General features: G+C 45.5%; 2 protein-coding genes, 1 long non-coding RNA gene and 1 other non-coding gene across 4 annotated transcripts; all 4 read left to right on the forward strand.

The window, feature by feature from the left end:
* The first annotated feature begins 21,187 nt into the window (after positions 1-21,187).
* On the forward strand, positions 21,188-31,726 carry LOC144097213 (uncharacterized). The gene is made up of 4 exons (XR_013306951.1): positions 21,188-21,198; positions 25,316-25,487; positions 25,655-25,803; positions 31,626-31,726. It is a non-coding gene; the product is annotated as an uncharacterized LOC144097213 (long non-coding RNA).
* Positions 23,165-24,242, forward strand: LOC144096816 (venom allergen 5-like). Its single transcript, XM_077629687.1, has one exon. It carries the CDS (start codon positions 23,165-23,167, stop codon positions 24,116-24,118), a length of 954 nt encoding a protein of 317 aa, XP_077485813.1. The 3' UTR covers positions 24,119-24,242.
* A 1,353-nt stretch (positions 31,727-33,079) lies between the features above and the next one.
* LOC144097792 (uncharacterized) lies at positions 33,080-48,793 on the forward strand. Its single transcript, XM_077630424.1, has 4 exons — positions 33,080-33,097; positions 40,027-40,296; positions 42,138-42,397; positions 48,454-48,793. The coding sequence occupies exons 1-4, from the start codon at positions 33,080-33,082 to the stop codon at positions 48,599-48,601; spliced, it is 696 nt and encodes a 231-aa protein (XP_077486550.1). The 3' UTR covers positions 48,602-48,793.
* A 9,689-nt stretch (positions 48,794-58,482) lies between these two features.
* Positions 58,483-58,554, forward strand: TRNAS-ACU (transfer RNA serine (anticodon ACU)). The gene has a single exon. It is a non-coding gene; the product is annotated as a tRNA-Ser (tRNA).
* Positions 58,555-72,089: the final 13,535 nt, after the last annotated feature.

Here is a 72,089-nt window from a genome sequence, read left to right on the forward strand (position 1 = left end):
GCTTGGCGCATTCTTTTTGAACTTCTCAGCAATCAACTGCCTTACAAAATAATCCAAAATAATGCAACACTTTCTTGGTGCCTTAAAATTATCGAGTATTGAGTATTATTAGGGCAAGTTGTAATAAAATTCGATGAAGTTTTTTTTTTAAATTCAAGTCAATGTTGTCAGTTTTTTGACGTTATTGAACTTCTGCCAATTTTGAGGCCATATCGAAAAATATAGGTCAAGTGTAGAGCTACAAAACTTGCCTGAAGTGATTAAAAGTAGCTGAAAAATACAGAGAAAAAGATTCAGTCGGGAGATCTTTACGCATCTTGCCCTAAGGCTGCCCTGAAAAGTGCCTTTTTGGCACCGCACAGCTCCGGAAGCGAAGTTTGCGATTTTTTACTTAGCAGACTGACACAGCAAGAAAATTTTTTTTATTTTCTTCGTATAGTGAAAGTTGTGATAAAGTAACGAAAAAATAGTCATGCGCGGAAACATATTATTGTGCATACAGTGATGCTCCAAACTTGCAACTTTGCGAAGTGGCAAAAACGACATTCTCCACCTCTTGTGACATACGATTTTTTTCCGAGAAAACCATGGAGTTCCTTGCAAACCCAAGGTTCATTCCTTTGTGCGGACACATTTACCCATCACATATAAAAATTTAATTGAAAACAAAAATGGTCATGGGAGCTCGATTACCGTTCTTATCTGAACATGCCTATATATATATATATATATATATATATATATATATATATATATATATATATATATATATATATATATATATATATATATATATATATATATATATATATATATATATATATATATATATATATATATATATATATATATATATATATATATATATATATATATATATCTAGACATCGTAGTGTTAAATATATATATATATATATATATATATATATATATATATATATATATATATATATATATTTATTTAACACTACGATGTCCATTTGTTATCTGTACTCTGTACTATAACAGCACTTTCGAACCAAGCATCGCCGGTTAAGAATTAATAAATGCTATACAGGAGGGCTCCGTGGAAACAAGCTGCTTATAGTCGGATTTGGTTGCGTTAGTTGCTGAGTAATTGCTGAAGCATCAGCTTCCAAGAGCAGGCTCCTATTTTGCTTATCAACTGATGTATGCATGCCCAGCGCCCTACATATTCGACCCCGCTTCTTAGCGTATTACAGGTGCGCTCAAGAGCAATCTGAACTACTCTTTTTACGGCGGAAACTATATCTACACGTTCTGGGAATTCTTAGAAACTTCGAATTATTTTCCTGTGCGCCCAATTTCTTTAATTAAATCGGATTAAACTTTCCGACTCCCGCCATTTTTTTTAACTCAACGCAGGAGGTAGGCGAAGTCAACAAACGCGCGGAGTGCCTTCCGGCCAGTCCGGTGGCGGCTTCGCTTTCACAGTTATTTAGTTATTTGGGTGTCTGAGAATAAACAGTTTAAGTCACAGACAATATAGCCGAAAATTAGGCTCACGGAAATAAAAATACACGCAGACTCTTTGATTTACGTATCACTCCGCCGATGGCAGAACGGCAAGCCGCAACATGACTGGCTGACGCTTTGGTTGACTCCTCCTACCTATCGCGTTGAGTTAAAAAAAGAAAGGCCGAAGCCGGGTTGCTTAATTCGATATAAATTAGGGAAATCGGCAACACAGGACAATAATTCAAATTTTCTAAAATTGCGCGGAACGTCTGAATGGATTTGCCGCTGTAAAAAGACTTCAGATTCCTCTTTAGTGCACCTTTAACTCTAAAGGTTTATTGTGATTAAGCCTTCGCCCGCTACCTTAGGTTCAAAGGACCTATACGCTATCTATGGAAGGGCTGTATTGTGTGCGTCCAGTTACGTGCGTCGAGAAAACACGCTATTATTTTCTGAACGAAATTCTGTTTCGGCATCTTCGACTACATTGTTATTCGAAAAAAAAAAACGTTTTGAGCACGGTCGCAAGAAAACCACCGCACGTGATGAGAAATGTGACTTTAAAGTCGATGTGAAACCAATATCACACTCAACACGCAGCGAATGTGCCTGGTATATAAATTTCAGAGTGACTGATAAGTCGGCGCAGAGAAAAACATTTTCGCCAATAAAAGGATGATTCTGATTTCTAAAGTGTAATAAACGTATTAAATATAGAAACATTTTTTTCTTATCAAATATATAAACTTTCGGCATATGTAGGTTAAGCGCGAGCTCAAGCAGTATTCCAAATATCCAGGAGAAAGATGTCTGACGCCAACCAAGTTAATTTTGCCGAACAGTTTTTCAGTCAAATTTCTACTAAACTATTTTTCCCAGCCAGACAGACTTTTGTCAAATGTTTCCTTTTCAGTCTATTATTCCAAATAGTATATCACCTCCTTGCGATTCCTCCTTTGCCGCGTCGGGACCTTGAAAAGGCAGCTGTTCTTAAATGGTTGTCAAAGCATGAGCAGGGGCTTTTTCTTCCCTCGGCCAATGAAAAACCCTTCCCGCCAACTAAACGTTTCCAGAGATATCGGGCTGACAGACTGAGCACAAGCGAAAAAAAAGGACGGAGATCAGTGGTGAGTCTCTTGTTACGGCGCTAATGGTGGCACCGAGAAAGAGGAGAGCTCCTCTGGCGCAGGGTGAATGGCACGAGCCGTGATGGCCCGAAGCCGCCGCTGCCGGCGCAGTAACGCAGGCGTCTGCTTGAAACTCGACCTGCAACCGCCGCGAGCCGCCGGCGGCCAGCCGCTTGGCCGGCCATACGTTTGTTGTGCCGGCGGGTCTCTTTGCTTTTACATCCCGCCGCCGTTCCATGTTGTTCAAGCCTGCGCGGATGTGTCGTGTGCTGGCTCAGCTTTCAAAGTGATTCTCCTGTATAGCTCGCACATGTGTCGTCCAGATCCACGTGGCCGGCGAAGAGAGACTCAGGGAACGCAAACAGAGTTGCCCTTTACAACACAGTTACTCACACTTAGCAGCCTTAATTAAACTCTTTAGAAAAGAAAGACTGAGGAAACTTGGAAGAAATTTGGAAGAAATTCCGCCCACATTTATTTTAGCCCCACATCGCGCTAAGCTCACCTTAAAGGGTGGTAGAAAGTCTCCAGGCCACAAGGTCTGCTTTTGTGCCTTGTAGTGGGGTTATTAAGGCATTCCCAAAGCTCTAAATCTCTTGAGAGTGAGCAGGATCGTCCTAATCCTTTGAGGTCCTTTCTAGCCTAATAGACGCCGCGTGTTCTCCACTATAGAGCTCAAAACAAGACCATGAGGTGCTGGCACTTCTTGCCAGCTCAGTAACTCAGAAATTCGAAGCAGTGTTGTTATAAATTGCTCACAGCACTAAGCTAAAGAGGGACGCAAAGAAAAAGGAAAAGCAGCTCTTTTTTAATACCAATCTCTCAACATAAACTTAGCTAGCCAGCGACCATACCAACACAGGCACTCAGCAATCAAAGCATTCGGAAAGCCGGTCGCATTTGGCCCCACTGTAATCACAGAGCATAGGCGGAGGAGGAGATGGAGAAAACTTTATTGCACTCTGCGGTTTTGGGGCATATTCACAGATGTGCTCTCCTAGGTTGTACACTCGATCAGGAGTCTTCTCTGTCGAGGTCGTCCGCTTTTAGACGCGACCTTCAAAGTACAAAAACCGAGTTCGGAGCAATGGGAGAGACTGCTGTCCAGCGACCTCTGTGAAGACCAAGACGGTACGGTATGGTGAGCTCAACGGGCGGCAGTGGCCAGCGGAGCCCTGGGGTGAGGGCGGCCGACCATTGATTAGAAGTAGGGGCGAAATTCCGAGTTCGGCAGCTTTAAGGGTTATGAATAAAAGAGGGATTTATGGGCTGTACGCATCTATAAAAATGCTTCTGCAGGTCGTTGAGCTAAAAAATTATCTATTTAGGTGCAGAAAGTTACAGCGTCATAACATGAAAGAAACAGTCTCTTTGAAAAAAGCAAACTTTTATAGAGGTACATTTTATTAAATTCCAAAACATGTATGCATAGAAAGTATTGTCTTATATGTCCTTCTTTAGCGACTAAAAACTCAGCGAAGAGAGCAGTCGATTAACTTCAGTTGCCAGCCTCGGACCTTTCACTCCTGTGATCAATGGCATAAAATACTGAAACTAACCTTCTCTTTTGCTAGCTTCAAATTGAATCCTACGAGATGAAAATAAAGGTGTGTTCTCTATCGTGAGAACGTGAGAGCACGCGCACAACTTCGCGCGAGTCACTCTGTCTTCGTAACCTGCTTTGAACGTCTGCGCAAGGGAAGTATGAACATTCCTTTGCAGTTCTATTCATGTTTGCTTTTGCTTCCTTGGGTGAGGTGCGTATAGGGCCACGTGCCAATGTACGTAAATGTAGATTGCGTTCACTTGCTAAAAAAGAAGAGTAAAATATTCACCTGAGGTCTTGCAGGCTGACCCCTACGTTATGACGAATTGATTTGTTTTATTTTATGCAAGTTATTTAAACGAAATATTAATGCTTTCTCCGAAAAAAAGATGAAAGTAACGCACTCGTATATTCGAAAAAAAAAATCAATGCATTGCAGACGTGTAGTTTGACACCTTTTAGTTGAAAGGAGGAGAATGCACATAAAATTTTGACTGATTTGGAAATATTTTGCTTAACGTATTTAACATGATTCTCCAAGGGCGCGTTTTTGCTTAGGTCTTCGCCAATGTCCTAACTGTATCATAGATTTCTATTTTTTTTCAGTTCCTAATGAGTCGTGCGCTTTATGAATTGCTTTGGAGAGAAAATGACAGTATTGTTTTTATTAATGTTTGCTTCGAGGTAGTTCAGTGCATTTCATTTGTAGAGGTTCCAAGAACTTTGTTAACATCAGCCCGTAATGATTGAACGCAACCGTGGTAAAACAATAAGATGCGGTCAACTGCATAGGATATATACAGGGTGTCCCAGCTAAATTTAGCCAGAGTTTAAAACTACGCCGAGGCACTCTAAGACGACGCGTACAAATGCATGCTGCTGTTATGGTATTGAGCAAGTCAAACTATTTTTGTATTGTGCATAATTTGCAAAATTAGTCGAGATTATTTAACCCACTTCGCAAGCACCGCAGAGAGGCGAAAAAGGCCAATGAGAAAGTTTTAGAACGGTCCGCGAAACGTCCGAGTGAAAAGCTTTTAACTTTCCGTCTATTACGTATTAGCTTTTTTTCGCTCACTGGAGATTCCCGCGAAATACAAAAAATACGATGTGACATGCTCGCTTGCGCGTCGCAACAGCAGCGCTCTCAAATGTTCTATGTAGGAACGAACAGATAATTTAGTCCGGTGTGCTACCGCTGAAAATGTGACAGAGAAGCGACGCATCAGCTGGTTGTGCGATTTACGCCAATGGTATGCTTCTATTGCGGTGCTCGATGATAGCGACCAGCAGATAGTCTTTATAACGCTTGCCCTCGCGTAGTCGCGCAGCCAGAGCCTGCGTCGCAGCCCTGTCACCTTTTTAGCAGTAGCACACCGGGCTAAATAACAATAATAATAATTGGTTTTGGGGGGAAAGGAAATGGCGCAGTATCTGTCTCATGTATCGTTGGACACCTGAACCGCGCCGTAAGGGAAAGGATAAAGGAGGGAGTGAAAGAAGAAAGGAAGAATGAGGTCCCGTAGTGGAGGGCTCCGGAATAATTTCGACCACTTGGGGATCTTTAACGTGCACTGACATCGCACAGCACACGGGCGCCTTAGCGTTTTTCCTCCATAAAAACGCAGCCGCTGCGGTCGGGTTCGAACCCGGGAACTCCGGATCAGTAGTCGAGCGCCCTAACCGCTGAGCCACCGCGGCGGGGCCGGGATAAATGAGCTGTTTGTTTGTTTGTTGGGCAAGACGTTTGAGAACACTGCAATCAGGGCGCGAGAGTGGACATCTCACGTGGTATCTTTTGTATTTCGCGGGCATCTGCAGATAGCGAGAAAAAATCGATGCGTAATAGATGGTGAGTTAAAAATTGTTCAATGAGACCTCTCGTGGACCGTTTTACAACATTCTCATTGTACTTTTTCGCCTATCTTCTTTGCTTGCGAAGTTGGTTAATTAATACCGACTAATTATGCAATTAAGCCCAATTTAAGAAAAAAAGTGAGCTGCTCCATACAATAGCCAGCAACATGAATTTAATCGCGTCGTCTTAGAGTAAAGCGCCATATTTTTAAACCTTGGCTGAAGTTAGCTGGGACACCGTGTATAATGCGCAAGGAATCTTTTATCTCCTTCACGTATAGGTTAAAAACCAGTGGCTAATAATTGTAGCCTAGATGTATTCCGGCAGTAACAAGTCTATGTGATGCCAAGTGGTCATCTACTAAAACGCTCTGCATGCGAGGTCGCAGGTACGAAGTTTTGACAGATGAAGTCTACAGTCACTCCCCATATCAAAATTTTTAATAGCATGAAGTGATTAGGGCGATCAACAATTAGATTAATTCCATAGAGGAAATTCAAACAAAGTTCTATGAAGTGCTGTGAAATCCACCCTTAAAAATTGCTTTTAGTTTCAAAATTTATTTCATTTCCGGAAATACATTGTAAAACATTGTAAGATGTACAAGCAAGTGAAATATGTTTTAATAGGCCTTACTTTAAGATTGTTATTGTTACACTCAGGACGTTTACAAAATAAACAAAACGCATCACAAGCATCACTTCCACAGAATTAAACAAAAAAATAGTATTCGTGTTTCTAGAAGTATTTCCGAATGCATCTACAAAGTGAGCCCTAAGAACCTTCCTGTGAAGATCGATCTTAGGGTCTTCACAAATTGTTATCAGAGTAAATTAAATTCTTGGCCTAGCTGGTAACTTTCTTGATTCATATCGGCAGCGAAGGAGCACAAACACAACAGAAGAAACACGCACACACACAGATGGACGCTGCACACACATCCTGTTTTATTTGAAACAGATTTTTCATAAATAAAGGATTTACGTGTCTGCGCACTACGAAGAGAATAAAAAACAGCCACGTGCCACGGTAATGTCAGAAACGCATCTTATCTAATTGCCTTGAAAAGGCCGAACTCAGAAGTGTACATAAAATCCAAGCATCACTAATACAGCAATCAGCTCTTTTCTTTATATGATAGGCCTCCGGGTGCTCATGTGCCGTTTTGTTCTATCTCCTGCCTGGAATTCTAGCGCTTTCGTAACGTGGCGCACATTCCCCTACATGCGTGGTAGTGCTTTACCAAGTGCGCACATAATTTGCCCTTTATCAACCGTTATCCACCAACCACTTTGGTTTATGGGGGCTTAACGTCTCAAATCGACTCGGGCTATGAGAGACGCCGTAGCGAAGGGCTCCGGAAATATCGACCACCTAGAGTCGTTTTTGTCGTTTACAGTTAGTTCAAGCCCATATTCGAATTTGGAACTTCTCTATTGTGCACATCGCCTAAATTCTTCCGCATGGCTTCAGATTTTCTTTTGCTCAGTTTCAAAAAAGTTATAAAGAAACCGCCGCTTTTGTCTCTGCAGTGTGGCAATCGTTTTGTTTGTATATTTTTCGAACGCCTACCATTCTTCTGAGTCGCGGGTACTTAGTAACCTGCTGAAGAGCTCGTCTTTGTTCACATTTTAAGCACTCCTCGGTGATCAATAGTTTATGTTATTTCTAGTTCTTTACAACCGCTATGACAGGTTAGAAAAGAAACTGGTCAAAAGATCCGATCCGCAGGACAAGTTTACTTACTGTCAGTGTCGATGAAGTGCTACAGACAACGCAGCTTCCATTTGGAGATCAACCCTTGACACCATAAAAATAAATGTGCTCGACTCTTTTCACTTTTTCCATGACCATGAAATAATTCGAGACCAGATTAAACATTAAAACCGCACCGACTCCTAGTCTGTGGGAAGACGACATTCTGCCAACCTGAGAGATGAACACAAATTACGAATCGTTTCTGCAAATGAGGACTCATATTTTCTCCCGCGGGGAAATATGTCCAGACATCAATCTGCTCACAACAGAAATAAAAAAAAACATGCGAAAGACGCCACCGCTGGCGACTAATGAAAAATCTGGCGAACTTTCAATTTGAAAGGCTAAGTACGGTTCTATGAGGCACCGGTTATAGCGCTCGCATTATCAGGATGAAAAACAGTTAGTCATATAGAATGGCTTCCTAATGGGGTGATCGCGTCTGGCTCAACAACAAGACAGTCTTTCGGCGCCTCTCTTATCCTTACCCTTTTTTTTATTTTTAACGCGGCACATCGCTGTAAAGTTGTGACTTTCATCGGCTTCATAAAATTCAACTCCGCAGGATGCAGTACGTGCAAACGGCTAGACAGGAGTTAGAACATGCTTTCGAAGACAACTTGCATGCAGTCCGCATGCAGGCCCCGGCCGATCTGAGGCCTTGGAGTTATTTTCTTTTTCTGCGACAACAGTAGTTGGAAACTCGCAAACCCGCACCGCTCCTCCATGGTTTGCTGCTACAGCGCCTATGGTGCGTTTCAGAGCAGCAGTCCTTCGCTCGTGACCTTGTTAAATTGTTCTAGGTGCGTTCTCTACCCTAGTACTTTTCATCCATTCTTTCAGGCCAGTTGTTTTCATGCGATATTTACGTACTTTTAAGAAATCTCGGGGACCCTGTGGGCAATAAATAAGACGGGAAGTGGAGACGAAACTGTTTTCCGAAACTGAAAACAGTACCTGGCGACCACTGATATTTTTTTTTGCTGCTTGCGCACACTGTCCTTGAACTTGATATTCTGGAGCATATTTGTTCCTCATTAATTTTTTGAAAAAGCATTGAGAGACGTCGGTGGCGCATGTGTATGGGAATTGTAAGAACCGTTGCACAGAGGAGAACTTGGAGTTCGTGTCCCCCGCGCTTCGAGAACCGCTGTCGCCGACAGCCGGGGTGAACGGGTGAACCAGGCGTATGCCCGGATTGAGAAGCCGGCTGTGCTTAATGCGCACGAGCTTTCACCGCCCATTCTCGCGGGCTCGTTACTTCGCATGAAGGGGGCATCAAATCTACATTTTGTCCGACCTTTCTTATAGCAACTGTGTACGTGTAGTAGTGTGCGCTCTCTCTTTATGATCGATGTGTCGAGCGACGTCAGAGTGTATACCATCTCGACCGTGTCGGGCGTGTTTCCCGAAAGCTCTTTCCCGCGAGCGTTGTCTAGCCACGGCAACACGTGGATGTGTGGGCTTCCCGTTGTTGTAATTAGACCCCCTTAAGGTTGTCAACTATGGCATACGGCTGGAAGGGCGGGAATCGCTTGTCTTTCAGAATGTTAAGGATGACGTTAATGAGGCGATTGCTATATATTGCACACTTAACCGAGTCGTTATTAAAAAGTTAAACTCGGTCCAAGCTAGCAATCGCTTCCAATTCTCTGGCATCCCCTCCGTTTCCAAACCTTAGCTTTTCGTGGATTGCAATCAGTCAATCTCAATGAAATTCGGAAGCAGATAAAGTCAAGTATGCATGTAGGTTACCGAGTTGACGCATCATAGCAAATACCTCCTTTTTTTTTCGTTCCTGCCAGCAGTGTACATTGTATGGCACCGCCTTCATGAATGAAATGTCCTGCTCTAAAGCGTCTTTCATTAACATCCCGCTCTCCAGTTGCTGTCGAGTGATTGAGCTCGTCACATCGTTGGTTCTGAAGGCCATGAACCCTTCGACAATGCTGTGCCGCATGACTTTCGTTGCCATGTAAAGCACGTGATTTGGCCCAACCCCTCTTGTGCCGATTCCTCTAATTTCAGTACAGCCGCGGTGGCTCAGTTGTTAGGGCGCTCGACTACTGATCCGGAGTTCCCGGGTTCGAACCCGACCGCGGCGGCTGCGTTTTTATGGAGGCAAAACGCTAAGGCGCCCGTGTGCTGTGCGATGTCAGTGCACGTTAAAGATCCCCAGGTGGTAGAAATTATTCCGGAGCCCTCCACTACGGCACCTCTTCTTCCTTTCTTCTTTCACTCCCTCCTTTATCCCTTCCCTCACGGCGCGGTTCAGGTGTCCAACGATATATGAGACAGATACTGCGCCATTTCCTTTCCCCACCCCCCCCCCCCAAAAAAAAACAATTATTAGTACTCACCTTTGCAAAAGGAGTTGGATGCGGTCTCACTATTTCCCTGGAATGCCCCAAGTAAATATGGGGAAACGCAGTTCCTCCGCGTCACGGAGGAAGGAAAGCTCAGGAGAGGCCCTCTCTACCTGAGCTTCACGCCAAAAAGTGTGGCGGAAGTCACGCCATTTCGCTGGGTCTCTTTGGCCGAAAGCGCAGCCAATGATAAGGCAGAGCGCAGCGGCTTCGCTTACTTCATTGTCTGCTGCGCATGCGCGCCGAGACGGCAGCCAAGTATGGGGGCAGCAAGGGCGAACGGCTGCAAAAATATGACTTAACCGCCTCTCCTGAGTTTTTTCTTTCCTCTATTCGCCGCGTTTTGGTCAAAGAGCAGAGAAATCGCAGTCTGTTCATCCCCCGAAGCAATGTCCGACTGATGTCGCCCGTGAAAGAGTTTAGTACTGGCCCCGTCATCATATAGCACAGGCGGACTCCCGGCATTTAAACCGCATGTCAAGTGAACGGGGTCGCCTAGGATTCTGATTTGGGGGCCGTGTTTGATCTCGCCGTCGTTAAACTCTTCCTGGCCATCTTGCATGTCTTTTATTCTGTCCCATTCCACTTCCACCTTGTAGAACTTGTATAAAACAGTCACGACCAAGTACTCTAGCCACGCTTTAATATTGCATTTATTGAACAAACCACTCTTGTAACCTAGTTTTGAAAGAAGTCTTCGCTTGATTTGCTCATCAACGGTAACTGAATTGTCGCTGCTAGGACAATTCACGGTAGTCTGAACGTCTGTCTGCACTTTCGCAACCTGTCGCAGTATTGTATCCGCTGCCAAAGTCAGCCTACGTATGCACATGAAGGGTAGGCGGGGAGAAAAGATTCGTTCTTGGACCTTGTTGAGCTTGGGCAAAGTGGGGGAAACGGGTGGTACTTGTAGCCGTTAGTCAAGCTTAAAGGTGGTGTCATCCTGGCAAGCAAAGAGTTCTTACATTTTTTACAAACGCTCAAGTCCGCGACGGACGCGCTCGACGACGGGAAACTCTATCTCGAGCAATTCAATCGCACACAAACGCTCTACCTCGTTGCGCAGACTACTCAACCGAGACAGGTAACTGTCGAACCTGAGTCTATCACACACCTTACGGCCGTGCCCAAATTCCCTGTCAAGATATTTCCGCTTGAACAATCCGTTGGCACCACTGGTAGAACAACGGTGACTGAAGTGAAAGCCTTCGACCACTCGGAAACCCGGGTCGCCGTTCCTTCGTCGTCGTCACTATTCTCTCGATTGCCCGCCTCATAACAGCGTTGTGCTTCGACTTCCCTTGCTTTAGACTCGGGGTCCGTCACAATCATTTCGCACTTGGCTTCTCTCGCTGGAGATCTTCCGCCCTTCGCTTAACCATGGCTTTAGTATCCCTAAACCGGGCTTCTAGATTCACCCGACTACGCCGTGCCAGTTCGGGTGCCAGTTCTCGCTGGCGCTGCCCATGTGTGGCTTCTTCTTTCGGAAACCGCGCACCCTGGACCCCTCCCCTCTCCCCCCTACGCTTCGCATGTGCTTAGCGCTTGCTCGCCCTCCTGCTACTATGCGCACTTGTTCTTGGGGCTGGTTCTCTTCCACGACAAGATATGCTCTCTTCACACTGTTGCGCCCCCGTTACCACTCCTTGTTCCTTGAAAGCCTCGATCATAAAGAGTTTCGCTGTTACAAGTTCCAAATGCTGTGAGCACTGATTCACCACCCTGATGTTCATACATCCTTCATGGTTCATGACATCCAGTGAAAGTTTATCTGCCAGAATGATCCTTCGTACCGCTAATTGTACGAAAGGCCCGCACGTTCAGTGCACACGTCACTCAGGAAGACGCTGGGAAACCGTTCACCCAGTAACACTGGACTTACCACGCTTCTGTCAGATATAAAAGTGGCCGTCAATCCTCGGCCATTGACACGTCTTTAAGGATGCAGACTAGCTAGTCTTCCCCGCGGTCTCCGGTCTGTTTTCTTGTTGGTCGATGAGTGACGCCGCTGCCATCTTTTCCCGTGTCACCTTGAATAAATTTATCCAGATCAATAGTGAATGTTTTGGAAAGTGAGGAAAGACTAGCTTCAACCTTTTTGGTCATGCTGGTTTAAGGAGTACATAAGCGACTTCATGAACTTCACCAGTGATCAGGTAAAGCGAAGCGGCCCTATAGAAGTCTGAAAAAATCAGTATTTCTTGGCGATGGACGAAGTTCAAGATGTCTTTGGTTCCTAGCGAGAACTTAGGACATCCATTCTGGACGCGATGAAGAAGCTCTATCTTGCTCCCGACGATTCCCGCCGAGGAGAATCGTCAAACATCCTTTCCAGCTACGGCACCCTTAGGAGGCGACCTGAGGTCATTTGTTGTTGTTGGCCTCATAAAATGGCACATACTCTCAAGGGTGATTGGCGTTAACCAGGGGCCGAATACATGCATTACAAATTGCAAACGGCGCACATGGGATGATCTAAAAAAATTGGGGAGCTCAGTTTTCGTGACAGAGGGGGTTGATGGTGGTAAGGGAGCAAACAAGCTTCTTTTTATGCGAGGCAATGAGTAAAATACAGAAATTACCAAAAAAAGGAACGTGTGGGAATAGCAAAAAGAAAATACTGAAATAAAGGGTACCCAAAATGAAGGGTCGGTCGGGCAGAATATTGGAACTTTTCGAAATATGAAGAAGAAGGCACCATCATCATTGCTCCTTATTCAAGAGCCGCTTCTCTCTCGCTCTCAGTCGCTCGATACTTTTTTTTTTCAAGCGATGTTTATTGCCTCAGGGCATAAATGTTATTTAATGAGAGATGAGTACGATGCTTAAATAAATGAAAAAAAGTGCCCTGATCTGATAAAATCAAGTGCTGAACGATGATATGAACCCTGTGTCCAGGCAATATAGGAATCCGTATTGTCCGGTGAGAAACCCACCGCCGCCAGGTGCCGAATTCCCGTTGGCTTCAGCGCCGGGCAAACCCTTGATACTTTAATATAGGAATATTTCGTCTTCACGCCCGTCTCCAATCTCTATGTCAAGGCAGGGGGACCCGTTGCTCCACTACACTACTTATTAAACAGCCATGGCACACGTGTATTTGTAAATTATATACTCAAGTAGCAGCGAGGACTTGGTCGGATGATATATGGGATATAAAAGCACAATGTTGTTCTCGGCACGAAATCTTAACTCTATTTTTCTAACACAACCTCAGGCGCAAAGCGGAGAATGTGAGCAATTCCCGAATTCTCCAATCCATGCGGCACTTGGCGGTGCAGGCAAGAAACAGAGAGTGGAGGTCCAATAGCAGACACCCCTCGCCAGCCTAATGGAAGCACGTTAGCACAAGGCTCATAGACCCGCAGAGACCGAAAAGAGCGAAGGGGAATCCATATTTGCACTGTCCCGAAGTCCGTGTCAACGCATTTACACATCACTTCGTCAATCATCTAATCGTCACCGTGCTGAAGCGATCGGCGCCGCAGGATTGGCCGTATTGAGATTTTCCGGTGAACTGCAAAAAGTCACACCGACAGTACTAGTTTCGCCAGTTCTGGCGGCATGATTTCGTGTCTCCTAGCATATAATATCTCCTATTCAATAAGTGGTTGTCGGCTTTTTACGCCGCCTCTTTTCTCAGCTGGTCAGGGGCACCGGGCTCAATATTGGATCGCGCGCATTACTGCGAGATTCACCATCGTTCGCGTATACGGCGCCGCTCGTCGGACTGTAAATTTATGGCAACGTATTTGTATTTCGTGCACTGCGAGGAATCGACGACCGGCCGACAAGGCAACAGTTACTCTGGTGCCTTTATTCCAAATAAGGTCCGCGAAGGACGCACGCCTAGAAGCGAAGTCCACAAATACAGTGGCGAGACGCGCACACAGGAAGGTATGCGCTGCTCTCTCGCAAGGAGGCAATGTTGACATAGAGGACGTCTTTCTAGATTTGATGTGCGTCTACATGAATCATCCACATGCAGAGGAATTTTAACCTTCATACCCAGCCGAACTGGCTGGTAAAGTATGCTAAGCACTGAAAATTCAGAGGGGCACATTGTTGACCTTAAGTGCGGTGAGGCGAAAGCCTTTAGCGCGGTGTTGCTGCTCGTGTCACTGATGCGAGATTAAGATGTTAGTTAAGTACACAATTTTTTCTGAATCTTAAATGCTGGAGACACTGGAGGGCGTTTTGGAGGGATCCGTTTGATTCGAAGCCTTTCCACAAATATTCTTCAGTGCCCTTATGCTAGACAAAAATTATTGTGGAACTGTAAAAAGAACGAAAAAGAAGGTGTCCCTGCCCGTAGGAGAACTACGTACCCTTTGGCAGGAAGTAGCATGTTTGATTTCTACATGCTACTTCCTGCCAACGGGTATGTAGTTCTCTTACGGAGCTATGTTTTGGAGATGAAGTTATCGAATTGAAGGGAGAATTGTGTTCCTTGAAACAGGTTTAATTTTCTCACGTGAGTGAAACGCATGTCTGCTCTTGATGATTGAGAGAGAAGCGCCGAACATGCTTGTGATATGATGTAAACTGATAAAATATGCAATAAAGACAGAAAGAAAGGTTGGCAGGAAGTAGCGTAGTCGTAAGCATGCTAGGCTGCGGAACGGAAGGATGGTGGTTCGAATCCCGCCACGCAGAAGGATTTTTTCATCTTATCGAGTCGACGTCATTTGACTGACAGCTATAGAGCGACAGATTTCGCGGACAAATTAACGGACAACGATGTGCCATTAAAGGCTTTCGCCTTATAATAAGCCACATAGACTCAGCAGCAAGTTAGCCGAGAAAACTGTCAGGAATTTCAGCAGATTTGCACATTCTTGTAAGAAGTCATTGATCTTTCAGTGTCCCCGTGATAGGGGTATTCTGCACATAATGCTGTGTCAGCATCTAACATACTTCTCTTCGTATTACTTCGTTCACTAGCCTCGCTTGTTTGGTGTACCCCTTTCTTAGCCTTAGTGTAAAGAGGAGCAAATTCGGCAATGATCGAGTTCTGCATAATAATAAAATGGTATGATCAGAGAAAAAAACATATGAGACCCATGCGGATTAACTCAAAAGCATGTGTTAAGCCATGCCCTACATTGGAGGTAGCATAAAATGTAAAACTTGACAGCACGCATAGAAAGGTTTGTTAAAGTAGCTATTAGCTGCTGTGTACCCACATAGTCTTTGCACTGTCACTGGAGCTGTGCTTCATGCATTATGCTTTCACTTCGAGCTGATGTACACGTGAACACCATTTTCGAATTTTCAATTTTTACAGCAGTGTTCTCCTGTATCAACCGCAGCCTCATTAAAATGAGCTTGCAACGAGAAGATATTTAGTTGTTTTTCCATGGCTAATTATACATAGACACTATGCATGGAATATGTTTATAATAACCACAGAAGAACCACACACAAGTTTTCAAAGCTGTGCCAAACACATCATCACCTCCTCCTCGTTTTCAGCAGGGAGGGAACCCTGCCATGCAGTATCAATTATTAAAGCCAATTGTAGAGCATACATACCAGTCACCACCAGCAGTATCCACACAACACTGGGGAATATTCACACATTGTGAAACCTCAAATGAATGAATTACAACGCAGCAACAGACGGCAACTGGTTTGAAAGCATTAGGCTGAATATGCAAATGAGATTTAAAATCTAGGTGAAAATAAAATGATATGGGCTTTCGTAGAGCCGCATGAAGCCTTCTTGACAGCATAAGTCATTCTTAAGTTATGAGACCAAAACAAAGGTCACCAGATGCAATGTTTGGTGAACATGAGGTTCCAGAAAATGTTCAACTGATACACAGGCATTCATTCTGGTGATATTTCATTGTATACTGTACAAATTTAAATCTTCCGTGAAGTGTAACCCTAATTTAGAACTTTTGTACATCAGGGCAAATTTATGCACCATTTACCATTGTGACTGCACGCTATACTAAACTACAGGATGGTGAGTGATGATTTAACACTTTATGAACTGCCTGTGTGAAAGCCAGTGTCAACTAGGAATTGCCAACACCTTGCTTTCTCAGGGAACTGCGACATGACTTATCACTTGTCTTTCAATGCCTGAAAAGCAGTAGCATCATGATGCATGCTAATACAGCAAAAGTAATCATAACTGAAAACGGCGAAGTGGCTTCTTTTATATGCTGTTAAAGCGAGCTGCGTCACCTGCCTGCCGTTCAAGTCATGCTTCATAATTTTGGAATATATTTTGTGGCTTCACTGGGCACATGGTCTCTAAACCATCTCTCTCCTCTTACAGCGCGTACTTGAAAAACGGACAATACCATCAGTAGAGCACCCTATTAAAAGGAACTGGCGTGAAGCGATACCTGTTGTGCACGTCTCAAGTACTTGGCTCTATTTCTTGTCAGTTGCGTTTGAAACAGATACACAGTCACCTTTCGTGGTTCAAGTAACAATGGCTAGGGTGCAGATAGGTTTGAGTTTCAGGATTTGAGTAAGGAATGAATACAGTCGTGCCTCGTTAATGTAGACACTTCGGTTCCCGAGCAAATGTGCCTATAAAGTGAGTCGTCCGTAATAACGAATTATGCATAAAAACAAAAACAAATATTCTAAAAAATCATTTTATCATTACAGACTCCTTCTAAGCATACTGGCGGGGGTGAAGTAGAAATTAGGCAATCTTAGCAGCTCAGATTCATTATTCTGGTCGCCATTATTTTGAAAATCAAACGGTTCATGTTGAAGCACGTTTCAAGCGCCCAGTGGTCCATGATACGGATGATAGTCCTGTTGTGATGAAGTATCTCCTACCGCGACTGTTTACATCCCAAAACTCTGTGCTCACCCTGCCGACAAATGCTGAATGTGGTTTTCAACGGAGCATACAGCTAATTATTCTTCGCAAACAGTCATCTAGCGAGGCAAACGGTAAGATGCGTCGACCTGGCCCCTTAGCACTGTAAAGCATGAAGCCATACACAGACAGAAAGGCAACACTTAGCTGCGGAAAGAAACCTCCACCCTTCAACTGCTGAGGCATTTGCACATTCGCCTGTCTTTCGCAGGTGTTCTGGACTCAAATTATAAGGGGCTGAAGATCTGGTTGAAGCGCTCGGGATTATCCTCTGATCGCTGACCATAATAACGGGACAAAAATACACGGGTGCCAATGGGCGCCGTGCATTTTCGCACGGTCGATTGTCAGCAGAGCAAGTTTCCTTATTAACGCGGCATAAATACACTGAAAAAGTTTTCTCCTCAGGAGAACTGTCCATAACTCGAGTCTTCCATATTAACGGGGGTCGAATTAGCGGGGCGCGACTGCAAATATGTCACGTGAATTTTTCCTGAGGACTATTTGCACGCACTACAGATGTATATGAAAAGCTTGCAGTGAAAGCGACACTTCATTATCTGAGCCAACCTACAGAATGTTGCGTGTCACAGACTCTATTTGTCTCTTACCACTGTTTGCGTGTTATATATTTCACATTCATGCTTTTGGAGATGTCTTCCAGTGTTCTGTATGAGCTCTTTAGCTTGGTCCTAGGCACCTCCATCGAAGTAGTTGAGCATGGCTGACAGGCCTTTTCAGCTGCACTGTTGGAAAAAAAGCCATCAAAACAGTGAAAATTGCAAGCTGAAAACGACGGAGCAATAGCATTTGCAGAAATTGCATAAAAATAAAATTATGGTTGAAGACAGCCTCGGCAAAATATCAGGACATGTAACCTGTGTGTTTTCACGGTCAATAAAAATTCAAAGTGCATACAAATCTGACAGCTGCATAAAAGGGTTGGCAAACAAAATCGGTGAAAAAAGTTATTTAATTTCATCCCGAAAATATGTGAAGCTTCAGAAACGCAAACACTATAGACTACCCCACCGCTGACCCACAATGAAGCCAATGACTTCTGTTTCGTTAAGCTTCTCTCGGGATGTATTTCGACATATGTTGTTCGAGTAAAGCGTAAACACCTCTTTACTGGTGGACTTCTGAGCAAAATGCCTGCGTAAGCGACAACTTCCGAGACCCTCGCTCGGGAACGAGTTGATGGTGTCCGATAGCGGTGATGGATACACAAACGATAAAGAAAGACAATGCAGCATGAGGACTTTCGCGAGTGTCACCTATCACGCATCAAATATCACTCCACGTACACAATCTAGGCTTCTCTGAAGGGTTACCATTACGGATTTAGCGTTGGTGCATGCGAAATCACGACACCGAGTGAAGCAACCGACACGCTAGATCGCGCTTAAATATGGTCGGAGTACTTCAGCGAAAATGTACTGTGAAAGCTCTATCCATGAAGAAGAACGAATCTCTACAAAAGCATGTTTAAAGTTGTGCTATCGCGTTGCAAACTCACAACCCGACTTATTTTGCTGCCCCTTCTCGGCGCATATAGCTGCTTATTCTCAACAAAGAACACAACATACCGTCGACTCGACGGATCCTTTGCCGACTGCTACCAAGAAGTTAGCGACAGCAAACGCGACAGATAAAAATCGCGACGACCGGAGTGACCTCTGGTGAGTGCGGCGTTGCCGTCCCGCTCAATAATGGCAAATACGCCAAGGTAATGGATAAAATTGGTGCCAACCGGTTTTCGTTTTCACAGACACCGGCGACACGGAAACACTTCGTCTTCTCCATGAGAGATTCCGTTCGTCTTTGCGGCCCAAGGCAAGATCATTAGCTTGGCACCAGTTTACCGTATTCTATGGTGTCTCCCCACTGAACCCTGGCCAAACCCCCGTCGTGGGTAAGTGCCATGTCACGAAGGCAACAACAACGTTCGTCTGTTAGCGCGAATTTGCGAGTATCGACACCCACATCGTCGCCCCAAATTCGATCTGAAAGTCTCTGGTGCCCTTAAAGAATGCCAAAATTAAGTGCTTAGTGTCAGAGACGCGATTAGCCCCGACACAGCGAGAATTTCGGCACAAGCAAGGAACACCCATACATTCATAAGGGACAAGCTGTGCGTGGACCTCCACTCATGCCATGTTTCAAGACTTCGCAGCGCCGTTTAAAGTTGATTTTACTCGCGAATACTTCTCGCAGTCGTCGCGTGCATGGCCTCGGTTACTTACTATGTGAGTTGTTACAGACGGAAGAATGCAGACAACTGCAACAGCCGCAACAGCAAGCGAGATAAAACCGTCGAAAATATTGCGGTTACACATGCCTGTCGCCATTCTTTCTCGCAGAGCCTGCCCGGGAATCGGTATAGTTCCCCGAGCGAATCTCGTTCTTTAGTGTTGCGTGAACAGTAGCGGCATTCCACGACACAACAGTAGGTCGTGCCTACGCTTTGCGCGGCCGGGACGGCTCCTGTTTTCGTGAAACTGCAGCCTCGCGCTGCGTGCACGTCGCACGCATACGCGAAAATAGAAGAGCGACATATTAAGGCGGAAGCCTTTAATGGCTCATTGTCAAGATCATCTGCTAAAGTGGTTATATGGGGGGGGAGAGAGACTCTCATACGGGGAGGAGGGAAAGAAGGGGAAAGAAGAGGGAAAGGTCATCTGCCGTTAGGAGAAACTGTCCCAGCTTTCTGGCCTCCTGATTGGTCTCCTCTGTGTCGTGACGTCACTGTCGCTAGGCGCAGGTGTGCGCCTCCTGATTGGATCGCGTGCGTGACGTCACTGTCGTCAAGTGCGGGTGTCGGGGTGGTTCGGCGCTGCGCGGGATGGCTCATCACATCGGCACGCGTGGCGGCCATGTGTTCGACGGTGCGCCCTGACGTCACTGTCATCAGGCGCTTGAGATGGCCTCCCAATTGGGTGCTGTGTGGCCTGACGTCACTGTCGCGAGACGCGTGTGGAGACCGTCTGCTTGTGTGTGGTGTGGCGGCGGCGGTGGCGGCAGTTTACTTTGCGGTATCGTGTGGGAAGGATGCCTCGTCTCGCCAAACCAGTGTCTCCCAACACGCGATGGTGTCAGGCTTCCGCCGTTTCACACTTTAGTCTCGACAGTGTTTTCCGTAATTTTTTTTTGTTCGGCGCTGCCATCACGCGAGAAAATTACAGTCAAAGTTCACAATAGGTTCGCCCAATACTATACATGACTACAGACAGCACGTTCGCATGGAAGCTATTAACTCGGCAGTGAACTCTTTCTAATGAGACGGCTCCCACCGTTATGCGAAGGGCAGTAGGCCAAACTCAAGGAGCCGTGGGCACGTAGAGATTTCTCGGAGCACCAGCATCCTCTGATTATGGCCTTTCATTACAAGGAAAAAACGTTGAAAAAGATCTCTATCTCGGCCAGTTGGTTCATTGTTTTTCTTTGACTGTTTGGTGCAGCGCTATAGAACACGCACATTAGAAGACACGGAAGCGGCCGTCCTGACTTGCGTGTTTTCTTTTGCCCGTGTTCCATAGCACAGTGATAAATTGCCGAAGAAAAAATTGGAAAATAGACGTTTGGAAAATAAGCAAGTCGAATATGCAAGACGATGTGCTCGGTTAAACAAATCTTTGTGAAGCGAAAAGATTCACTTAGCGGCTCAGAGCCGAGCTTCGCGTGAGCCGAACTAGTGAGTTATGCCTATGCGCAAAAACGAGTGACGTCACGCGCCGCGCAGGTGGTCGCTCCTCGCCGCTGCCGCCGCCGACTCTGTCGCCTGACCTTTCGGCGCAGCCGCGCGCTACTGCACATGTACGTCATGTGCATGCGCAAGGAGGCTATATAATGCGTTTACCAGAGAATAGACGTGCGCACTTAACATTCAAGGGAAGGAGAGTACGGCTGCTGCTAGCCTACGCAGAAAAGCTGAGAAACTAAATTCGTCCGATACAGAAATACTCGCTTGGGAGTTGGCTGCACAATTGCGAACAAGTGATAAAACCAAAGCTAAACTTGCAGCTGAAACGCCTGAACAACGGGATATTTATACGCCTTGCTAAACGACGTCGGAAAAAAAGCCGAAAAGCGTGTCTTGGCCGCACCTTCATCCAGCAGCAGCCAAGCGAGTGAGGAAGAGGAAACAAGATAGTCAGAAGAGGAAAATCCCAAGACTTGCCGTTACAACGACCACGTGGTACGACGTAGTGGTACGACTGGCTTTTTGCTTGTATATCCAGGCTTAACCTGAGCTAAGCCACTGCCTAATTTTTTTAGATGTCAGTAGCCCCTTTTCCTGCCGAGCAGTCACGGCCAAAGTGGTGGTTTCGCATATCTCATCGGGATATATATACCTCAGCTAAGCCACTGCCTAATTTTTTTTAGATGTCAGTAGCCCCTTTTCCTGCTGAGCAGTCAGGGCTACAGTGGTGGTTTCGCATGTCTCATCAGCTGCGTATGCAGCTCGTATGAGGGAGATTTCGAGGGAAGAAAGGCCCACGCAAATGTCCACTCTGGTCTCTCTGCTAATCCACTCGCCATAGCTTTTGTTTATTACTTTTTTTGCGGTAGGTAAGAGCCTAGTCTGTTTTGCTGTTTTCGATACCTCTCGCTGGAGAGTTCCTTTTCTTAAATTTGGGTGAGTTGCAATGAATTCTCTGTAGGAGAACGGTGCAACAACGGCGGAATAGAGCTTGCTTATGTGCCGCCGCTGTTGCGCGGTTCCCTGGACACTGAGGACTCGATGTAAATGAGACCGCCGACGCTGAAGCAAGGAGCGCCTTCAGAAGTGGCCTGCGCACAGATATGCCGTTCTGTAGACCGGACACCACTTGTCTCCTTTCGGGATCTATGAGGAGTGCGACGCCTAGATACTGGGCCCTGCCAGACACTCGACACATCCGCCTTAAATGGCTAGATCCGGCGATGACCTTTCCTGTTCCTCGTGGAATACCACGCCCTATTGCATGCATAATCCATAGATTGCGTTTAAATGTCGTTTTCACGAGCAAGTACTTGCACTTAATTGGACAAGCGGGTTCCCCGGACTGTACCACATGTGGCGTGCTAGAGACTGTTGAACATGTTTTTGTGGCCTGCAAAGCGTATGCACGAGAAAGACTCACGCTAGCATTTGCTTTGAAATCTGACACCAAGCCCTTCTCGGAGGATTTGATCCTCGGGGCTTGGCCAGATTGTTCGAAAACTGTACAAGCAACGCGAGCGCTCTCACGCTTTTTAAGCGCCACGGGACTTGCCTCGCGTTTTCGATGTAAGAATGTGTGCCTTGTTTCTTTTGTCTTTTCTTTTTAATCTGCCTCCTCCCATCACCGTCATCCCCCATCGTGCCCCCTTTTCTTTCTCCTCTTCCCTTTCCCCAGTGAAGAGCAGCAGGCCAGGTATTTTTTTTTTCGCGGGCCAACCTCTCTGCCTTTCTCGCCAATAAACTCTCTCTCTCTTCTTTTCTGTTCTTTTAGGGGAGAGCATTATTCCGATGAGTCAACCCCTAGCTTATGTTGGAATACTTTCATGCTGGCGGTGTATGTGGCTTTATACCAAGCGAAAGTAATTAATGAAATTGAAATAAAATCAATATTCGCGACTATGATTCGATACCATGACGGCGCGAACTGATCAGCTCCGCAGACCGCTGCGCATGAGCCCTAGACTACACTCGCAGCTGTACACACTTTATGTTAGACGGCAACGCACTCAACAGCTTTGCATTGCAAATCGCCTTCCGCTGCCATTAATACTAATACAAATTTAATATCCGCGCTTCGAGCTATTTGGCGGTAGTGACAGAGATATGTACGCTGCATGCGTTGGCGTAGGCAACGTTGCGGCAGAAGTACGGCACTAGAGCAATACGCGCTAGCCTTAGCAATATTTCGGCAGAAACGTGACACTGGGGCATAGGCCGGCGGCGTACATTAGTTAATATGGCACTCACGATGAAAAAGTTCAAGACGCGCATAACTGGCTCCCTGGGTCAGTGGAAATCTCAGTCGCGCTTTCATGTGCGTGACGGTGGTGTGTACCAGCAGAAAACTTCGCTCTCACACATTATTTCGTGCTTAGCAATGCTAAAGCACCAGTCTTTCTTTTTTCCTGTCCACCTCTCGCGCTCCCTGCCCCCGACTCGTGCCCCAGCTGCACGAGTAGAAGAAGACGAAGATGGAGCGGCTGTCCCTGCCGGTTCTACTGCTGCTGCCTCTTAGCATCGCCCAGCAGCAGAGGTGCCGAGAGCCGTTCAGCAAGTTTCCAAGCCACACGCTCTGCTCAAAAAAGTACTTTGATTATTGCGAATCGGCCAACAACGCGAGCCAATGGGGCGACGACATCATCTGGATGCACAACCGCTACCGCAGCCAGCTGGCTCTGGGACATCTGGCCGACTTTCCGGCTGCGGGAAACATGCTCCAAATGCGCTGGGACAAAGAGCTGGCCGAGGTGGCCCAGGCGCTGGCTGAACGCTGCTCCACTGTTGAAGGCGTCGTGACTCATGACCGTCCCGGTGACCGCACCACGCTGACATTTCGCAGTGTGGGCCAGAACATCTTCAGCGAGCGCGCTCCCTTACTTCCAGAGAGACTCGTCGTCAAATGGCACTTTGTTGTCCGGGACTGGTTCGACCAGAACTACCGCTACTCCTCGTCACAAGTGGAGAATTACGAGGAGGTGAAGAAAACCCAAAACTTTACCCAGATCGCCTGGGCACGCTCCTACGCCGTCGGCTGCGGTTTCACGACAAACAAAGTAAGACCGAACGGGGCATCACAAAACTCTGATGTAGACCGCGATGCATTCAGGATGTTCATCTATGTTTGCAACTATGCGCCGGCCGGCAACGTGCCTGGGAAGATGTTGTACTGGCCCGGGCCGCCCTGCTCCCTCTGCCCGGATGGAACAGAGTGCAACAAGACGACGGGCCTCTGCCGTGTCACCGGTGACAAGCCGGGCAAAGACAAGAGCACGACGACCACGACGACGGCGCCGCCGCCCGCAGAGCCTGACGATCACCCGCCGAGCGACTCGGCGCCGGAGGCTGTCGCTGTGATGCCCTCCCTCGCAGCCGCCCTCGCAGCCACTGTCACAGCTGTCGGCGCGTGGTGGCGCGGCGTAGCCTGACTGTATTTGCCGCTTCAATTCACTCCTTCGGCCTTTTTTTGCCGAAGTTCTTGTTTTATTTTATGCTCCCGAGTGCCCACAACGTCATGTCATATATTCGAAAAAGCCCGCGATGCTTGAAAGTGGTGGGGACAGTTTTTGAAGTGTTTCCTAACCAATGGCAAAAACAAAAACCAAGGAAGCACTTAGACCACGCGCTCGCGTCGACTGCGACCTGCCGCACCCTCGTGGCGCATTATTCGTATTCTTCATGGTCTTCTATTCTGTATTTTCTGTCCAGAAAGGTGAAAAATTATATTCCGAGCGCTCTTGGCGGCCCATCAAAGCAGGTGTGCCACGGCTTTCGTCAAACAGCGCCAATCAATAAAGGACACCAGGTGCTTTGTGAAATGAACAGTTATTTCGCCCCCTTTAACAAACCGATATAGTTGGCACCGCCATTTGGCACACCACTAAGCTCGTTCTGCGCCTCTGCTTCTATCGTTACGGCAAAAAAGCTCGCAGCAGTGTTTATGCATTTCACTGGGCACCCCAGTATCTGAAGAGGGTAAATTTCGAGCACATATCATTCTGATAAAGTTTATACAAAAACTATGCGAACAGGCAAAACGCCCGAAAGCGGCGAAATTACCAACACGGACAGCAAGTCTTTGCGGACCTCGCATGTTACATTGATGCGCCACGCACAAGAGCACATTTCTTGATGACTTACTAGTATTCCTCCGTTCCCCGACGTTATTGTCTGCCCTCTAATAGCCATAAATCCCATTTCACGGTCAACTGTGCGTTTTGTTCGACAAATGTTTGGCACTGTGGCGGCTACAACATGGGCTCCCAACTAGCCGCTCACAGCGTGTTAGGTGCACTGAGAACCAATGCGCAGTTGCAATGCATGCTTTCAGAAGCGTAGAAGACAATTTTTGGTGCAGCAGCTCCTGGTTTTCAAGCTTTTCGAGTGTGCTATGAGTTGACGTTTTCTCCCGGTCCTTTTGAAAAGTGCACACCGTGTAGTCACTAGGCGGCTGCAATGCGCGTTTTCTCTAGAGCAGAGGGCGGACTCTTCGACACACAACTTTCTAGTTTTAGAGCGTTTCAAGCGTCACCTTTTTTTCCGCCAAATATGAAAATTGCGCTCCCGTACCGTATCTGAACATGCTAAGTGCCAGCGCTCATCATGTCCTGGCGCAACGCTTGCAGATATTGCCAAGAAAAACAAGAATTATGACGCGGAAGCCTGTCCCAACACAAGTGATGGTCGTCTTGAAGCTAACATGTGCATCGTGCCGGTATGTGTGCGAAATTATTCAGGAAGTGGAAGCCGTTCCTGCATGCCAGCACCAGTCCTTGACCTGAAACAACGCAGTCCTCAGTGAGTACGGCTAATCTAGGTTGCGCTTCTCGAAGTACATCGCGCTTTTAAAGGATAAATGTATCCGAGACTCCTGCAATAAGTGTGCAGAGTGGTCACAACTGCAGGCTGTTGAGTTCTCAATTTCCAAAAAAAACTTTCTTTCCTTCTTTCATCTTTCAACACAGGTAGCACAGGCATCGGCTGGACAATCCAACTGCTTGCTGCGTAAATGACTCCGGGCGATGTGGCCAACGGACTTCAGTCCTAACTGGCATCAGACCATGTGCTCAGCTGACTTCGAGCGCCTTCGGATGCTTCAGATCTCCAATGAACCGTGGGTATAGGTAGATAACCACACAACCACAAAGCGAACAAAACGTCGGTGAAAAGTAAACTGAACAACCGAAAACTCCAATCCGTAATGCACTCAACAGGTAAGCAATGTCCGTCCGAAGCCGCTATCCTCCCGGCATGCCTCGGGCGTCGATGACGGATAAAGTGCAGGGCCTGCCGCTTTCCCTCTAGTCAACAGTAAGACACTCTATGTCCTCGGGCGGCACGTTTCGCGGATGACATACCCATACCAAGCCATACAGACAAGCGCTGTACTGTCTACATACCCTCCTCCTTCCCCGGTAGCTGCCCTCCAAGTGGCGTCTCGGTAATCATCCTTTGGTTACACCTATCGCTGATTTACCTGCTTCCATGGTAGTCCTCCTATTTCTACGACAGCTGTCCAGCCACTCCTTCCATCACAGCCACCCTCGGACTGCGCGTTTCTCCGCTCTTCCTCCTCCTCCTTCTGTATGGTTACTGCCTTATATTACGCCGACTGTTACTACTTCTCCTACGACAACGACGACAATAACAGGGAAGGAACCTGTAACAGCTGTCTTTGTAAGGGAAGGGAGCGCCGTTCACGAGCATGATATTTGAACACGCCAAAAAATTCGTTTCATGAGCGAAGCATGGAGTACGTATCTTTTTTTTGTACACTTCTCTCGTGCACTTCTGGTAGTCGCATTTCTCTCTTTTACTCGCTTTGTGACCCGCATTGGTGGCCGAATGGCTATAGCGTTCGCTCCTCAGCCCAAGGTCTTGCGATCGAACCCTCCGTGACGGCAACGTTGCCAGCGCGCCGAAATACAAAATGGCCGCGTGCTGCGCGGAACAACTAGACGTTAAAAAACTTCATATGGCCGAAATATACGCTTAACAATCCGCTACGCCATCTTATATACGTCGCGTTTATGTTTTGTTGGTTAAACGCTGCCTTTTCAACTTGGTACTTCATTAAGAACAACAGCTTCATATTCGTGCACTTTTACGTAAATTAAGCTGCTAATTCAGCCCCTGCAGTCCGGTTTTGCCTTCCCCCATTTCCTGTGCGTGTTGTTTTCCCACTCGTCAGTTTTTTCTGGACCGGTGTTCGAGCACTATCGGCCTATTAATCCTCTCCGGCAGCTCTTTTCGATGACATCGCGGAGACCTTGCTCAAGGAGCCGCCCTGTCTCTTCCGGACGCTCTGTTCTGCTGTTCGCGTCGGCCGGCGCGCCCAAGACAACGCGGTCGCGATAAGCAGGGACACAAGCCCTTTTATGTCCCGTGACATCAGTGCCGCTGCCGCCAGCCATCGATTGAGTGGAAAGGGGATCCAGTGCCAAGCTTATGTTAAGGTGGTGGTGAAAACATTTATTACCTGCACAAGAGACAAAAATTATCGTGGGACGTTAAAAATAACGAAAAACAAAGTGTCCCTGCCCGTACTATACAAGGGACAAATATTATGGTAGGGCAGGAAAAAAGATTGAAAAATAAAATGCCCCAGCCGGTGATATATATACAAGGGACAGGAGGTACGCTTGGACCAGCCAGTGGGGCCTGTAAGCAGTGGTAGCCGAGCAAGGTCGCCTCGCAGTCCTCCTTGGTTACCCTCGCGTTACCCCCTCATCTGCAAACGTGCTTGACCTTGGGTTCAGAAACTGTCCCGATTCCGTGCCTTCCCTAACTCTACTGCCAGCTCTAAGCGACTACTTCCCAATCCCTTTCACTAGGCCATCATGCACAAGCCGCCCTTCAATACAGTCAAAGATAATCCGCGATTACAAGAAGGCAGTTTCAAGCTATGAATATTGCTTTGGAAAAGTTTGCTGACACATTCTTTCCGCAGTTCTGGGAACGCACAATTCATGAGAACTGGTGGTTATTTTAGACGCAGGTCAAACCGCTCATAGAAAAATATATTCCTCAGCGGCTAATAAATAGCTAGAGACGTACGCCCTGGTTTAACCTATCCTTAAAACGCCGATTAAGTTAGGAAAAAACGCATGTTTCATCATTGTGAGAAACTTCGCAATGACCCAGAAAGGCTAGCTTATCAATCGACCGCAGTGTAGTATAAAAATGCCATCGTTCTTGCCAAATACGATTATAATCATAGAACCCTTCCTTCTATACTTACTTCAAACCCACTCAAGTTTTAGAGCGTTATCGGCATGTGCGAAGCAAAAGAAGTTCGCTTAAAGGATGATAAAGAATTTTTTGTTGCAGATAGTGCTGCATACTACAAAATAACACATTTTCATCATCCTGTTGACATGCTGCGCCAGTAACTTTTTCTAATATTTCTGCACAAGACATCTTACGAATGGATCCTGTCCTAGGCTTTTCTAAACTCATTAAAGTTTCGAATATTTCATCGTCAGCTAGTGCCGATGCTATTAGCTACAAGTTTCTGAAAAGCATCCAGACTTACTCATCAATAATGTTGTCGTACGTCTTTTCGAAGTCATTGCACAGCGCCAAGTTGCCCGACGACTGCAAGGTCGTTCCGGTGCATAAATCTGGCGACGTCCACGACCTCAGACCAATCCAATTAACGTGATTTCCGTGCAAACTACTTGAACACATAATATATTCTAGCCTAATGTCTCATCTTGAATTTAACTGTTTCTTCACCCCTCATCAGCACGGCTTTCGCAAACACCATTCCTGCGAACCTCCACTGCTCGCTGTTAGCAATGATTTCTTTTCCATTCAGTATTCTCCATCATTTGTGGATTGCATGTTTATCGATTTTGCGAAGGCATTTGATACTGTTTCACATAAACTGCTACCTTTCAAGCTTCGCAAACTAAATCTTGGTACTAACCTTATGAAATAGAATGAGTGTTTTTTTTTTTTTGCAGGACAATAGCCGGTACGTTACAATCAATGGCTCTGACTCACCTGTACGTCCTGTAGCATCCGGGGTTTCTCAAGGATCCGTACTAGGTCATATCCGTTTCCTAATTTATATTACCGACCTCTCTGATTCAACTTAACCTCGAATTTAACTTTAGGCTGATGATTGTGTATTATATAGACAAATATCTAACCCTTGTGATACAGTCACTCTTCAATCTGATCTTGATAACATCTCTGGCGTCACACGTGGTCTATGAAGCTAAACGTTGGTAAGTGCAAATGGATGAGAATAACGCGTACGTTTAACCAGTCTTCATGCACGTATTTACTATGTAACTCTTATTTAAATCCGGTTCTGATCCATTTGCGTCTGATTCAGTGCCATGGCGAATATGTTTCCTCCAACCTATCAAGGAAAACGCACATTGAGCATATTACTGATAATCCTAGCCGAACACTTGGTTTCCTTCGCCGTAATTTTTCCTCGCTCCTGTGTCCCTAAAACTGCTTCTATGTAGGTATCTTATCCCGGCCGAAGCTAGAGTATGCCTGTTCTGTCTGGGATCAATGCACCAAATCATTCATACAAACCCTCGAATCCATCAAAATTCGCTATTCTCGTATTACACTTTCTAGTTACTCACGTTCAGTCAGTGTAACGCTTATGACCAACTCATTGAATCTTCCTGATCCCTCATCATGCCGCCGTTTTATGTCTTCTTCAGGAATTATATTTCTGAATACCAACAAATACCTAACTCAATCGCTTTTTCTTATCCCTACGTAGTTTTCGTACGCATAGACCACTGTTTCAAAGTTGGCGACCAAGCTGCAGGACTCATCTTTATTTCTACTCATTTCTTCCAAACACTACCACGGATTGGAACCACCTTCCCACCTCCGTCAGGTCCAACCCCGCACCCGACGCCTTCAAGTCTGCCGTCTATAATCATCTTAATTATTCTGCCTATTGCACGTCTATTTTTGTTAGTCACCAACTCCTCTCTGCAACGCCGATCGGCCCTCAGAGCAAATAAATTAAATGAAATGAAAGTGGCATGAACGCTAACTTTTTCCTCCCGTTTCTTTCCCATTGCGGGTCAATAGCTTCATTATGCACTTTTCACAAAACTGATCATATTCCTTATCTTAAGGCAAAGTTATTAAAACGATCATTGTAATTTTCAGTGCACATTGATCGCCGCACCAAAATTTAGATCCTTTCTTGTCGCACAGGATGTTTTCACGATTCATTCATATCAAGAACTTGTATCAGTTAAAATCAACTTCCCCACGATATTGCTGCAATTACTGATACTACTCCCTTTCGTAATGCTGCTATTCATTTTATGTAAATGTGTGCCTGTAACTATATGTTTAGTTTCTTAGCGGTTGTTTTTTGTGGTTTGTACTTGTATGTTACTGCCACTCGCCCTTGGAACGCCTAAAGGCCATCAGGTTAAATAAATAAATAAAGAAAAATTAAATAAAAATAAACAAAAACTCATGGAAGGCACGTAAAAATTCTTCCATTTCTTTCCGAGACCTTGCACCAGCGCTCAAACCTAATGCGGTGTCCAGAGTGAAAGAGAGAGAGAGAAATAACATTTATTGCGACCCGTCAAAACGGTGACGGGGATCTGAGGCGCAGCTCAGTCCCAGTCATGTCCTCCCCCTCAGCTGCCGACCGGGATCTCCTGGATCCCAGCAACTGTCACGGCGAGACGGATGACTTTGAGTTGTCCTTGTTCTTTCTGTTCGAGAAGCAGCGCCTCCCACGACTCATCTGTTCTGTCAGGTTCTCCAAAGCTAGGACACGTCTTATCATATGGATCATGTCCGCTATGCTCTTGCAATGCTTTCATCTTCGGCTGCAAATCTCCTAGTGCTACTTGTTATAAAGCTGGGGGTTTGGGAATGCTCCAGTTTGTAGCTTACGCCAAACCAACAAAACTACACCGGGAAAAAATTACTTTTACATCCGGAAAACGCAAGCACGTAAAGGTAGCGAGTTCTGTCTAACGCCGACGTTTCGAAGCCTTCTCAGTAATATCTCTTAAACCACGTGATAGACACGACTGATTCACGGATTTTAGTTTCAAGAGTTTAATGAGAGAGACAGTAGCCTATATAAATGCGTCATCCCGTCAGTAACGAAAGAGGAAGTAAAGAAAGCCTCATCAGCAATGCAAAGGGAGAAAGCATCTGGTGAGGATCAGGCAACAACAGATCTGTTGAAGGACAGAGGGGAGAATGTGTTAGAAAAACTAGCCACCCTGCATGCGCAATGCCTTATGACCTCGCGCGTACCAGAAGCTCGGAAAGAACGCTAACAATTTTAATTCATATGAACGGAGACGTCTAAGATTTGAAAAATTACAGAGCGATCAGCTTACTGTCCGTTGTGTACAAGGTATTTGCGAAGGTAATCGCAAATAGACACAGGACGACCTTAGACTTCAATCAACCAAACGATCAAGTCGGATTCCGTAAATGATAAGCCTCAATAGACCATATTTACACTATCAGTCAGGTGACAGATAATTACGCAGAATATAACCGACCCCTATATATAGCCTTCATTGATTAAGAGAAAGCATTTCACTCAGTGGAAGCCTCAGCAGTCATGCAGGCACTGCGGAATCAAGGCGCAGAAGAGTCATAGATGAAAATACTGGACGATATCTATAACGACTACACTGCTACTATAGTCCTCCACAAAATTAGAAATGAAATTCTAATAAGGAAGGGCATCAGGAAGGAGGCACGATCTCGGTAATGCTATTCACCGGCTGTTTACAGACGGTATTCCGAGGCATTAAATGAGAACAGTTGGGGATAACAGTTCCTGGTAAATACCTACATAATCTGCGATTCGCTGATGACATTGCTTTGCCAAGTCACTTAATACCCCTGTCACACGGGCGCTTTCGATCCTCACTAAGTCAATGCTCATCGAACTCAATGCAGATCGACGGTTGTCACACGGCCACTTTCAAGCGCAATCGAGCTCGATCCTGCTTGACTCGATGCCGATTCCTCAAGAGTGCTTGAGGTTCCAAGCGCAATGGAGAACACTCTCGCTCTCATGAAGCTATAAAAATAAACACAAGTTAACAAAACCAAACCGCAATTGTTGTTGTTGTAATTGATTAAAATGTAATACAGAACATTTTTCAGGTACTATGCCTGCTTATATGCAAACATTTTGAAAATAATCTCTACACCACGCTCCAAGCTTCGCCATCACTGTAAACAAAGATGGAGTCCTCCTGTTCGTCGGCGCGGAAACTGTGGAGCGAGCGCGAGACAGCCGCTCTCATCCACTGTTGGCAGGACCACCTAAATAATTTGCGGCGCCAGAAGAGAAACGCCGCAGTCTATGCAGAAATCGCGGAGGCGTTGCGGGCCCTTGGGTTGCATCGCACAGCAGCAGAGGTGCGCCACAAAAACCTGGCGCAGATACGCAATGTACCGATTTGGCTACGGATTTGGCTGCCGCTGCCCCCGACTGCACAATGTTGCCGGACTTCGCCATGTTATGGCTGTCGGCGGAACATTTGGCGCCACCTAACACACATGAGGGAAACTTCTCAACGAGCATTGAAAATCCCCGTGTAGCACCGGATGTTTCGAGCGTGCTCGAAAATCTCGATGCAGATCGAGCTCAATGAGGATCGAAAGTGCCCGTATGACAGGGGTATAAGACATGTACAGCAAATCATGATCAGTTACACAGGCACAGTATGAACTGTGGGTCTAAAATTAACACGAAGAAAACCAAAGTAATCTTCAGCGGTCTAGCAAGGGAACGGCAGTTCACTATTGGCAGCGATGGGCTGGAAGTGGTAAGGGAATACGTTCGCTTAGGGAAAGTAGTGACCGCTGATCTGTATCACGAAAGGGAAATAACAAGAATAAGAATGGGGTGGAGCGCATATGACACGTTAGCTCAGATCATGATTGGCAGTTTACGAATATCCCTCAGGAGAAAAGTATACAACAGCTATATCTCGCCGGTACTCATCTACGCGGCAGAAACGTGGAGGCTAACTAAAAGGGTTCAGCTTAAGCTAAGACCAACACAGCGAGCTTCGGAAAGAAAAGCGATAGGTTATAGAGGCCAAAAGCGGGCAGAGTGGGTGCGAGAAAATAAGAAAGAGAATTGGTTTTTTGGGGAAAGAAAATTGCGCAGTATTTGTCTCACAAATCGGCGGACACCTGAACCGCGCCCTAAGGAAAGGAATAAAGGAGGGAGTGAAAGATGAAAGGAAGAAAGAGGTGCCATAGTGGAGGGCTCCGGAATAATTTCGACCACATTTGGATCTTCAACGTGCTCTAACATCGCACAGCACACGGGTGAAGGTACAAACGCGGATTAATGACATCTTGGTCGAAATCAAGAGGAAGAAATTGGCTTGGGCATGGCGTGGAGTTCTAAGGTAAGTTAACTGCTGACCCTTAAGGGTAACGGATTGGATTCCAGGAGGAGGCAAGCGTAGCGGGGGGATGCAGGAAGTTAGGTGGGCGGATGAGATCAAGAAGTTTGACAGTGTTAATTTGAGAGAAGGATAGGGTGAATTTGAGAGACATGGAAGAGAGCTTTGCCCTGCAGTGCGTGTGGTCAGGCTGCTGCTGGTGCTGCTGCTGATGATGATCATAAAGCGTTGATGTGGAAATGCGTGCCTGGTCGGCAGAAAATTCATATCGCCGGTGTGACCACATCGCGGGCTCGTCCTACGCTAGCAAAAAACACCCTGCCTTTTTTTTTTCGATCGCGAAACGAATGGTGGATGCGGCTTGCCACAGTATTTCGGCTATCAGCGTCATCGGGAAGTTGCAGTTAGTGCAGGCAGAGCTTGTAGTAAGTCGGATTCATTGTTCACGTAGCGGACGCGATCTTCTATTGATAACGCGCGCCCGTGTACCGTACATCAAAAAGAGATATTCTGAGATTCATTGACTGTTTCGACGCTGTTCAGGCTTCTGCTCTTGACTGATACACGGCTAACGCTGTGTGCAGATCATTCAGTTTGAGGATTACTAAAATAATTGCCTTCGTATTCCTACTGGACCAAGAAACCATCCACTGACAGCAGCCTTACATTGGATACGAGCTTTCAGTGGGCGGTACATACCGTCTGGCAGGAAGAGAGTAATTTTGCAAGACTCGAACGCTCAGTCACGTGACAAAACAGTTGGAAAGACTCGAACGCTCAGTCAAGTGACAAAACAGTTGGAAGATGGCCAAATGCGCTGAATGCGCCGCTTTTCCTCTACTATTAGTATAATCACTCCATGCTTCTAAGAAATTGGTTTGTTGGCGATGACAAAACAGGCAGCAGGTGAAGAAGAAATGATGATGCTGATGATGATGGGAATACTTGATTGAGCCTTAATGAAAATGCAGGCGAGACCTCTCATCTTGCAAGCCCATTGGATTGAATTGCACTATTAACCCTGTCGGTGATCGTTATCGCCACTTGCAAGTGCGGCCTGGACATCATATTCTCCAAGAGCTTAGTCTTTGAATTATCTATTCTGGACATGCCTTGGTGCTTTTGGTAGGCCTCTACGGTGTGCTACAAAGGAAGAAGAAGCCTCGGGGTCGGGTTTTTCAGCTTGCTCGCAGTGCCCGTGTCTTAACGGCAGGAAAGCTTTTACACTTTTTGCCACACAGGTCGACTCGTTGAAAGCCGGCGGTCAGAATAATGTTGGCCCCGCCTCCCATGCTTCATCCGGTAAGAGCTTCCACGCGAACCTCCTTTGATCTATAACCTCGTTTGATCACTTCTCTTGCCTTAGTATACAGGAGTAACGCTCTGTGCACTACGGCTTGCGCAATCAATATATTTTGCTATCTGCACGACAACTTGTGATTCGCCGGTGCACGGTCTTCGGTTCTGTTCTCTTTTTGATGATGTGATTTATAGAATTGTCTAGAAAACTTTTTTTCAGTCTTCTTATGTATTTCCTACCAGCGACCAGTAATTGACCCCACGCAAATAAGTTACCTCCCCTTCACGCTTGCGTTACCCTTTACGTTGCGTTATTTTTCGAGAGAATTTAGCTTTTTAAAAGGCTGAAATATCTGCTTTACTATGCTCTTCCTAGATGACGCTACATAGTATAGCATAGAGTAACCTCTTATGCGGGTGCACTCTGCAGTGCATGCGCATGGCTCATACAGAAGAATGCACCTGTAATACGTTGTTTTCCTTCAGAGTACCGCGCTCCTTTTCCCCGCGCCGCCGGGCTTGGAAGAAATATGGCTGCCATGGTCCGGTGTTTTCGATTGGAAAAAAATTTATTTCCTTTTGTACACATGCCAAGGTTACCGGATACATTAACATTCACAAGTAGATATGACACTAAGCATGTAAGGCGAGCCAATTTAAGAGGTACCATAAGCATCTTTGAGCAACTAACAGAAATTTCTCGTGAGCGATTTAAGACAGGATAGCATACCTAAGTGAAACAGCAATAATCTGACACAGAAAAAAACAACCTTCGCGCCAGTTTGGTCTAGAGGCCCGAACAAGACAATCGTTGTTAACAGAAATGAATGGCCACGACCACTGCCAGGACGAAGTCTTCCTCTCCCAAGAAAAAGGGTTTATCTTACAAGAAACTGATCAGCTCACTTCGAAGACGGCCAAATATTGGCCACACAGCGCGGCGTCGAAAGCCACCAACGACCGCGGTGCGTCGACTGCGCTATAAACTAAAAAACCCGGCACAATTAACAGGCGAGCAAAACGCCCGCTGGGGAAGCGGCCGCGGGAGACAAAGCTCGAAATGTCCTGCCCACGGAATCCCGCATGAACCGCGTGCCAAAAGACACGCGCTACTACACAGGTGACTGTAGCGTGGCGATTAGATTCCGGAAGCGGGCAATTCGGAAAGGTACTGGAGCGTAAAACACCCCACCACTCTAGCCGATCACAAGTAGGCAGCGCTGCCCAACCAAGTTTCCAAACTAAGTAGCGTAGATGGTCTGGGAGAAGCGTCGACGCTATGTGCGCCCATTGAACGCGGCGAATCGGTGAGCGGTGAGCCGCCGGCACAACAGCGAGCCCATAATGTCCACCACACGGTCTGCAACGATGTTGACATCAGGTGCTACTGCGCTTACATGTCTGAAAAAGGCCAATGTAGCATAGAAAGCGGTAGGCTGCTCTGATTGAGGTCCAGGATTAACAGTGGCCGAGAGATTCAAAAAGCTAAAAGGGCCCAAAAAGTTCCGCGCTATGTTTCGCACCGGAGACGCGTACCCCAGCAGGATAGGCAAAATGCACTTCAAAGCTAACAACGAGGATGTGATGGACAAATTTGAAAAGGCAAAACCGCCTCTTCCCGTGGTTGTCCAAGAACAGCACGAGCCACAAGCTCGGTTCCACCCGACCAAAAAAAGAAAAAAACTGTAGTCTGCACCCGCCATATGACGCGCAGGGGTGGTTTAACAATGTGACCAAGGTACCAGAAGGCACCCAGCACAACCGACTGAACCAGGTAGCGCCTCTCAAGCAGAGGCAGGTCAAATGTCTGCGTCCTCCGCACACGAGCTTTAATGCCCTCTACGACTGAAGACCACATACCATCCCATATTCCAGCACAGTCGTAGGTCACGCCTAAAATGCGCATCTGCGCACACCACTGCCCGACCGCGGCGGCTGCGTTTTTATGGAGGAAAAACGCTAAGGCGCCCGTGTGCTGTGCGATGTCAGTGCACGTTAAAGATCCCTAGGTGGTCGAAATTATTCCGGAGCCCTCCACTACGGGCACCTAGCTCTTTCTTCCTTTGTTCTTTCACTCCCTCCTTTATCCCTTCCCTTACGGCACGGTTCACGTGTCCAACGATATATGAGACAGATACTGCGCCATTTCCTTTCCCCAAAAACCAATTAAAAAAAAACACCACTGCACAGGTATCGCACATGTAATACGTCTTCTGAGGAGACCCCACAAAAAAGTAATGACTTTCGAATAATAAAGAGCAGCCCCCGACAAAGAGGCGCACTCACGAAAAACGCTAAAGCTTCGAGCAGGCTGCGTTCATCAGCTAAGTAGAGTGTGATGTGATCTGCTTAAGCAGTGACACGTACTTCCTCTCTGCATGGCAACGCCAGCCCTCTAATAAGAGAGTGGTGATTGACTGCCAGGAGGAAAGGCTCTAATGCTAAGACAATCAAAAGAGGGGGAGGGGGGAGCAGACAACCTTGACGGACGCCGCGGCTAACATCAAATGCGGTACTTTCCCAGCCACCGAGGAGCAGAGTGCTTGATATGTCTCTGTACATCTCTTAATGAGAAGCACGAAATAAGGTGGGGAACCGAAAGCATTAAGTGTACCGTAAATATACTGATGCTCTAAAAAGTCGAACGCCTTCTCTTGATCGAGGGAAACAAGAAGACACTGTGCGCGCCGCCGTATAGAATACTATAGGATATCTCGCTTTACGGAAGATAAACTATGTATTTCACGACCTGGGATGGAGCAAACCAGGCGGCAGGAAATGAGGGACGGGAGAACAGACCGTAAACGGCGAATGAGTAATTTTACTAATACTTTATAATCTGAATTTAGTAAGGTGATAAGGCGCCAATCTGCCGGACATGTCTAGAAAGGAGACTTTTTAGGAAACAGGACAATGCTTCCTCTTTAAAATCAATCGGGAAAGACATGAAACAGAGTTTTCACACTTGCGTGAAAATGGGGCCTACAATATGCCAGAATTGTAAGTAGAACACCATAAGAAGACCATCTGGCCCAGGCGCTGAGCCTCGTTTCATGGAATCGAACACCTTGATTTCACCTTGTGTTGGCGGAGCCATAAGTCCGTCATGAAGTTCAGCGCCAGCCTGCGGCAAGCCTGCAAAAAAGGGTGTGCGTAAACGTCATCGCGGTCAACCAGAAGGAGCGACTGAGCAATATCCCGGAAATGGACGAAAAACGCACTGAAATTCCTGCCAACTGGCTGGGCCACAGCTCTGGCGGAAGATGTAAAAGCAGGGCACCTTGAGGGCACAACATCACCTGGCGTGCAAACCGAAGCCCCCCAGGATGAGCAATTGGAATGCGTCGACAATGCCATGCAGCCGCTGCCAAAGAGGATGATCGTAAAAGACGCTGTAGACGCTCCGAAAGCTCCTCTTTCCATGCGCACATAAGCGATGATGGCGACGGGGTGCGCTGAGCTATACGCAGCTTCTCCGTCACTACACGCACCTCAGCTGAGACGCGAGCCCTAAGGGCTCGACCAGAAGCGTCGCAACGGTGACGCCACTGCTCCGTCAGACGGCCCCAACAACCAAAAAACGCAAGGCCCGCATTAGTCCTTTTCTCATGTTGTCGTCGTTAAGGGTGCGCACATTCAAACGCCATGTTCTGTGAGGAGATACTGCAGCCGCCGGAACCCCGAGTGACAGAAGAAAGGGGCGATGGTCTGGTATGTATACCGGCGAGGATGGCAGCGTCATTACGTTAGCCTCGAAAGGCCTGTTCTCGAAAGGCACGTCGGATCATACGCCCTGTCTAACCTGCTCGATGATAATCCGCGACGCCACGTCCACACAAGGACACCGCCATACAGGAGCTCACAATCGTCAGCGAGCATGAACTCGTTGACTGGGCGGCGCAACTCGAGCGCATTCCACCCTGCCCTGCCCCTACCAGGGCCCTGCACATCAGCGACCGTATCGAGCACAAAAAATTGCTCAAACACGCGGACTCGACAGTGTTGCCTCAAATCGCGACAGTGTGTCCTCAACAGCAAACACTATGCTTTGCAATCAAACCCCATAAAGCGGCGGGTCCAAAGTCTCTGGACTTTCCTCTAGGACCTGCATACATGCGCAAGACGTTGCTTAAAAGAGTTACAAGAATTAGTGTTTCCCGTTTATTCTTAGTGTCCGTCCCCGTTATATCCGAAGTTAGCTGTGCCGGCTACGCAGAACTTTTCGTCACTTACAATAACGACGTTCCGAAGTTATTCAGTGGCTCTAGTTTTGTTTCAGCAGAAATATACCATCGACGACACAGTCATCTAAGCCCTGTTAACAGCGAAATGCAAAAAGGACAAATTGCTAGTTTATTTGCACACATTCAAACGCTTTGCGCAGTGAAGATGAAAGTGAAGGCTGTACCATTCCTTAATTATTCACATTTTATTTATCTCGCTGAATTCTGTGTGCAGATCTTATTTTGCCTCATAGGGCCCAGAAACAAACCCTGAAACCAGGAGTACGATCGCCACCGCTATAGGGCTTACTCCTTAATAACGCTCAGTGGGTTAGGGGGGGGCAGTCGCCTTGTAGCACCTGCGTTCTAGCTTTAACAGTCGCAGCTGTTTTTCCCCAACCAGCGGTGCGATTAGTATCCTCCACGACGTGTTCGGACAACCACGAGTCTTGTACTGGAAAGAGCGTTTCTTTCCCTCTAGCAGGTTGCAAGCAAGAACACAACAAACCACTGAAGCTAGCGAATGTTCCCCTCAAGTAGTGGTGAAAAACAACCAGACGAGGAACGCGCGTGGAAGGAGAGAGAGGAACGTTCAGCTCACCTCATGTGATTACGCGGCCATGGCTCGCTGTGGTCCGTCGCTCACGGCGACCGGACGAATCGGTGACGGCAGCGGTACCACTGGGGGACAGAATCCGCCCACGTGTACATCTTCCCGCAAAGGGACAGAAAACTCTCGGCAGGAGCAGTCTCGACATGGCTGGTGAAGTTGGCGTCTCTCCAGTTTTGAGAAGGTAACCGCTGGGGCGTCACCGCTGAGGCGCGAGAGCCAGCTGTGGTGTCGTGAGTGCCTTCCCCACAAACCTTCCGAATTGGGGCGCGCATAACGCCGCGACAATAGCGCGCGACCGCTACTACGGGACGGGGGATATATCTGTGTCACCACAAGTGGGAACTTTTCCTGTTTGTGTTCTCTGCTATATTACGATGGACATATATATTACTCATGGATCAACCGACCGACCAACCCACCGACCAACCGACCGACTGACTGATTGACGCCCACTTTCAAATCCAATTGAATACGTCACCACAGAAGCGCGGAGGAGGTGCATTCTGCGGCGTCCATTCTCCAGTCGACTCCTGCCGCAAGGGAACTGACAACAGATAGAATCATCTAGGGTGTTCCTAGGTTCTTGCCTCTGTTATCCACGACGAAGGCAGGTCTTTAGAGCCTGCTTGGAAGAAGATTCTTCGGATTGAAATCAGTGAATTGGATATCGAGCTACACATATGTATCGAAAGGCCAATGTTTTCTTAAGTGGCTATCATGACACTAATTTAATATAGTCTTAAGGGTGAGGAGCTCAAATGATTTCTAGAGTCTAAAGGGTTCGTTACCCCTGTCAGGATACAGAGTCTGAGAACCTGTCCTCAGAAGAGGACCGCAAGAGTTCCAGGAGCCAGCGTTCCTCCAAGGAGCTCATGTGCATCCTGGTGCTGGTGCTTCTCTGCCTTTCCGTGGTCTCCTCGCTGTCCGTGGTGTACTCTGACTGGTGGATGCTGGCAGCCCTGTTTCCGCCACTAGCCACCACTAATCTGGTACAGGCCGAACCTGTACTTCGCCTGGATGTCGCACCGCTCACCAGTTACGGTTCCGACGTCCACGTGAAGCTGGAGGTATGTTACGTCTTTCTCACGGATCGTCACACATGATTAATCGTAAAAGTTAAGAAACCTCTTCACAGGTTCCGTACTTTGAAACAGAGCGTTGTCCTTTTAGATTTCGGACTTTGGATTATGTTCCTTCCGATCATGGATCATGGAATATGGAATCCCGACATACTAGCATGGATAAAAGAATTCTTAACTCACCGCTTCCAATCAGTCGTTGTCAGTAACCAAATGTCTGACCTCCTACCAGTCTCCTCAGGCGTGCCCCAAGGATCCGTCCTTGGGCCACTCTTGTTTTTAATTTATATTAACGACCTACCTGAGAAATTAGATTGCCATATTCGAATGTTTGCTGATGATTGTGTTATTTACAGAACAGTCACTAACACCTTTGACCAACAATCCCTTCAAAATAATTTAACTCATGCACGAGACTGGTGCAGTGAATGGCTAATGACACTTAACACAAGTAAATGCAAATATATGTCGTTCCATCGTCGCCTTTACCCTCTTCTGTTCCAATGCAGCATATCTAACGTTCCTCTCGATCTTGTCCAATCATACAAATACCTTGGTGTTCATATTTGCCATGATCTTACATGGAATACGCATATTTCAAACATCATATCATCCGCCAACAGAACACTAGGATTCTTAAAGCGGCACCTACGCTCTGCACCTCAGCATGTCAAGCTCTTCGCATACAAATCATTAGTCCGATCAAAATTAGAATACGCATCTCCCATCTGGTCTCCAAAGCAAGCATATCTCTGTAATTCAATTGAAGCAGTTCAAAACCGAGCAACTAGATTCATTCATTCATCGTATTCTTTTGATATCAGCATATCATCCCTCAAATCACAGTCCAGCCTACCTATCCTTGCTCATCGCCGCTACATTGCTAGTTAATGTTTGTTTCACAAGTTTTTTTACTCTGAGCTACGACAGGAACCCTACATCTGCGCACCACCACCACGCATCTCCCTCCGCACCGGCCATCAGCAGCAAGTGTCACGACCTCGCGCCCGCACCACTACATTTTCTTCATCATTCTTCCCCCGGACCACGAACGACTGGAACGGCCTTCCCCGTGAACTTGCTGCTATCACATGCCAATCATTGTTCATCGAAGAAATCACGCGTGTACTTGCTTAGTGATAATCTTATATTATAACTTTCAACTTATCTGTTAGTCTTTCTGTTTTTCATTTCTGTGTGCCCCACCCCTTATGTAATACCCTCTAACGAGGGTTTTTAAGGTATTAAAGTAAAGTGAAGTGAAGTGAATCATTGTAACATTCTGCCTGTCAGACAGCATCCCCCAATATTTTATGAACAGTACATTTTTGATTCATTGTTTAACTAAGGTTTTTGCGTAATGTTTTATTTTCTAGGGTAACCAATAACTATTTTTGTTACCTCCACGGTGGCTTAGAAATATTATTATTAGAGAAGTATTGGGTTCTGCACCCTTCACCCTCGGGTACACGCTGGTTTTCCAGTGGGCAGGAACTTTTGTAAGGCGTGGCACTGGGATTCTTCCTGGACGAAATTCCTAGAAAAACTGTCTGTGGCCAAACCTAAGTCACCTTATTTTACACACACTTACCTGATGTCGTGAGCTTGAGAAAAGTATTCTTTTCGTTTAGAGGGAAAACTAGCAGATCAATAACGGATGCTTCTTGGTTGTGCATCGTACCAGTCTCACTCTTTGTCACTCTGGCGCAGTTTTTGTACAAAGAAAAATTGTATGAACGCTCCTCGTAGCGTGTGAGAGTTTATAATGCCATTGGGATCCGCGGTGACTCTCGTGGGTTTCTTGAACTTATTTTCGATGCGACTTGCAGCGCCTGCCGACCATTCCCAACGCTCCGGCTCAAGAGGCACCATTCGAGTCCCTTCTCGAGCAATTCCCTCCTCGAGGCGTGGCTGATGGTACAGTAGCTCGTAGTCGGCGTCGGCACGATGACGATCAGAGATCACGACTTTACTTCCCTTTTGGAGCTTCGCCATCGCTACAACACATCAGTCGCACGAACATCAGCTTATTGTCATTGGCACGGGACAATAATCAGCCAAAGAAGACGCCTGCATCACCAGAACACAGGTATGCTATTTCAGCTGCTTTGACGTCATTGCTGTTCTAGGAAGTAGTGCTAATGGAATTACGCTCGCTTGTTTTGCTGAAAACTTTTTCAGCGAAGATCTCAGGTACGCGTTCCTGGCTTCCGCGTCGTAGTTGTCGGCTTGGGTTTCGTCGGCGTATTCGGCGTAGTTCGCGTAGCTGGTTGTCCATTCCTCCGCTCTCGCCGTGGCAGACAGTAGCAGAGAAACGCCACCTGAAAGGTAGCTGCCCCGTGAATTTCCCGTTGGGTGGCTAATAGCGTAACACTCCGCCTACCAGCAGTGATTAGCTGAGCTCAAATTTGGCATTACTGACTACCGTAATCGTATGTCAATTTTTTTCCTCCATGCCAGAAGTTGGAAGGAAGCAGAGTTAGCCACAAAACAAGCAAAACTTTAGGATATTGCCGTTGAAGTCAACAAGAATAAATTCTCAAGGGCCTGGCATGTAAAAGGAAAAAAAACAACCGATCGTCCCTTCTTCTAATGAGGTGGATTACTAGAGAGGGAAATGCAGCAAGGGTTTCCAAAGACTCAGGCGGGTAGAGGAGATTAGAAAGCTTCCGGGAAAGACTGACCGCAGTGGCCCGAGAAAGGGCTAGTGGTGAAATATGGCAGACCTTTGTTACGAAGTTCACGCTAGTTGAGCTCCTGATGCTAATAGCTGCACCAACAATGACAACGATGATATAATTATCCATTGTGTCTGTATGATTCAGATTTCTCAACGTTGCATTAAAAAAATGGATAGATGAATCTGGATATTAGGAACGCTCCATTTAAAATCGTGTGGCGGCTGGCGCCGCTACGCTTGGTTTTTGTTTTCTTTCTCTTTACATCTCAAACCTATCTTTCAAACTAAATCTACTACCTAGAATTTTTTCTTTAAATACATATTGTATTGAATTCTAAGCGATTTCATTCCTGAACCCTTAACTTGTACCTTTAAGGTTTCTGGTCCGCTTTTAAGCCATCAATACTCCGAACCGTTTTCTGTTTACATTTACTGCAGGTACTACATTAACATTACTTTCTTTATCTCTAAACCCTAGGGCTTCGGTGACAGTGCCCGAAACTGCATCGCAATCTGGATGGACACAGGTCCCGCATAAGTAGCACCGCCCATTTAGAAATTTGATGAGACTGCACAGAAACACAATTAGAAACCGTCATTCCCCTCGGTTTTGCGGCGCAATCTATGAGTGCTTCACAGGACAGCAGTTCAAATTTCCTTGATCAAAGTCAATTTAGTTTTTTTCCCCTCCTACTTAAAGGCACACTGAAGAGGATTCTGGGCTAGCCTCTTTACCGTGGGAACTCTATCCACACGCTCCAAGCATTCTTACAAACTTCAAATTATTGTCCTGTGCGACCGGTTTCTTTATTAAATTTAATGAAACGTCCTGGCTCCCGCCTTTTTTCTAAAATCACCTCTAAAAGCAGGAGGATTCCACCAACGCGTGGAGTGCCTTTCTGTCAGTCGCTGTCGCTTTTCTTTTGTTTGCATAGCAGCAAATTGTGCCCACAGTTATAAAAATGCTCGTGGACTCTTTGCTTTCTGCATCACTCCGCCGATAGCAGAGCTGCAAGCCACCATGTGACTCGCTGAAAGGCATTCCATGCTTTGGTTGACTCCTCATACTTTCGGAGCTGAGTTAAAAAAAAAGAAGAAGCCGGGACGTGTAATTCGATTTACGAGGGAAATCGGCCGCACAAGACAACAAATTGAACTTTCTAGCAATGTTTGGAGCGTATAGATCGAGTTCTCGCGCGAAAGTCGAGTTGAGAACCTTTCTTCTGTGCACCTTTAACTACACTCAAGTCCCTTGCTTCTGCCCAGCGTATGTGTTACCATTTAAGCCCAAATTTAAGTAATGCTTGAGACATAACTGCTGTTTACAGTGCTGCCACACAACCAGGGGGCCGAAACTGGAGTACTAAATTGCACGCCTTTAATGGTGCGTAGTTGCGAACTTGGACTGCTATGCTGGGAGGAACCGTATTAATTTAGGCTAAGGATTTCATTTGGGCTAGTTGGTTGTAGCAGTGAAACATATTGACTAGCGCAGACACAGACAGGGACCAAAGTAAGAGTAAGAGACAGGACACACGCTAGTGTCCTTTAGGCGGCGTCGGTGCCGCACCTTTTCACGCGGTGTGCTCAAACATCCGCTATTGACGTTTCGGCGATCGTTAACAAACTCGAAGTGGTGGAAATTAATTCGTAGCCTTCTACCACACGGTGTCCCTGTTAGCCCACGTTTGCTTCCCGGCGTCAACCTCCACCAGTCAGACGACGACCGGTTTCGGGATGAGCCAAGATGTAGTAAGGGTGTTATTTGGCAAATACGAAGGGGCAGTTCACTATATTTTGTTAGAATATGAGAACAATACAAATACCCATGCAAGTGCACTGAGCATCTTAGAGGTTGTACGGTCCTGAAGTGACGATCGGCATGTGAGCGCATTCGCGCAGACGCCACTAAAAAGTAAACATCGAAGTTTAAGATAAAATTGGGTAGAGGCTGGAAGTCGCCGGAATCGGTGTTCGAAAAGTGCTAAGTGCAACCGCCACTGCCCTGCTTTGCCTCGACTCAATCTCGTTCTTTCACTGCCAGGCGTCTACACATGTGGCACTCACGGGGTAATTGGGCAGAAGACGAACGCGCAGAGTTGCTCACATGCACAGCTGCGAACACAACTAAACCGAGAACGCTACACCATTCTGAATGCAATCAAGACTTCCCTGTCGGACGCGATGAAAAAGGGCAGGAGTTTAACTGTGTTACACGATAGTACTTCAATGCTATTAGGCAACGTGTGAAAAAAAAGTTCGAAGGCAATAGCATTTTCAGTTTACTTTTATCCATACTTCCGGACAGGTCGCCATTAGAATCTGAACCTAGCAACGTTTAAACCTAGAACCTTATCCATTGAGGCTAGCCTAGCAGTGCTGTTCGAGGAACTAGCGGGCATTAAATGGGATGTCATTGGGCTTAGTGAAGTTTGGAGTACAGGTGAGGCGTATACAGTACAAAATGGGCCGGCACATACTGTCCTATCGCGGATTAGCCGACAGACGAGAATTAGGTGTGGAATTCCTCATTATTCATGATATAGCTGGCAACGTAGAGGAATTCTATAGTATTAACGAGAGGGTGGCAGCTATCTTAATTAGGTTCACTAGGAGGTACAAGCTGAAGATGGCGCAGGCCTATGCGCCTACATCCACCCATGATGACTAGATCGTTGAAAGCGTCAATGAAGACATAGAATCGGCAATAAACAAAGTAAAATCACAGTACACTGTATTGATGGGCAACTTCAATGCAAAGGTGCGTAAGAATCAGGCTGGCGACTAGGTGATAGGCGACTATGGGATAGGTTCTAGGAATAGTAGAATAGCAGGGGAGAGTTATTAGTAGAGTTCGCCGGTAGAAATAATTTACGGCTCACGAATACCTTCTTCCGCAAACCAGAGAACAGGATGTGGACGTGGAAGAGCCCCAATGGTGAGACTAAAAATGAACTACATCAAACTATGCGCTCATCCTGGCATTGTTCAGCATGTGGAGGTCGTCGGAAAGATGCCTTGTAGCTACGACATGATGGTAAGGCCTCGAGTTAGCCAATATTTGAAAAGTAAACGGAAGAAACTAGTGATGCGGAAGCCCATTAACGAGTTAGCGGCAAGAGGGAAAGTAGAGGAACTCAGGATTTCGCTACAGAACAGATATTCGGCTTTAACTGAGGAGGACGATCTTAATATTCAAACAATAAACGACAATTTCACTGCTATCATCACGGAGTGCGTCGTATAAGTAGGCGGTGCGATGGCTCCACGGCATACCGGCAAGCTATCTCGGGAGACAAAAGCATAAGGGTGTCAACCCTATAGACAGAATAGAACTAGCACAGGCATCCAAGTTAATAAATAAGCGCAAAGTAGGCGACATAAGGAAGTTTAATGTGGAGAGAATCTAGCATGTTCTAGAGGACAAAGGTAGCCTTAAAGAGGTGAAGAGGACTACTAGGCATAGGTAAAAATCAGATGTATGCGTTAAGAGACAAGGAGGGCAATGTCATTAGCATATCTTTACAGTAGCCAATGTAACCAGAACCTTCATGAGAGAAACTGTAGTGCACAGCAATACGTCACACCCTCAGAAACGAAAGAGGAAGTAAAGAAAGCCTTAGGGGTAGTGCAAAGGAGAAAAGCAGCGATCGAGGATCAGGTAACAGCAGATCTCTTGAAGGACGGAGGGGAGATTGTGCTAGAAAAACTATCCACCCAGTATACGCAATGCTTTATGACGTCGAGCGTAGCAGAAGCTTGTAAGAACGCTAACATCTTAATTCATAAGAAGGGAGATACCAATGACTTGAAAAACTACAGACCGATCAGGCTACAAGATATTTACTAAGGTATTCGCTAATGCAGTCGGGGCACCCTTAGGCTTAGTAATGATCAGGAAGTCTTTGGTAAATGATATTCCACATTTGACGATATTCACACTGTCAATCAGGTGACAGGAAAGTGCGCAAAATATGATCTCGCCAATGCTATTTGCCGGCTGTTTACAAGAGGTATTCCCAGACATGAATAGGGACACTTAGAGATAAGAGTTAATAGATGATACCTAATTAATCTGTGATTCGCTGCAGACATTGTCTTGGTGAGTCACTCAGGAGATGAACTGCAAAGCATAAATTGGAAAGGAAGCGCAGAACGGTGGATTTAAAAATTGACATGCTGAAAACCAAAGTAATATTCATCAGTCTAGCAAGAGAACAGTATTTCATAATTTTTAGCGCGGTACTGGAAGTGTGGAAGGAATGCGTCTACTTAGTGCAGGTAGTGACCGCTGATCCGGATCATGAGAGGGAAATAACGAGAATAATAAGAATGGGATGGAGGGCATATGGCAGGTTCTCTCAGTTCATAAATAGCAGTTTATCAATATCTCTCAAGAGAAAAGCGGACAACAGCTGTATCTTAGCGGTACTCACCTACGGGGCAGAAACGTGGAGACTAAGGAAAAGGGTTCCGCTTAAGTTAAGGACAACGCAGCTAGGTATGGAAAGAAAAACGCTAGGTGTAAAGTTAAGAGACCGGAAGCGGGCGGAGTGGGTGAGAGAACAAACGTGGGTTAATTACATCCTAGTCAAAATCGAGAGGAATGAATGGGTTTGGGCAGGGCATGTAATTCGAAGGCAAGATAACTGCTGGACCTTAAGGCTAACGGAGTGAATTCCAAGAGAAGACAAGCGTAGCAGTGGGCGGTAGAAAGTTACTTGGGCGGATGAGATTAAGAAGTTTGCTGGTATAGGGTGGACGCAGCTGCCAAAGGACAAGGTTTCTTGGAGAGACATGAGAGAGGCCTTTAACCTTCAGTGGGCGTAGTCATGCTGATATTCTGATACTGTACAAGTGCAGTTTCTGAAACCATGCTGCCTCTCCGGCTGCCTATCAGTAGAGGCCAAATTGCGCATTATCACTGCTTATTGCCCTGTGGCAGCGGATGGGTGCCATACATCGAAAACTACCTTACGCTAACCATGACTCTCGAGCAAAGACAGAAACTGCACTGGAGGTTTCTGCACTAAGTGATGCACATTATAGCTGATTGCGCACCAAGAGTGCAAAGTTATCTCTAGGAGGCGCTGTTGGTTGTTTTGCGACACTGGCTCACATTACTATTGCTGAGACGTTTTACACCAGTTAGCGGAAGGTCTGCATGACTTAACATCAGTAACTACCTCCAATGAACGTCATTTGTCGCCTTATTCATTTAAAGCAGAGCAGAAAGTGCTGCAGGGGCTATGCCTTAATTCAACTGCGTTGCCATGCTACCAGTCCTTATAACAGCAACTATTATTCCGTTCGAGAATATTTGTCAAGGGGACGTCGGTAACATTCAGTATCTCCATGAACTAACGATTCTTAACAAGGGCTAAGTGGCGTAGTCTTCTCTATTTGACCCTTGTCTGGCTTACACTCTTTAACGAATACGAACAAATGTATTGCTCTTTCCAAAGGTGGAAAGAGGCACAACAGGAGCCACCTGCGTTGGATTCAAGTTCAACGCACGACAACGTATATGCTCCGGAGGCTGAGATGCCTTCGACCTTCTCTCGGGAAGGTCCCGCAACAGACGGCGCCGGAGAAAAAGAAGCCAGGCGTTAGCCGCCCTAGATGGGCCACATGGACGCCGTTATTCAAAGAAGTATGAATGAATGAGAAAGAGCTAGGAAGCCATGATTCCCCCTTGGTTCAGGAAATATTGCTGCAAGGGACCAGCAGAGTTTTTTCATTGTTTTTTTTTAGTTTATTGTTGTTCATGCTTTTTCGAAGTGAAGATTGTTATGACCTGAATCAATAAACTAGAATCGACTACTGTCTTACACTGCGTAGCCGCAACGGACTTCCTGATTTCAACAGCTCTGAGAGCGACGAGCTGGTGATCAAGACTTTGCTCTGCACTCACCAGTACGCGGAGCCGCGCAATAGGCGCTCTGAAAAGAGAGATAGAGGGAGAGAGAGAGAGGGCAAACTATAGATTCTTTTTGCGTCCCTCTTCATCTAATGCAGCGGGGTGCCCTGAGATCAGGGCGCTATTTGCTTCTGTTGTCCGCTTCACAATTTGTACCAGGCGTTGCTGAACTTTTCCTTCCTTGCTCGTCAGTATCTTCACCCCAACGATACACAGGTTTTTAATGATTTGGTTGACCGGTGTTTGGTCGCGTTTTCATGTGATGTGATATAATGGTGGGTTGCCCCCGCAGCGCGCGAAGGCGCTCTTCTAAAGTGTTGGGTGAATTTTTCTCCACCTATTGAGGTTATGCTATGAGTCTGTTTGCATTTGCCGCCGTATGAAACACTCCTTTTGGTTTAGTGCTTTGTGTGGAGCGGGATGCCTGGTACCCCTTTAGTAATCTAGTATCGGTCCTCCACGTCGCTGACACTGGATTTCAATTTGATTTGAAGCCTTTATTTGAGATGCCCCGGCTTGTTATGTGAATAAAACATTGAAAATATAGTGTTTTTTAAAGCATCACCACCACCCATTTAGCAAACACAGTCATCCGTTGCTCTCCAACTCTTGCAGCTGCGCCACCCTTCAGCTCTTGCAAAGACAGACCAAACAGGTCGCTGCACTAATCGGCCGCGTGGCAGAACGCAATCATGGACTGTCTGAACGCGAGGTCCTCAATATGACCATTGCATTAATCATTACCCGCATTACATACCACTCACTCAGCGCCAGACACAACAGGAAGACTACCCAATAAGCACGGCTGTCATCTCCGCCCTACGTCTTCCACGGACGGTTAGCACGAAACGTCTCCTGGCCACTGGTATCCACAACACCGTGATCAAATTAATAGAGGCTCAACGTACCAACCAATTAGTCCGCCTTAGCCGCAAGAAAACAGGACAATGCCTACGACGACAACTGCGTCTCAATCCACCCATCACTATCCCAACAATTCCTACACCTTACATGATTGCACCTTACACCTTACATGAAATGTATAATACATTTCCTTTATGTGGTTTTCCTTTTTTTAACCGGGCGATGGCTGTGACGTGTGTAGTTCGTGTTTGCCACTTGAGGAACAAAAACAATTTAATCACTGATACGCCGTTTTAATTCTCTGCAACATATAAGCCAGCTTTTTTCAAGAGCTGGAATGGCAACAAACGACATATAAGCAATTATTAATTTTTTTGTGTCTCCGGAGAGATAAGCACCAACTACACGTCATAGCCATTGCTCACGCGACGAAACCAAAACAAGAAATCGTAAATTATTTAGCGACCGTAGAAGAATACCACGAGCTGAGCTATGTATACTGTGGAAAGCATCACTCGAAAGGAGAAAACAGTGAAGCAAAATTGTGTATACTTTTTAAACCCTACCTGCACCCCCTCCCCCCTCCCGCCTCGCACACAGCGTAATGTCATCGCAGGAGTGTGAAAGTGTCCCGAGAATGTTGCACACGAACAGCTTTAAATGTTAGATTTCTTAACAACCGGCGAGATATATATACAGTTTTCTCTATGACGAATAATCATTTGCTCTGCATCCGCTCCTCCGGTGCACCCCAGGACACCGTGCTCAAACAATATTTTCTAATTTACATTATTCTACCCTGCAACACCTCTCAATATCCGCCTATATAAACGGCGGCTTGATTTTCGTGCTTTTTGATGACCACAGAGCACCCTTTTTCCTATCGCGGTCGCCATGTCATTCTGTTCTCTGCAGCCAGGTGCAGCTCCGCCTTGTGAACGGTTGTTTTGGAAGCCTTTTTCGTTTTCTTTTAAGAGCGTTAGGTCTTACTACTTACGTTTGTCAAAGACGCGTATGTCTCAAATCAAATTGGCCTAAATAATTACCACGTGACCAAAGTATACCACATAGCACCAGTTGGCGCGTTGCGCCTCAATTGATACCTGCACTATATATCCGCTATATACTATATATCCGCCAGTAAAGCGGCCATCGACCTGAGACCCCCTGGGACGACCATTTGAATAAATTTAGGTGGCCACCCATTTTGCGCAGAATGTTCGAAGTGGGATAGAATGACTTGACGTGTTCCAGGAGATAAAACTACTAATTGAGAAGAAGCCCAAAATGTGTGTGGGATTTGCACCGACGATCTTTCCGAGGTCTCGGACATCTCCAGGAAAGCAAGCACTACCGAGAAGACCCTCGATGCTCACAAACGCCAACCCAACCTCCAAACAGTGCCCTCCGCAGTCCATCCGGAGACATCTCCCAGTAACTGCAACTTGCGGAAATAATACATGTAGTCATCTGAGAAGAACTGTGCTGTCTGCTCCCGACAGCAGCGCAACCTCAAGTCACAGCACTAACGGATGCTATCCCTGAGGACATACAGCAGACGGGCTTCCTTCACATGACTGCTTCTACCCAATAACCCAAGCCAACGACGTACGCTGCCAAAGGGGTCCCGTAAGCCATTCCCAGGAACCCTATTTGTCCCTAAGACGACCACAGCCGCCTACCAGCCCTGCAATGCTTCGTGAATCCACGGTAAGCAAAGTAAAGGTATGAAGCCCCCCCTCCTGACGAACGCCTCCTACTCTGCTTTCACTGCACTGAAGCCGGCCGCAACCTTCGCCACTGCCAGTACAGGGACAACGTGGCTTTTTTTGGCGCTCAGTGACAGCACCCCGGTCAGCAACCATGACAAATTGTCTACGCAAACCGGTGGCATCAGTAACACGTTACCGTATCTTCCGTAGCACGGCGCGGCTCTGCTAAAACTGCCAAACATGCGCCACATATGGACGACGATTTCGGCTGCCTCGCGAGCGCGATTAATTATGCAGAATGAGCTGGAATTTGATTATTTCTGAGGATGAGCTTCTCGCTTTTTTTCAGTTTCGAAATGCAGGTTTCTGTACTTTGTGTGCGTATGTGGGTGTTTTTTTATTGTATGGCGCAGAAGCAACTAAGGACATCATGTGCCAAACACAGGGTTGGTAAAATGAGGGTTGTTTTTTTATTATGCTCTTAAATTGCGGCAAAGGAGAGGAAATTTTGAAACATACTTTGAAATACATAGCCTTTATTTCGTGAGTGTGAGCTATGATTAAGGTTCGTTTGTTAGATGGTTAGGCAACAACTTTTAAGAAAACATTCGTGGTGTTTCCAGGAGTCAGCTTTACCGGGGACAATTTTTGATTTCATTATTATAATAGGTCACCTGCACTTTGTGTTTACTATCTATGTGCTGTCCTATTAGCATGCGTGGTTGCGTTTTTAGTCCGCCCGTCTTTGTTCGCAAAAAAAAAAGAGCCCACCGACGCTGACTTTCGCGTACTCCCCATTGCTTGGACAGACAACTCGGTATTTGAGCCACCCAGGAATATTACCTTTGTAGTACGTCCATTCTGGTGCGCAGGTGTCTGGACTGGTGCCTTGGTGGGTACTGTGGCCGCGATGGCCGGCTCTTCAGTCTTATTTTGATAGATGGCTTGTCTTCTTCCTTCTCTTCTGGTTCTGTGCGAGACACGAAGGCACCGCACCCGATTTCACATGCGTGCCGTGGATTATCACGCTTAGCCTACACAGTAGCGGTCTAATAAAAGCAAATAACTCCACACTGTGTCGTCTATATTATATCTAGTGTACCCGCCGTCGTGTCTTCAACTTGAAGACGGACGGTGGGCTCCGCTTTCAAGTTGACATCTAAAAATGTTCTGCCTCTAGTACTTTGTAACAACAGATTTCGAGCCATACAAAAAGTTTGTCTTTAACTTGAAATCAGAGGTAGCGCCCTCAGAAGTTAATGTTTTGTCGGTGCCAGTCGGGAGGGACTTAGGGCGCCATGCCGTTAACGTTAAGGTTACACTGATAATTTTTCTTTTTATAGCTTTTTGTGTTGTCCTTAACTTGAGCTGAACCCTTTTCATTAGCTTCCACATTTCTGCCCCATAGTCAGTACCAGAGCATACAGGTATAATATACTTTTGTCTTGGGGGATCAGCAGTGACAATTTCTCCTGACGTTAGGTTTCAGGATGAAAAAAGAAACACGAAGGAAACAATCATGAATACCGCCATAGTGCGGCGCTTGTGTCACCAAATGTTTGCTCGGAGCCACTGTGTTTCGTAGGCTTTATACTAAGTAAGGACATAAAACTATACCGCGATCGCGCAGCTCACGTAAGGCGTTACTACTGTCCCTTGACACACGCACCCTCAAAGCCCCACCGGCGGGAATGAAGGAGAGAAATGCGGAAATTATTGGGCATTCACAGACCCTATATTTATTGGTAAACGACAAAACCTTAGTTTCTTCCTTAGCAATGACAGCAAAATCAAATCACCATTTGGGAACATCATCTTCCTGTCGCCTCATGAGCTATCACTGCTGAGTCGGCGATCAGCTCACCGGTGTCGCAAGGGCAAACATTTTGTTTTTATTTTAATGATCTCAAAAAGCCAAATAGAAGTCAGAAAGCTATAGTCGTTTATTTTTATTTGTCGTGCGTCCGTGCTTTTACTTTCAAGCGATCAGTTTGAAACAGGCATGCAGCACCCTTTTTCTGTAAAACAACGGAAACATAGATTTAAGACAGTCACTTGGGCAAGTTCATTGAAACTCACCGACAGCGTAAAGGAAGTGGCGAAGTGGTGACAGCGCATATTATGAGAACCGGCAGGGTCTGTTTTATTTTGGATAAATATTTCGACCGTAAAAATTCTGCCTTTCTTGCTATTGAAAATCTTGATGATCCGCCTTGTGGTGTCACACAAGAAAGCTCTCGTTTTTCTCTGACGTTGGACTTCAAAAACAAGGCAATATTTTCTTCCGGCTTTCGAATCTTCCAGCAGTGCCATTAGGCGTACTTCAGGCCAAATAAGCATTGCATACTCGACAGCTGCTCACACGCTCTAAGAAATGTCGCTCGCAAGCGCTAGAAAAAGAGATAGTTTTCTTCTATGCTAATGCAGTTTTAATTAAAAGGCAAGCAGCTGAACGTTATAAATGCGCTCTCTGGCATCTGCGACAATTCAGCGGCAGTAAACTTTCTCAGCGCACTCGTGTGCGGGGTTGTCTTCAGGAAGTTACGCCTGAAGGAACCTCGTGAACTTAAGGGTACAGTCACTCTTTCCCAAGGCCATGGAGCTACCGTGTAGATTAAAAAAAAATGTCTATACAGGATTGGGGCGTAAAGCAGCTACGGGAATAACACTCATGGGTGCGAGCACAAGCACTATAGGTGGGCGGTAGTAAAGTAAACGGTGGGCCGGTTCCGCGTCGGAAGTACCCGCGGAGCAGGACCTTCTGCCATGGCTTCTTGGAGGCGTATCACTTTCTTCCGGCCATTTCAGGAATTGCAAATTTGGGTCGCAGTTCTTCAAAGGTACTCATTTGCATTCTTCTGACAAGAAGCATAATGAGTTAACCTTTTTCATTATGTAGAAGCTCCCAGCCAACAATGTACACACACACAAGCGCGCGCGCGCGCGCGCGCGCACGTATGTATATATATATATATATATGTGTGTGTGTGTGTGTGTGTGTGTGTGTGTGTGTGTGTGTGTGTGTGTGTGTGTGTGTGTGTGTGTGTGTGTGTGTGTGTGTGTGTGTGTGTGCGCGCGCGCGCGTGCGTGTGTGTTTGTGTGTGCGTGCGTGCGTGCGTGTGTGTGTGTGTGTGTGTGTGTGTGTGTGTGTGTGTGTGTGTGTGTGTGTGTGTGTGTGTGTGTGTGTGTGTGTGTGTGTGTGTGTGTGTGTGTGTGTGTGTGTGTGTGTGTGTGTGTGTGTGTGTGTGTGTGTGTGTGTGTGTGTGTGTGTGTGTAAATATAGAAAATAAGTTAAATGAAATGAGGGGCCCGTTTCAAGAGAGAGAGAGAGAGACTCTTTAATGAAGAAACAGAGAATTCAGCCGGCGTTTCAATATCGCTGGCATGCTACTCTGCGTAGGGAGGGGAATTTGGGAGATAAAGACTGAAGGAGAGCAGCGTGGAAGAGGTGGAAAAAAAAACGAAGATAAAATGCAGCCATGAAATGGGTACTAAGGATGCAGTGGCGAGTATTGATGTAACCTATGGAATGATGGAGTGCATAGTCCGACGAATGGGCTGACGAAGTTCACTGCAAGAAGAATGCATGAAAGTAACCTGCAAGTGAATTTAGAGCTTATCGAGATGTCCAATGTCTTTTAAATATGTAAAAAGAAAGTTCATTGCAAGTCTGTTGCCTGAAGCAGGCTAAGGGGCCTAAAACTTTGTCCATTGTTAGGGGCACTGGGCAGAGCTTCTGCATGCAATGTTCATAGTACGCACGCTCGTTAGCATACGCAGGGCACTCAAGCAGGATATGTTCCACAGTTTCTTTTGAAGCACAGTTGTCACAGTGCGGACTGTTCATTTGTCCAAAACGGTATCGCAGGCCATTTGTATATGCAGCATTCAGACGAAGTCGGTGATAAAGTGTTTCGAGTTGTCGAGGAATTCTGGGCAAGAGTCTTGATCTAAGATGTGGGTCGATTGAGTGAACAAATTGGTACTGATGTGTCGGCAAACTCCAAAGCCGATACGTTTCTTCGTACGCAAAACTTTTAGCCATTTGGGACGCATCAGATTTCGTGAGAAAACTTCGAATGTATCTCTGATGTTGATGGCCCTTACGGGCCGCTTCATCTGCTTTCACAAACCTATGAACGGAGCTAACAGTCACCTAAACCAAGGCGCATAGGGGAATGTTTTTTTTATGTGTTGTGCTTATAAGTGGGAAATTATAGTACTTAAATTAATAAATCGCTTAAAGAAAATTACTTATAAAGCAGCAGAGCAAAAAACCATGCCGCCGGTGGGATCCGAACCCACGACCTCCGAATATCGCGTCCGGTGCTCTTACCAACTGAGCTACGGCGACGGCTGTCCAATCTGCTGCTCTCGTGGGTATTTATGTTCATTGGGTGTAAGCGAACCTTGACAGTGTTCACCAGCGCCACCCTCGACCATAGCGGCGGACGTAGCAAGTCCTGTAATACCGCGAGTGTGACATGGAACGACATCTAACTGTGCGAGAGCCCTCTTAAGCTACCTATGGCATCAAGACTGCCAGAACCGAGACCGTAGTTAAGCTATTAGCAGATAAGGTAAATGCAATGAGATGATCCCACCGGCGGCATGGTTGTTTTTTCTGCTGCTTTATAAGTAATTTTCTTTAAGCGATTTATTAATCTAAGTACTATAATTTCCCACTTATAAGCACAACACATAAACAAAAAACATTCCCCTATGCACCTTGGTTTCGGTGACTGTTAGCTCCGTTCATAGGTTTGTCAAACGGGCCCCTCATTTCATTTAACTTATCTGCTAATAGCTTAACGAGGGTCTCGGTTCTGGAAGTCTTGATGGCATAGGTAGCTTAAGAGGGCTCTCGCACAGTTTCCGCCCTCGCCGTTAGATGACGTTCCACGTCACACTCGCGGTATTACAGGACGTGCTACGTCCGCCGCTATGGTCGAGGGTGGCGCTGGTGAACACTCTCAAGGTCAGCTCACACGCAATAAACATAAATACCCACGAGAGCAGCAGATTAGAAAGCAGTCGCCATAGCTCAGTTGGTAAGAGCACCGGACGCGATATTCGGAGGTCGTTGGTTCGGATCCCACCGGCGGCATGGTTGTTTTTTCTGCTGCGTTATAAGTAATTTTCTTTAAGCGATTTATTAATCTAAGTACCATAATTTCCCACTTATAAGCACAACACATAAAAAACCATTCCCCTATGCACCTTGGTTTCGGTGACTGTTAGCTCCGTTCATAAGTATATATATATATATATATATATATATATATATATATATATATATATATATATATATATATATATATATATATATATATATATATATATATATATATATATATATATATATATATGGCAATAATAATAATAATATTAGTTGGTTCTGTGGGAAAGGAAATGGCGCAGTATCTCTCATATATCGTTGGACTTTTGAACCGCGCCATAAGGGAAGGGATAAAGGAGGGAGTGAAAGAAGAAATGAAGAGATAGGTGCCGTAGTGAAGGGCTCCGGAATAATTTCGACCACCTGGGGATCTTTAGCGTGCGCTGACATCGCACAGCACACGGGCGTCTTAGCGTTTTTCCTCCATAAAAACGCAGCCGCCGCGATAGGGTGGCTGCGTTTTTATGGAGGAAAAACGCTAAGGCGCCCGTGTGTTCCGCTCTTAATGCTGATTCAGTTTCTTTCACGTGTTCTAGTTGAAAACGACTGCAGCGAGGCTTTTCTTTAACACTTTTTCGGGTCCTTGAGAGATACCTAGGAAACCTTCAATGGAACTAGTAGGTTTTTGTCCATTCTTACAAATTCAAAAACTATGTGCACGGCTGTTTCACGACCCTCTGTGTCTGCTGAGTAAATAATAATTAGAAAATCGCTTTGAGGACGATTTGGGTTTGCAAAGATTTTTTGATCATGTTTGATGAAATCTTCCTAAGAGTGCTGTCTCTTGCGCAAATAATGACTGATTAAAATTTAGACAAGGCAGTGCCAAGCATCGAAGAAAAATGGGCGTAGTGATGGAAGCATGCGAGGGGGTTAAAAGCGGGTTTCCTTCAATCCAACCTACCGGTTAGGACTCTCTTTTTAAAGTTGTAGGAGATTCATGCCACAACCATATCCGAAATCGAAAGCGCCGCTATGTGACCGCTAATAGCCTTTTCACCACGTAATATACACAGATAAGGAGCACTGCAGGTAAAAGATCAAGGCGCCAGCCCTGGTGAGTTACGTGCATCGGCCTGGTTCTTTCCATCGCTGTTTTCGTCCTGACTCGCCGCGCAGAGGGTTAATTAACGCTCTTTGTCCCGCTGCTGAAAACTCTTTCTGGGGTTCTTTATATTTCATTCGTGCTTGATTTTTGCTGCTTGCGGACGCTTCCGTTGCTCGTGATATGCCGAGTGATTTTACTTATTCATTAGAGTTTTGGAAAAATCTTTGAGAGACATCGGTGGAGCATGTGCATGGTAATTGTACGGGCTGTTATATAGAGGAAAACGTGTAGCGCTTGACCGCCGCGCATCGCAAACCGCTGCCGATGACAGCCAGCTACATTGGATGGCACCAGGGCTCATGCTCAGATATAGCCCCCGGCCGTGTTTATTCCGCATGCATCTTTGCCACCGATACTCGCCGGCTTTCGGCGGCAGTTCTCCCAGTTTCTCTCTATCTGTGGAAGAGATTGTACAGCCCCCGTCAAAAGTATACAGCCCAAGGTGTTTGCTTGTCAGTCCCGCAACATGCCTCGTAATGCAACCTTAGAGACCGTAATCATTCGATAAAGGAATGGGTTCGCGTCCTCATTTGGACTGCTATAGATGTACTATGGAGCCCTGCTTAACAGTTTACAGGCAAACCCTTTGGGCTGTTTTCTGTTGACGGGGACAGTATATCAAGACGTACGTATGAATGCGATAGAGCTCAATCCAAAAACGACCAGTTTTCTAAAATTCCCTATTCGACTTTTTAAATTCTCGGTGGCCCCGCCGCGGTGGCTCAGTGGTTAGGGCGCTAGACTACTGATCCAGAGTTCCCGGGTTCGAACCCGACCGCGGCGGCTCCTTTTTTATGGAGGAAAAGCGCTAAGGCGCCCGTGTGCTGTGCGATGTCAGTGCACGTTAAAGATCCCCAGGTGGTCGAAATTATTCCGGAGCCCTCCACTACGGCACCTATTCTTCCTTTCTTCTTTCACTCCCTCCTTTATCCCTTCCCTTACGGCGCGGTTCAGGTGTCCAAAGATATATGAGACAGATACTGCGCCATTTCCTTTCCCCCAAAACCAATTATTATTAATAAATTCTCGGTTCTAGCGCGCACGATTAGGCTGGAACATTTAAAGCTGTCAGCTTGAAAGGCGAGCCCAGTTTTCAAATTTTCTGAATTAGCGTTTTGGGTTGAAATACAGATGGAAAAAATGCACTTTAAGCAGCTCGCTAAGTTGGTTTTCCCGTGTTTGCATTAATTAAAATGGAGTCGCTCGCATTTCTAATGCAGCTAGTAAAGACGCCGTTATTGTTTTTCATCATGCAGAAGAAAACGCAATTTCGCCGATGGTGCCACACGCAGCGAAGAAAATCTTAAAATAAAAAACAAGAAAGGGAACTCAACGAGCTTATATAGAACGGCATTTTTGACCCTTAATGTTTCGAAACAAAATGTTGATTATTAAAATTTAAAAGTGGATTTGCAGTCGATGCCGCTTGGAATTGTGTATTCTGCCAATGCGTAGCAGAATATTGCTTTTGAAGGTTGTCCTGCGCTTGCAGTAATTAGTAAACACTGTCACGGGAAAGTAACACGGTGCGTTCGTGAGAAGAAATAGCAGAAAACTGCAAGCGTCCCGAGGAGGGAGCTTTGAATATAGTGATTGTTATGGTGAAATCTCACGATATCAGCATGGAGATTCATAAACAACGTCGCACTGAAAAAATGCACATGTCCATAATTTCTGGGAACGAATCGATTTCACAGTTCCCCCTAGGTGTTAGTCTTACACGAAATACATGAAGTTCTGCTGTAATTCAGTAACATTTTGCTTGTGACCACTTTCGAGAGCCTTCCGAACGCGCCTATAGGCTCACAGGTTAATCGCAACCAGCAACTGTAAACAGTGCAGTGGAAATAAATTGCCGCTTGGCGAAGTGGCTCTATTTTGCCCGCTTGAACCTTCGGAATAAAAAATGTTTAAATGGGCTTTAATTCATGCACCGCATCTCCGCAGTCTAAACAAAATCGGTTGTCCGATGTATGCAGAGAATTTTCTTCTCAAAAGAAGGTTATTGACCTTTGCATCACAGCCAGCACTGAAGAGGCGCGAAGAAGCTATTACGCAAGAACGTCGTCAAGCGTTCTATAGCACCCTCAGCAAGGCGGTGTACCACATCGAACGCTCTCATTGGCCTTCTTAGAATAAGCACTCTAGCTAATGCGTGAACGACGTCGTGAGAGCGCAACGATCGATATGTTAGGTCAAGTTTTTGTACAAGGTACTTCTTGTTTCGTTTCCGTCACCCCAAGTTCCAAAACTGCTGCGTTTGCGCAAATACAAAATGGCATTATGCACGCTTAAAGGAACATTTTGCAACGAAGACCAGGCAGTGTTGCTGAAGCTACAGCTCTCACCATCTACCGTGAGTCTGGAAGCAGAAGCTTTCGGAACCGTCCCTCAAAACCTAATTTCTATCAGAAAACTGAAGGTAAGGGCTGTTACTCGACTTTAAAAAGTAAGTGGTGCCATTGCCAGTCAAATCGACTGCTTTATCGCTTCCTGCTATATTCGGTTGGAAATCTCAGCTCTTATGTAGCGATAGCTGCTTTCTACAGATTCTGTTCTGTATTTTCTCACACGCAGAAGCGAATAGATGTTGCGGGTATGGTGTGGTTGCAAAGTTTTGTCAGCGAAGCTCGCAAGCCCAAGTAAGCTTCATTTATTCATAAATGCTGCGATTTTGTGTGAGAAGCACACCTTGTGTTCAGATTGCTTTGACAGAAACACAAAGCTACAGGCATAATAAAAACAAACGAAAGAAACAATGTATATTGGTTTGTGCACGAAGACTGTAATCGGCGCCCAGTGGCAGTCGTTCGTATACAGTGAAATTTTAATTTGAGGTGGTAAAACGTGTTGACACAGAGAAATGAAACTTAGTCTTGAAAGAAACGCCGTATTTTTCTTTGAAGAAAAATCGTATTTTTTTTCCGCTCTTCTCCATCCCGTCGTGAAGGTCAGTAAGCTGACTGTGAGGAACATCGGTAATGATAATATAATTTAGCTTTGCTTTCGGTATGCCTAAGAAGCCACTGAGGAATTCTGCACCTTCATTTTGAATCTAGAGCAAGTAATCAAATGTGTGCTAACCAGATCGCCACTGACGATGCACACCATTTTTCAGTGCCCAGTGGGCGGAAACACGGGCTCTGTAAATCTATATTCCTTGCGTTGGAGCTAGTGAAATGGCTATTTGTTCTTACAGTGACTGGAAGCCGTGCCATTGATACCAGTTGCCTAGTCCTGTAAATGGATGCGTTCATTTTAGGCCTTGAGCTTGGTAGATCCACGCATGCACATGCCGGCTTCAGACATGCAGTTGGAAACAATAGCGGATCTCTGCGTCCGCTTTTCTGACATGGCAACGCATGTGAAAAACGATAAATATTCTTTTTTTGCCAATGGCGTATATTGAATGCAATCGGCAGACCAACTGTCCAACATTCGACAAAGTGGCAATGCAGAGCAATATTTTTTTTTACTTACAGTTCTGCCTTCCTTCATGTATAAATCACGATGGAATAGATGTAGCGTATTTGCGGGGAGCAATTGTGCGGCCCTTCTGCATAGTTATTTCTTAAATATAAAGAAGACTTCGCTGTTTGCCAATTTACCGTTGGGTTTTCATGCTTAATACTAATTCCAAATATTTTCTGCGGCGAAAGTTTCATCGCTTCGGCAACGCTTGCCCGTACCGAGGATTCATACTGCGCTAGCTAGCCAAAATATGCTGAAAATATTCAGGTTTCCTGGAATAAGGCGTTTTTTGGCGATATTTGAGTACCTGAAGCAGAACGCACAACTACACCATAGGGCGCACCTTTGCCCGAAGTTTAATTAAAATCAGTAGGCTCGATCAAAATACTGCTAAACTTTGCGCAAAGTGTTTTATAAACGTGATTTAATAAAAAATAGCGCTCAAATGCTTCTGAAGTTCGGGAAAACTCTGACTCTCGTTACCCAGCCTTATGGTCAGCACCCGAAGAAAGCAAATCTTGTTTTGACTTATTCAGAAACTTCATAAGGAACTGCCAAAATATTTTCTGTTTGCGTGCCATTGTGATAACTAAAGCTAAAGGATATGCATTAAGTTCGAAGCGAAATGTGCAGCGTTCCTCTTTTAACAGACAATATTAAGGTGTTGGCAATGGAACAAAATGGAGTCAGCACTAAGCATTTATATTGTGGGTAGAGCAGTGTGTAATGCATTACTGTTTTATTGATGAAGAGTTACCAGGCACTAATGGTCTTTCTTAGAAATTCTGAAGAAAACCGATGATGAAAGGTTTTTCTGAAGCAGCGTAAAAGCTGACCATGTTTCAGAATTTTCGAATTTCAGATGATTTCAACACCTGATCACAAATACCTGGCCACGCTAGAAATTCAGACTGTGTCCGGCAGTAGTAAAACGTAGCAATTACTACTAAGAAAATATTTCAGTTTGGATTTCGTAATCCTTTTTTGCCAATTAGTGCCATAAAAACTGAGTTTACGAATGCGGTAGTTTATCTTCAATCTTAACGATTTTTTGCTGCGAAGTTTAAAAAGCCAAAGTCAATTTTTGCAATGCTTAGAACATAAAAGTTAGCACGTTAGTGCTGCAACAGTATAGACATTCAACAAATATTTATTTTATTATCTATGGGCATATAAAAAGGCGAATTTCACGAATTTCTCAATGCGACATCTCCCACCTCTTGTGGTATGCGGATTTTCTCCTGAAAAGCTCCAGCGTTTCAAGCAAAACTAAGTTTCATTCTTTCTGACGACGCATTTCTCAGGTAAAAATTTCTTCGGAAACCAAAAATCGTCATGGTACCTCGATTACGGTCTTTCTGTGAACATCCTAAATGCCGAGTAAGAGAGCACATGCAACGTCATGTTGATTAACAAAATCAGGTAAGGTGCTCTTGGAATATACGAAATGAATACTGGGTCGCTACACAATCAGTGAGGCTATTTTAGTCGCTAATAAGCCAGCAGAATTAAGTCCAGGTCGAATACCTATGTCTCAGGTCTAAGGGTGCTATTGTAATCAACAGGCGGATTATTGCAGCATACTCGGAGCAGAACAAATATACATATGCAAGATATAAAAACTCGAATCCATGCTGCGAACTTGTTTTCCACCATATTTAATGTGTAGAGCTATTTACTGAACAAAATATTTCCGAAATTTTATGGAGCAGAGTGAAAACTGAACATCATTGAAATTGAACTGGAATATTGTTCCAACTCATGATTTGAGTGCAGCTACATGCGGGATTTAATTTGAAGTCTCTCCAAGCCTTTGAATCGCGGTGATAACCGTTTGAATACAGTACCTTGACAATACTTTTGAACCAGGTTCCACCGGTGGAGATATAGGAAATGTCATGCTGTACAAGGCGGCGGTAATGTGCTGTCCATGGCCAGATTTGCATTGCATTCGTTGCTGACTGACTGCCGAAGGAAGAGTTTCGCACGTAAGCTCGTAAATCTCTAATTCATGTGTGCCTCGCGTCCTATATGTTAGACGCCCTTTTTTGTGCAGTAACTGTAAAAGGTTATTTCGTAGAAGCTAGCGCCTGCAAGCACAGGTTCAAGACCCTGTAAACGTTGTCTGTGCAATGGTTGTGTTGTGTGGTAGAGTTTTGTGCAGGTTCGCGTTCAGAAAGTTTCAGGAGTCTTCTCTGGTCGCCATTCTTCAGATTCCACATCATCGACTACATTGCAACGTGGCACAGAAAAAAAAAACGGAGAGGTTTTGAGCGTCGTTATAAAAACTACAGAACATAATGAGAAATAATATTTACTTACTTATTTATTTATTTTTTATTTTGTAATGAGACCGAACGGCAGGAGTTCAAGCAGCGCAGCGAAGAGGTAGACGAAGGGCAGCCGGGATTTCGAGTGACTCCTGCGAGTGTGTCCGCCGTGTCGCCGTTCGACCACCGCCAGCCCACCTGCACTTCCTATAAACTTATACACTTCATTTATTTATTTATTTACTTATTTATTTAATGTCTTACTTATTTTTTATTTTTTATTTTTTTATTTTGTAATGAGACCGAACGGCAGGAGTTCAAGCAGCGCAGCGAAGAGGTAGACGAAGGGCAGCCGGGATTTCGAGTGACTCCTGCGAGTGTGTCCGCCGTGTCGCCGTTCGACCACCGCCAGCCCACCTGCGCTTCCTATAAACTTATACACTTCATTTATTTATTCATTTACTTATTTATTTAATGTCTTACTTATTTTTTATTTTTTATTTTTTTATTTTGTAATGAGACCGAACGGCAGGAGTTCAAGCAGCGCAGCGAAGAGGTAGACGAAGGGCAGCCGGGATTTCGAGTGACTCCTGCGAGTGTGTCCGCCGTGTCGCCGTTCGACCACCGCCAGCCCACCTGCACTTCCTATAAACTTATACACTTCATTTATTTATTTATTTACTTATTTATTTAATGTCTTACTTATTTTTTATTTTTTATTTTTTTATTTTGTAATGAGACCGAACGGCAGGAGTTCAAGCAGCGCAGCGAAGAGGTAGACGAAGGGCAGCCGGGATTTCGAGTGACTCCTGCGAGTGTGTCCGCCGTGTCGCCGTTCGACCACCGCCAGCCCACCTGCACTTCCTATAAACTTATACACTTCATTTATTTATTCATTTACTTATTTATTTAATGTCTTACTTATTTTTTATTTTTTATTTTTTTATTTTGTAATGAGACCGAACGGCAGGAGTTCAAGCAGCGCAGCGAAGAGGTAGACGAAGGGCAGCCGGGATTTCGAGTGACTCCTGCGAGTGTGTCCGCCGTGTCGCCGTTCGACCACCGCCAGCCCACCTGCACTTCCAATAAACTTATACACTTCATTTATTTATTCATTTACTTATTTATTTAATGTCTTACTTATTTTTTATTTTTTATTTTTTTATTTTGTAATGAGACCGAACGGCAGGAGTTCAAGCAGCGCAGCGAAGAGGTAGACGAAGGGCAGCCGGGATTTCGAGTGACTCCTGCGAGTGTGTCCGCCGTGTCGCCGTTCGACCACCGCCAGCCCACCTGCACTTCCTATAAACTTATACACTTCATTTATTTATTCATTTACTTATTTATTTAATGTCTTACTTATTTTTTATTTTTTTATTTTTTTATTTTGTAATGAGACCGAACGGCAGGAGTTCAAGCAGCGCAGCGAAGAGGTAGACGAAGGGCAGCCGGGATTTCGAGTGACTCCTGCGAGTGTGTCCGCCGTGTCGCCGTTCGACCACCGCCAGCCCACCTGCGCTTCCTATAAACTTATACACTTCATTTATTTATTCATTTACTTATTTATTTAATGTCTTACTTATTTTTTATTTTTTTATTTTTTTATTTTGTAATGAGACCGAACGGCAGGAGTTCAAGCAGCGCAGCGAAGAGGTAGACGAAGGGCAGCCGGGATTTCGAGGGACGCCTATGAGTGTGTCCGCCGTGTCGCCGTTCGACCACCGCCAGCCCACCTGCACTTCCTATAAACTTATACACTTCATTTATTTATTTATTTACTTATTTATTTAATGTCTTACTTATTTTTTATTTTTTTATTTTTTTATTTTGTAATGAGACCGAACGGCAGGAGTTCAAGCAGCGCAGCGAAGAGGTAGACGAAGGGCAGCCGGGATTTCGAGTGACTCCTATGAGTGTGTCCGCCGTGTCGCCGTTCGACCACCGCCAGCCCACCTGCGCTTCCTATAAACTTATACACTTCATTTATTTATTCATTTACTTATTTATTTAATGTCTTACTTATTTTTTATTTTTTTATTTTTTTATTTTGTAATGAGACCGAACGGCAGGAGTTCAAGCAGCGCAGCGAAGAGGTAGACGAAGGGCAGCCGGGATTTCGAGTGACGCCTATGAGTGTGTCCGCCGTGTCGCCGTTCGACCACCGCCAGCCCACCTGCGCTTCCTATAAACTTATACACTTCATTTATTTATTTATTTACTTATTTATTTAATATCTTACTTATTTTTTATTTTTTTATTTTTTTATTTTGTAATGAGACCGAACGGCAGGAGTTCAAGCAGCGCAGCGAAGAGGTAGACGAAGGGCAGCCGGGATTTCGAGTGACTCCTGCGAGTGTGTCCGCCGTGTCGCCGTTCGACCACCGCCAGCCCACCTGCACTTCCTATAAACTTATACACTTCATTTATTTATTTAGTTACTTATTTATTTAATTTCTTACTTATTTTTTATTTGTTTATTTTTTTTTATTTTGTAATGGGACCGACCGGCAGGAGTTCAAGCAGCGCAGCGAAGAGGTAGACGAAGGGCAGCCGGGATTTCGAGTGACGCCTATGAGTGTGTCCGCCGTGTCGCCGTTCGACCACCGCCAGCCCACCTGCGCTTCCTATAAACTTATACACTTCATTTATTTATTTATTTACTTATTTATTTAATATCTTACTTATTTTTTATTTTTTTATTTTTTTATTTTGTAATGAGACCGAACGGCAGGAGTTCAAGCAGCGCAGCGAAGAGGTAGACGAAGGACAGCCGGGATTTCGAGTGACTCCTGCGAGTGTGTCCGCCGTGTCGCCGTTCGACCACCGCCAGCCCACCTGCACTTCCTATAAACTTATACACTTCATTTATTTATTCATTTACTTATTTATTTAATGTCTTACTTATTTTTTATTTTTTTATTTTTTTATTTTGTAATGAGACCGAACGGCAGGAGTTCAAGCAGCGCAGCGAAGAGGTAGACGAAGGGCAGCCGGGATTTCGAGTGACGCCTATGAGTGTGTCCGCCGTGTCGCCGTTCGACCACCGCCAGCCCACCTGCGCTTCCTATAAACTTATACACTTCATTTATTTATTTATTTACTTATTTATTTAATATCTTACTTATTTTTTATTTTTTTATTTTTTTATTTTGTAATGAGACCGACCGGCAGGAGTTCAAGCAGCGCAGCGAAGAGGTAGACGAAGGGCAGCCGGGATTTCGAGTGACGCCTATGAGTGTGTCCGCCGTGTCGCCGTTCGACCACCGCCAGCCCACCTGCGCTTCCTATAAACTTATACACTTCATTTATTTATTTATTTACTTATTTATTTAATGTCTTACTTATTTTTTATTTTTTTATTTTTTTATTTTGTAATGAGACCGACCGGCAGGAGTTCAAGCAGCGCAGCGAAGAGGTAGACGAAGGGCAGCCGGGATTTCGAGTGACGCCTATGAGTGTGTCCGCCGTGTCGCCGTTCGACCACCGCCAGCCCACCTGCGCTTCCTATAAACTTATACACTTCATTTATTTATTTATTTACTTATTTATTTAATATCTTACTTATTTTTTATTTTTTTATTTTTTTATTTTGTAATGAGACCGAACGGCAGGAGTTCAAGCAGCGCAGCGAAGAGGTAGACGAAGGGCAGCCGGGATTTCGAGTGACTCCTGCGAGTGTGTCCGCCGTGTCGCCGTTCGACCACCGCCAGCCCACCTGCACTTCCTATAAACTTATACACTTCATTTATTTATTTAGTTACTTATTTATTTAATTTCTTACTTATTTTTTATTTGTTTATTTTTTTTTATTTTGTAATGGGACCGACCGGCAGGAGTTCAAGCAGCGCAGCGAAGAGGTAGACGAAGGACAGCCGGGATTTCGAGTGACTCCTGCGAGTGTGTCCGCCGTGTCGCCGTTCGACCACCGCCAGCCCACCTGCACTTCCTATAAACTTATACACTTCATTTATTTATTCATTTACTTATTTATTTAATGTCTTACTTATTTTTTATTTTTTTATTTTTTTATTTTGTAATGAGACCGAACGGCAGGAGTTCAAGCAGCGCAGCGAAGAGGTAGACGAAGGGCAGCCGGGATTTCGAGTGACGCCTATGAGTGTGTCCGCCGTGTCGCCGTTCGACCACCGCCAGCCCACCTGCGCTTCCTATAAACTTATACACTTCATTTATTTATTTATTTACTTATTTATTTAATATCTTACTTATTTTTTATTTTTTTTATTTTTTTATTTTGTAATGAGACCGAACGGCAGGAGTTCAAGCAGCGCAGCGAAGAGGTAGACGAAGGACAGCCGGGATTTCGAGTGACTCCTGCGAGTGTGTCCGCCGTGTCGCCGTTCGACCACCGCCAGCCCACCTGCACTTCCTATAAACTTATACACTTCATTTATTTATTCATTTACTTATTTATTTAATGTCTTACTTATTTTTTATTTTTTTATTTTTTTATTTTGTAATGAGACCGAACGGCAGGAGTTCAAGCAGCGCAGCGAAGAGGTAGACGAAGGGCAGCCGGGATTTCGAGTGACTCCTATGAGTGTGTCCGCCGTGTCGCCGTTCGACCACCGCCAGCCCACCTGCGCTTCCTATAAACTTATACACTTCATTTATTTATTTATTTACTTATTTATTTAATATCTTACTTATTTTTTATTTTTTTATTTTTTTATTTTGTAATGAGACCGAACGGCAGGAGTTCAAGCAGCGCAGCGAAGAGGTAGACGAAGGGCAGCGGGGATTTCGAGTGACTCCTATGAGTGTGTCCGCCGTGTCGCCGTTCGACCACCGCCAGCCCACCTGCACTTCCTATAAACTTATACACTTCATTTATTTATTCATTTACTTATTTATTTAATGTCTTACTTATTTTTTATTTTTTTATTTTTTTATTTTGTAATGAGACCGAACGGCAGGAGTTCAAGCAGCGCAGCGAAGAGGTAGACGAAGGGCAGCCGGGATTTCGAGTGACGCCTATGAGTGTGTCCGCCGTGTCGCCGTTCGACCACCGCCAGCCCACCTGCGCTTCCTATAAACTTATACACTTCATTTATTTATTCATTTACTTATTTATTTAATGTCTTACTTATTTTTTATTTTTTTATTTTTTTATTTTGTAATGAGACCGACCGGCAGGAGTTCAAGCAGCGCAGCGAAGAGGTAGACGAAGGGCAGCCGGGATTTCGAGTGACGCCTATGAGTGTGTCCGCCGTGTCGCCGTTCGACCACCGCCAGCCCACCTGCACTTCCTATAAACTTATACACTTCATTTATTTATTTATTTACTTATTTATTTAATATCTTACTTATTTTTTATTTTTTTATTTTTTTATTTTGTATTGAGACCGAACGGCAGGAGTTCAAGCAGCGCAGCGAAGAGGTAGACGAAGGGCAGCCGGGATTTCGAGTGACTCCTGCGAGTGTGTCCGCCGTGTCGCCGTTCGACCACCGCCAGCCCACCTGCGCTTCCTATAAACTTATACACTTCATTTATTTATTTATTTACTTATTTATTTAATGTCTTACTTATTTTTTATTTTTTTAATTTTTTATTTTGTATTGAGACCGACCGGCAGGAGTTCAAGCAGCGCAGCGAAGAGGTAGACGAAGGGCAGCCGGGATTTCGAGTGACGCCTATGAGTGTGTCCGCCGTGTCGCCGTTCGACCACCGCCAGCCCACCTGCACTTCCTATAAACTTATACACTTCATTTATTTATTTAGTTACTTATTTAATTTCTTACTTATTTTTTATTTGTTTACTTTTTTATTTTCTAATGGGACCGACCGGCAGGAGTTCAAGCAGCGCAGCGAAGAGGTAGACGAAGGGCAGCCGGGATTTCGAGTGACGCCTATGAGTGTGTCCGCCGTGTCGCCGTTCGACCACCGCCAGCCCACCTGCACTTCCTATAAACTTATACACTTCATTTATTTATTTAGTTACTTATCTAATTTCTTACTTATTTTTTATTTGTTTACTTTTTTATTTTCTAATGGGACCGACCGGCAGGAGTTCAAGCAGCGCAGCGAAGAGGTAGACGAAGGGCAGCCGGGATTTCGAGTGACGCCTATGAGTGTGTCCGCCGTGTCGCCGTTCGACCACCGCCAGCCCACCTGCACTTCCTATAAACTTATACACTTCATTTATTTATTTATTTACCTATTTAATTTCTTACTTATTTTTTATTTGTTTACTTTTTTATTTTCTAATGGGACCGACCGGCAGGAGTTCAAGCAGCGCAGCGAAGAGGTAGACGAAGGGCAGCCGGGATTTCGAGTGACGCCTATGAGTGTGTCCGCCGTGTCGCCGTTCGACCACCGCCAGCCCACCTGCACTTCCTATAAACTTATACACTTCATTTATTTATTTAGTTACTTATTTAATTTCTTACTTATTTTTTATTTGTTTACTTTTTTATTTTCTAATGGGACCGACCGGCAGGAGTTCAAGCAGCGCAGCGAAGAGGTAGACGAAGGGCAGCCGGGATTTCGAGTGACTCCTGCGAGTGTGTCCGCCGTGTCGCCGTTCGACCACCGCCAGCCCACCTGCGCTTCCTATAAACTTATACACTTCATTTATTTATTTATTTACTTATTTAATTTCTTACTTATTTTTTTTTGTTTACTTTTTTATTTTCTAATGGGACCGACCGGCAGGAGTTCAAGCAGCGCAGCGAAGAGGTAGACGAAGGGCAGCCGGGATTTCGAGTGACTCCTGCGAGTGTGTCCGCCGTGTCGCCGTTCGACCACCGCCACCCCACCTGCGCTTCCTATAAACTTATACACTTCATTTATTTATTTATTTACTTATTTATTTAATTTCTTACTTATTTTTTATTTGTTTATTTTTTTTTTATTTTGTAATGGGACCGACCGGCAGGAGTTCAAGCAGCGCAGCGAAGAGGTAGACGAAGGGCAGCCGGGATTTCGAGTGACGCCTGCGAGTGTGTCCGCCGTGTCGCCGTTCGACCACCGCCAGCCCACCTGCGCTTCCTATAAACTTATACACTTCATTTATTTATTTATTTACTTATTTATTTTTTTCTTACTTATTTTTATTTGTTTATTTTTTTTATTTTGTAATGGGACCGACCGGCAGGAGTTCAAGCAGCGCAGCGAAGAGGTAGACGAAGGGCAGCCGGGATTTCGAGTGACGCCTGCGAGTGTGTCCGCCGTGTCGCCGTTCGACCACCGCCAGCCCACCTGCGCTTCCTATAAACTTATACACTTCATTTATTTATTTATTTACTTATTTAATTTCTTACTTATTTTTTTTTTGTTTACTTTTTTATTTTCTAATGGGACCGACCGGCAGGAGTTCAAGCAGCGCAGCGAAGAGGTAGACGAAGGGCAGCCGGGATTTCGAGTGACGCCTGCGAGTGTGTCCGCCGTGTCGCCGTTCGACCACCGCCACCCCACCTGCGCTTCCTATAAACTTATACACTTCATTTATTTATTTATTTACTTATTTATTTAATTTCTTACTTATTTTTTATTTGTTTATTTTTTTTAATTTTGTAATGGGACCGACCGGCAGGAGTTCAAGCAGCGCAGCGAAGAGGTAGACGAAGGGCAGCCGGGATTTCGAGTGACGCCTGCGAGTGTGTCCGCCGTGTCGCCGTTCGACCACCGCCACCCCACCTGCGCTTCCTATAAACTTATACACTTCATTTATTTATTTATTTACTTATTTATTTAATTTCTTACTTATTTTTTATTTGTTTATTTTTTTTTATTTTGTAATGGGACCGACCGGCAAGAGTTCAAGCAGCGCAGCGAAGAGGTAGACGAAGGGCAGCCGGGATTTCGAGTGACGCCTGCGAGTGTGTCCGCCGTGTCGCCGTTCGACCACCGCCAGCCCACCTGCGCTTCCTATAAACTTATACACTTCATTTATTTATTTATTTACTTATTTATTTAATTTCTTACTTATTTTTTATTTGTTTATTTTTTTTATTTTGTAATGGGACCGACCGGCAGGAGTTCAAGCAGCGCAGCGAAGAGGTAGACGAAGGGCAGCCGGGATTTCGAGTGACGCCTGCGAGTGTGTCCGCCGTGTCGCCGTTCGACCACCGCCAGCCCACCTGCGCTTCCTATAAACTTATACACTTCATTTATTTATTTATTTACTTATTTATTTTTTTCTTACTTATTTTTTATTTGTTTATTTTTTTTATTTTGTAATGGGACCGACCGGCAGGAGTTCAAGCAGCGCAGCGAAGAGGTAGACGAAGGGCAGCCGGGATTTCGAGTGACGCCTGCGAGTGTGTCCGCCGTGTAGCTGTTCGACCACCGCCAGCCCACCTGCGCTTCCTATAAACTTATACACTTCATTTATTTATTTAGTTACTTATTTATTTAATTTCTTACTTATTTTTTATTTGTTTATTTTTTTTATTTTGTAATGGGACCGACCGGCAGGAGTTCAAGCAGCGCAGCGAAGAGGTAGACGAAGGGCAGCCGGGATTTCGAGTGACGCCTGTGAGTGTGTCCGCCGTGTCGCCGTTCGACCACCGCCAGCCCACCTGCGCTTCCTATAAACTTATACACTTCATTTATTT

The sequence above is a fragment of the Amblyomma americanum genome, chromosome 7 (genome assembly GCF_052857255.1).
Source record: "Amblyomma americanum isolate KBUSLIRL-KWMA chromosome 7, ASM5285725v1, whole genome shotgun sequence".
NCBI classification, from domain to species: Eukaryota; Metazoa; Arthropoda; class Arachnida; order Ixodida; family Ixodidae; genus Amblyomma; species Amblyomma americanum.

Bases quoted from the DNA above. Each gene is read 5' to 3' on its own strand.
- LOC144096816 (XM_077629687.1), top strand. From the start codon at position 23,165: ATGGAGCGGCTGTCCCTGCCGGTTCTACTGCTGCTGCCTCTTAGCATC.
- LOC144097792 (XM_077630424.1), top strand. The intron at 40,297-42,137 runs GTATGTTACGTC...TGCGACTTGCAG, and splicing joins ACGTCCACGTGAAGCTGGAG to CGCCTGCCGACCATTCCCAA. The intron at 42,398-48,453 runs GTATGCTATTTC...CTCTTTCCAAAG, and splicing joins CCTGCATCACCAGAACACAG to GTGGAAAGAGGCACAACAGG.